The 72089-nt window shown below is 41.8% G+C and overlaps 4 protein-coding genes across 5 annotated transcripts; all 4 read right to left on the bottom strand.

Moving 5' to 3' along the window:
* Window positions 1-34652: 34652 nt before the first annotated feature.
* Window positions 34653-41137, bottom strand: nme3 (NME/NM23 nucleoside diphosphate kinase 3). Its single transcript, XM_083779228.1, has 5 exons — window positions 41026-41137; window positions 38303-38433; window positions 36149-36250; window positions 35193-35305; window positions 34653-34808 (listed from the first exon to the last, which is right to left on the bottom strand). Exons 1-5 carry the CDS (start codon window positions 41069-41071, stop codon window positions 34691-34693), a joined length of 510 nt encoding a protein of 169 aa, XP_083635354.1. The 5' UTR covers window positions 41072-41137; the 3' UTR covers window positions 34653-34690.
* Window positions 41138-45674: 4537 nt separating this feature from the next.
* Window positions 45675-50679, bottom strand: mrps34 (mitochondrial ribosomal protein S34). Its single transcript, XM_083781010.1, has 5 exons — window positions 50586-50679; window positions 48889-49105; window positions 48255-48367; window positions 47304-47346; window positions 45675-47118 (listed from the first exon to the last, which is right to left on the bottom strand). Exons 2-5 carry the CDS (start codon window positions 49091-49093, stop codon window positions 46817-46819), a joined length of 663 nt encoding a protein of 220 aa, XP_083637136.1. The 5' UTR covers window positions 49094-49105; window positions 50586-50679; the 3' UTR covers window positions 45675-46816.
* A 3699-nt stretch (window positions 50680-54378) lies between these two features.
* spsb3a (splA/ryanodine receptor domain and SOCS box containing 3a) lies at window positions 54379-61239 on the bottom strand. 2 transcript variants are annotated; one of them, XM_083780846.1, is made up of 7 exons: window positions 61098-61239; window positions 59487-59632; window positions 57530-57717; window positions 57251-57438; window positions 56418-56520; window positions 56171-56296; window positions 54379-55846 (listed from the first exon to the last, which is right to left on the bottom strand). In XM_083780846.1, the coding sequence occupies exons 2-7, from the start codon at window positions 59549-59551 to the stop codon at window positions 55461-55463; spliced, it is 1056 nt and encodes a 351-aa protein (XP_083636972.1). In that variant the 5' UTR covers window positions 59552-59632; window positions 61098-61239; the 3' UTR covers window positions 54379-55460. The 2 variants fall into 2 exon arrangements, with proteins under 2 accessions (XP_083636972.1, XP_083636971.1); XM_083780845.1 differs by having other exon boundaries at window positions 54380-55846; window positions 57530-57722.
* A 1744-nt stretch (window positions 61240-62983) lies between these two features.
* Window positions 62984-71093, bottom strand: atp6v0ca (ATPase H+ transporting V0 subunit ca). Its single transcript, XM_083779899.1, has 3 exons — window positions 70825-71093; window positions 66019-66202; window positions 62984-64354 (listed from the first exon to the last, which is right to left on the bottom strand). Exons 1-3 carry the CDS (start codon window positions 70898-70900, stop codon window positions 64150-64152), a joined length of 465 nt encoding a protein of 154 aa, XP_083636025.1. The 5' UTR covers window positions 70901-71093; the 3' UTR covers window positions 62984-64149.
* Window positions 71094-72089: the final 996 nt, after the last annotated feature.

Below are 72089 nucleotides of genomic sequence, written 5' to 3'. Positions count from 1 at the left end.
AAAATTTGAAAAAAAAATTTAACCTCGTTTTTCATCATTTTTGAACATGGGCTATAGCCCCTACCGTTCGGCATACTATAGCACGCCGTTTTTCATCATTTTTGAGGATTTGAAAAAAATTCAAAATTTCAAAAACATGGGTTATAGCCCATCGTTTTTTGAAATTTTGAAAAAAAAAATTAACCTCGTTTTTCATCATTTTTGAACATGGGCTATAGCCCCTACCGTTCGGCATACTATAGCACGCCGTTTTTCATCATTTTTGAGGATTTGAAAAAAAATCTAAATTTAAAAAAACATGGGTTATAGCCCATCGTTTTTTGAAAATTTGAAAAAAAAAATTTACCTCGTTTTTCATCATTTTTGAACATGGGCTATAGCCCCTACCGTTCGGCATACTATAGCACGCCGTTTTTCATCATTTTTGAGGATTTGAAAAAAATTCAAAATTTCAAAAACATGGGTTATAGCCCATCGTTTTTTGAAATTTTGAAAAAAAAAATTAACCTCGTTTTTCATCATTTTTGAACATGGGCTATAGCCCCTACCGTTCGGCATACTATAGCACGCCGTTTTTCATCATTTTTGAGGATTTGAAAAAAATTCAAAATTTCAAAAAACATGGGTTATAGCCCATCGTTTTTTGAAACTTTGAAAAAAAAAAATAACCTCGTTTTTCATCATTTTTGAACATGGGCTATAGCCCCTACCGTTCGGCATACTATAGCACGCCGTTTTTCATCATTTTTGAGGATTTGAAAAAAAATCTAAATTTCAAAAAACATGGGTTATAGCCCATCGTTTTTTGAAATTTTGAAAAAAAAAGTTAACCTCGTTTTTCATCATTTTTGAACATGGGCTATAGCCCCTACCGTTCGGCATACTATAGCACGCCGTTTTTCATCATTTTTGAGGATTTGAAAAAATGTAAAAATTTCAAAAAACATGGGTTATAGCCCATCGTTTTTTGAAATTTTGGAAAAAAAAATTAACCTCGTTTTTCATCATTTTTGAACATGGGCTATAGCCCCTACCGTTCGGCATACTATAGCACGCCGTTTTTCATCATTTTTGAGGATTTGAAAAAATTTCAAAATTTCAAAAAACATGGGTTATAGCCCATCGTTTTTTGAAATGTTGAATTATTTTTTTAACCTCGTTTTTCATCATTTTTGAACATGGGCTATAGCCCCTACCGTTCGGCATACTATAGCACGCCGTTTTTCATCATTTTTGAGGATTTGAAAAAAATTCAAAATTTCAAAAAACATGGGTTATAGCCCATCGTTTTTTGATTTTTTTTAGCCTCGTTTTTCATCATTTTAGAACATGGGCTATAGCCCCTACCGTTCGGCATACTATAGCACGCAGTTTTTCATCATTTTTGAGGATTTGAAAAAAATTCAAAATTTCAAAAAACATGGGTTATAGCCCATCGTTTTTTGAAATTTTGAAAAAAAAATGTAACCTCGTTTTTCATCATTTTTGAACATGGGCTATAGCCCCTACCGTTCGGCATACTATAGCACGCCGTTTTTCATCATTTTTGAGGATTTGAAAAAAAATCAAAATTTCAAAAAACATGGGTTATAGCCCATCGTTTTTTGAAAATTTGAAAAAAAAAATTAACCTCGTTTTTCATCATTTTTGAACATGGGCTATAGCCCCTACCGTTCGGCATACTATAGCACGCCGTTTTTCATCATTTTTGAGGATTTGAAAAAAATTCAAAATTTCAAAAAACATGGGTTATAGCCCATCGTTTTTTGAAACTTTGAAAAAAAAAAATAACCTCGTTTTTCATCATTTTTGAACATGGGCTATAGCCCCTACCGTTCGGCATACTATAGCACGCCGTTTTTCATCATTTTTGAGGATTTGAAAAAAAATCTAAATTTAAAAAAACATGGGTTATAGCCCATCGTTTTTTGAAATTTTGAAAAAAAAAGTTAACCTCGTTTTTCATCATTTTTGAACATGGGCTATAGCCCCTACCGTTCGGCATACTATAGCACGCCGTTTTTCATCATTTTTGAGGATTTGAAAAAATGTAAAAATTTCAAAAAACATGGGTTATAGCCCATCGTTTTTTGAAATTTTGGAAAAAAAAATTAACCTCGTTTTTCATCATTTTTGAACATGGGCTATAGCCCCTACCGTTCGGCATACTATAGCACGCCGTTTTTCATCATTTTTGAGGATTTGAAAAAAATTCAAAATTTCAAAAAACATGGGTTATAGCCCATCGTTTTTTGAAATGTTGAATTATTTTTTTAACCTCGTTTTTCATCATTTTTGAACATGGGCTATAGCCCCTACCGTTCGGCATACTATAGCACGCCGTTTTTCATCATTTTTGAGGATTTGAAAAAAATTCAAAATTTCAAAAAACATGGGTTATAGCCCATCGTTTTTTGATTTTTTTTAGCCTCGTTTTTCATCATTTTAGAACATGGGCTATAGCCCCTACCGTTCGGCATACTATAGCACGCAGTTTTTCATCATTTTTGAGGATTTGAAAAAAATTCAAAATTTCAAAAAACATGGGTTATAGCCCATCGTTTTTTGAAATTTTGAAAAAAAAATGTAACCTCGTTTTTCATCATTTTTGAACATGGGCTATAGCCCCTACCGTTCGGCATACTATAGCACGCCGTTTTTCATCATTTTTGAGGATTTGAAAAAAAATCAAAATTTCAAAAAACATGGGTTATAGCCCATCGTTTTTTGAAAATTTGAAAAAAAAAATTAACCTAGTTTTTCATCATTTTTGAACATGGGCTATAGCCCCTACCGTTCGGCATACTATAGCACGCCGTTTTTCATCATTTTTGAGGATTTGAAAAAAATGAAAAAAAAAAAACATGGGTTATAACCCATCGTTTTTTGAATTTTTGAAAAAAGTTTTTAACCTCGTTTTTCATCATTTTTGACCATGGGCTAAAGCCCATACCGTACGGCATACTATAGCACGCAGTTTTTCGAGGATTTGAAAAAAATGAAAAAAAAAAAACATAGGTTATAACCCATCGTTTTTTGAATTTTTGAAAAAATAATTATCCTCGTTTTTCATCATTTTTGACCATGGGCTATAGCCCATACCGTACGGCATACTATAACACGCAGTTTTTCATCATTTTTGAGGATTTGAAAAAAATGAAAAAAAAAAAACATGGGTTATAACCCATTGTTTTTTGAATTTTTGAAAAATGTTTTTAACCTCGTTTTTCATCATTTTTGACCATGGGATATAGCCCATACCGTACGGCATACTATAGCACGCAGTTTTTCATCATTTTTGAGGATTTGAAAAAAATGAAAAAAAAAAAACATGGGTTATAACCCATCGTTTTTTGAATTTTTGAAAAAAGTTTTTAACCTCGTTTTTCATCATTTTTGACCATGGGCTATAGCCCATACCGTACGGCATACTATAGCGCGCAGTTTTTCATCATTTTTGAGGATTTGAAAAAAAATGAAAAAAAAAAAAACATGGGTTATAACCCATCGTTTTTTGAATTTTTGAAAAAAGTTTTTAACCTCGTTTTTCATCATTTTTGACCATGGGCTATAGCCCATACCGTACGGCATACTATAGCGCGCAGTTTTTCATCATTTTTGAGGATTTGAATAAAAAAAAAAGAGAAAAAAAAAAAAAGGGTTATAGCCCATCGTTTTTTTAATTTTTGCATTTTCTTTTTATCCTAGTTTTTCATCATTTTGGACCATGGGCTATAGCCCATATCGTACGGCATACTATAGCGCGCAGTTTTTCATCATTTTTGAGGATTTGAAAAAAAGAAAAAAAAAAGAAAAAAAACATGGGTTATAGTCCATCGTTTTTTGAATTAAAAAAAAAATTATCCTAGTTTTTCATCATTTTGGACCATGGGCTATAGCCCATATCGTACGGCATACTATAGCACGCCGTTTTTCATCATTTTTGAGGATTTGAAAAAAAAAATGAAAAAAATGATGGGTTATAGCCCATAGTTTTTTGAATTTTTGCATTTTCTTTTTATCCTAGTTTTTCATCATTTTGGACCATGGGCTATAGCCCATATCGTACGGCATACTATAGCGCGCAGTTTTTCATCATTTTTGAGGATTTGAAAAAAACAAAAAAAAAAGAAAAAAAACATGGGTTATAGTCCATCGTTTTTTGAATTAAAAAAAAAATTATCCTAGTTTTTCATCATTTTGGACCATGGGCTATAGCCCATATCGTACGGCATACTATAGCACGCCGTTTTTCATCATTTTTGAGGATTTGAAAAAAAAAATGAAAAAAATGATGGGTTATAGCCCATAGTTTTTTGAATTTTTGATTTTTTTTTTATATCCTCGTTTTTCATCATGGGCTATAGCCCATATCGTACGGCATACTATAGCACGCCGTTTTTCGTGTAGTAGGGGTTATTCAGCACAGAGTTCATGTTCAAATCCCACTCTTCCTAAAGTTTAATGCTAGTTATTGAGCTTCATTTACTGCTATTCTAGCAGTGGCTCACAGCCTCAGCCTGACTACCTCAAAACTCTAATTGTAGTAGTGGTTAAGATGTTGGCTTTCCACGTGGGAGACCAGGGTTCGATTCCCGGCTGTTACACTATCATACAAAAGAAGACCTCAACAGCGCTAAGAAACATCTGATTAATATGAATTCTGTGTTATTTAAACTTTACTAACTGAAGGCTAACGCACAAAAGATCACTTCAAAATTACCAGGAGACTTTGCCTGAGAGTGTCTGACTGATGGTGCAGTGGTCTAATCATCAGGCTTTCAGTACAGACATTCCATGTTCAAGTCCTGTTCCTCCTACAGCTCAATGCTGCAGTAATTTGAACTTTTCAAGGCTTGAATAAAATAATAAAAACTCAAAAGCACCAGGAGACATTTGCTGAATGCCCAAAGGTGCCTTGGCGTAATGGTGTGGAGCGCTTGACCCGTTGCCTCTGCTACAGGCAGTTGGCAGGTTCAAGTCCCATGTCATGACATCAAGGTGCTGGAGGACCATCGGGAGACGGTGCTCTCTCCCCCTGTTTCCTGAGATGTAACGGTTGGGGCTTATGTCTGAAAGAACCCTGTCCAGCTAACCTTTTACCATGAAAATGTCCAATTTAACATACTCTTACCACCTCTCAGTGTGCCCTTTTCCAACTGGCCTGGAAGCCAGACATAAAAGAGGGACTTTCCAACCAAGTTTTGGGCCACCAATCAGGGCCCAGTATGCAAATACACAGCCTATTCTGTCAGATAATGGGCCAAAACCATGAACTATAGTATGCCGTTTTTTCATCATTTTCATATTGGTTTTTTTTAATCGTTGCGAAAATCATGAACTATAGTTCATGGTTTTTGCGACGATTATTAAATAAATATACTATAGTGTGTAGTTTTTTCATTGTCAAAAGTCAAGAAAAATGACATTGCCATTGTCATTGTCGACGATTATAATCGGGGCCCAGTATGCAAATACTATTCTGTCAGATGGGCCAAATGCATTTTATTTTATTTATTTTGTTTGACCTAATTCTTATATGTAAAATTTTAGGTGGACAGGGTTCTTTCAAACATAACCCCCAACTGTTACTTTTCAGGAAACAGGGGGAGAGAGCACCGTCTCCCGATGGTCCTCCAGCACCTTGATGTCATGACATGGGACTTGAACCTGCCAACTGCCTGTAGCAGAGGCAACGGGTCAAGTGCTCCACACCATTACACCAAGGCACCTTTGGGCATTCAGCACATGTCTCCTGGTGCTTTTGAGTTTTTATTTTTTTATTCAAGCCTTGAAAAGTTCAAATTACTGCAGCATTGAGCTGTAGGAGGAACAGGACTTGAACATGGAATGTCTGTACTGAAAGCCTGATGATTAGACCACTGCACCATCAGTCAGACACTCTCAGGCAAAGTCTCCTGGTAATTTTGAAGTGATCTTTTGTGCGTTACTCTTCAGTTAGTAAAGTTTAAATAACACAGAATTCATATTAATCAGATGTTTCTTAGCGCTGTTGAGGTCTTCTTTTGTATGATAGTGTAACAGCCGGGAATCGAACCCTGGTCTCCCACGTGGAAAGCCAACATCTTAAACACTACGACAATTATAGTTTTGAGGTAGTCAGGCTGAGGCTGAGGCTGTGAGCCACTGCCCATCGTATTTAGATATTTTTTTTAATCCTCGTTTTTCATCCTTTTTGACCATCCCACTGAGCAATAGCCGGATATTAGACGTGCGTCTAAAAATGGGATAAAAAACGTCTAAAAATAGACGTCTAAGAAACGTCTAAAAATAGACGTCTAAGAAACGTCTAAAAATAGACGTCTAAAACACGTCTATTTTTAGACGTGTTTTAGACGTCTATTTTTAGACGTTTTTTATCCCATTTTTAGACGCTCGTCTAATAGCCCATATCGTACAGCATACTGTAGCACGCCGTTTTTCATCATTTTTGAGGATTTGAAAAAAAACCCAAAAAAAACATGGGTTATAGCCCATCGTTTTTTGAAAAAAAAAAATTCCTCGTTTTTCATCATTTTTGACCATGGGCTATAGCCCATACCGTACGGCATACTATAGCACGCAGTTTTTCATCATTTTTGAGGATTAAAAAAAAAAAAAAAAAAAAAAACATGGGTTATAACCCATCGTTTTTTGAATTTTTGAAAAAAGTTTTTAACCTCGTTTTTCATCATTTTTGACCATGGGCTAAAGCCCATACTGTACGGCATACTATAGCACGCAGTTTTTCATCATTTTTGAGGATTTGAAAAAAATGAAAAAAAAAAAACATGGGTTATAACCCATCGTTTTTTGAATTTTTGAAAAAAGTTTTTAACCTCGTTTTTCTACATTTTTGACCATGGGCTATAGCCCATACCGTACGGCATACTATAGCGCGCAGTTTTTCATCATTTTTGAGGATTTCAAAAAAAGAAATGAAAAAAACGATGGGTTATAGCCCATCGTTTTTTGAATTTTTGCATTTTCTTTTTATCCTAGATTTTCATCATTTTGGACCATGGGCTATAGCCCATATCGTACGGCATACTATAGCACGCCGTTTTTCATCATTTTTGAGGATTTCAAAAAAAGAAATGAAAAAAACGATGGGTTATAGCCCATAGCTTTTTGAATTTTTGATTTTTTTTTTATATCCTCGTTTTTCATCATGGGCTATAGCCCATATCGTACGGCATACTATAGCACGCCGTTTTTCGTGTAGTAGGGGTTATTCAGCACAGAGTTCATGTTCAAATCCCACTCTTCCTAAAGTTTAATGCTAGTTATTGAGCTTCATTTACTGCTATTCTAGCAGTGGCTCACAGCCTCAGCCTGACTACCTCAAAACTCTAATTGTAGTAGTGGTTAAGATGTTGGCTTTCCACGTGGGAGACCAGGGTTCGATTCCCGGCTGTTACACTATCATACAAAAGAAGACCTCAACAGCGCTAAGAAACATCTGATTAATATGAATTCTGTGTTATTTAAACTTTACTAACTGAAGGCTAACGCACAAAAGATCACTTCAAAATTACCAGGAGACTTTGCCTGAGAGTGTCTGACTGATGGTGCAGTGGTCTAATCATCAGGCTTTCATTACAGACATTCCATGTTCAAGTCCTGTTCCTCCTACAGCTCAATGCTGCAGTAATTTGAACTTTTCAAGGCTTGAATAAAAAAATAAAAACTCAAAAGCACCAGGAGACATTTGCTGAATGCCCAAAGGTGCCTTGGCGTAATGGTGTGGAGCGCTTGACCCGTTGCCTCTGCTACAGGCAGTTGGCAGGTTCAAGTCCCATGTCATGACATCAAGGTGCTGGAGGACCATCGGGAGACGGTGCTCTCTCCCCCTGTTTCCTGAGATGTAACGGTTGGGGCTTATGTCAGAAAGAACCCTGTCCAGCTAACCTTTTACCATGAAAATGTCCAATTTAACATACTCTTACCACCTCTCAGTGTGCCCTTTTCCAACTGGCCTGGAAGCCAGACATAAAAGAGGGCCTTTCCAACCAAGTTTTGGGCCACCAATCAGGGCCCAGTATGCAAATACACAGCCTATTCTGTCAGATGATGGGCCAAAACCATGAACTATAGTATGCCGTTTTTTCATCATTTTCATATTGGTTTTTTTTAATCGTTGCGAAAATCATGAACTATAGTTCATGGTTTTTGCGACGATTATTAAATAAATATACTATAGTGTGTAGTTTTTTCATTGTCAAAAGTCAAGAAAAATGACATTGCCATTGTCGACGATTATAATCGGGGCCCAGTATGCAAATACTATTCTGTCAGATGGGCCAAATGCATTTTATTTTATTTATTTTGTTTGACCTAATTCTTATATGTAAAATTTTAGGTGGACAGGGTTCTTTCAAACATAACCCCCAACTGTTACTTTTCAGGAAACAGGGGGAGAGAGCACCGTCTCCCGATGGTCCTCCAGCACCTTGATGTCATGACATGGGACTTGAACCTGCCAACTGCCTGTAGCAGAGGCAACGGGTCAAGTGCTCCACACCATTACACCAAGGCACCTTTGGGCATTCAGCACATGTCTCCTGGTGCTTTTGAGTTTTTATTTTTTTATTCAAGCCTTGAAAAGTTCAAATTACTGCAGCATTGAGCTGTAGGAGGAACAGGACTTGAACATGGAATGTCTGTACTGAAAGCCTGATGATTAGACCACTGCACCATCAGTCAGACACTCTCAGGCAAAGTCTCCTGGTAATTTTGAAGTGATCTTTTGTGCGTTACTCTTCAGTTAGTAAAGTTTAAATAACACAGAATTCATATTAATCAGATGTTTCTTAGCGCTGTTGAGGTCTTCTTTTGTATGATAGTGTAACAGCCGGGAATCGAACCCTGGTCTCCCACGTGGAAAGCCAACATCTTAACCACTACGAAAATTATAGTTTTGAGGTAGTTAGGCTGAGGCTGTGAGCCACTGCCCATCGTTTTTAGATTTTTTTTTAAATCCTCGTTTTTCATCCTTTTTGACCATCCCACTGAGCAATAGCCGGATATTAGACGTGCGTCTAAAAATGGGATAAAAAACGTCTAAAAATAGACGTCTAAGAAACATCTAAAAATAGACGTCTAAAACCCATTTTTAGACGCACGTCTAATATCCGGCTATTGCGCAGTTTTTCATCATTTTTGAGGATTTGAAAAAAATGAAAAAAAAAAAAAAAAGGGTTATAACCCATCGTTTTTTGAATTTTTGAAAAAAAAAATTATCCTCGTTTTTCATCATGTTTTAGACGTCTATTTTTAGACGTTTTTTATCCCATTTTTAGACGCTCGTCTAATAGCCCATATCGTACGGCATACTGTAGCACGCCGTTTTTCATCATTTTTGAGGATGTGATTTTTTTTTTAAACGATTATAGCCCATCGTTTTTTGATTTGATTTTTTTTTTCTTTTTCTCGTCTTTCATCATTTTGGACCATGGGCTATAGCCCATATCGTACGGCATACTATAGCACGCCGTTTTTCATCATTTTTGAGGATTTGAAAAAAATGAAAAAATGAAAAAAAGTGTCACCGTTATGACTAATGTGGGATTTGAACCCTGGACCTGTGGCTCCCAAGGACAGCCTCCAATCAGACTGAGCTAACTGCTGGATACTACTACACAGCTTTTTTGTTTGTTTTCTTCTTCTGAAATCGGTCTTGAAGGTAAAGACATTAGTCGGGTTTGAACCGGCACACTTCTACTAGGTATACTACGGATATCATTTGACTTATCCGCTGGGCCACTGAGGCACACAATCATGGTGAATTTCTGGGCTTCTTTAAAGTTGTCCTTCTGGATATGATATCAGTGTGCAAAGCAAAGTGTCACAGTTATGACTAATGTGGGATTTGAACCCTGGACCTGTGGCTCCCAAGGACAGCCTCTCATCAGACTGAGCTAACTGCTGAATACTACTACACAGCTTTTTTGTTTGTTTTCTTCTTCTGAAATCGGTCTTGAAAATAAATATATGAGTCGGGTTTGAACCCACCATCTCCTGATCATGTGGCAGCGTTCTAACACACTGAGCCACTGGGTCTAGACAATTCACACTGCTTTTTTGTTTGTTTTCTGTGAGATCAGCCTAAGAGTCATAGGATTTTCTGTACAGCATTTCAACTGCCGAAAGCCTGGATGGAACCAGGGACCTTTAGATATTCAGTCTAATGCTCTACCAACTGCGCTATTTCGGCGTGTAAGTGTCACATCCAGAATATATTTTTCAATGTATTGTTAGTTCTTAAACAAATAAACTCATACAGTTTTCCCCCAGTGAGATCAGCCTGGGAGTCATACGGTTTTCTGTACCTCATTTGACCTGCTGAAAACCGGTTCCATTTGTACACTGTCAAGGTCACTAACTTATCATCTAGTATAGACCCTCTACAACAGTGGTTCCCAAACCTTTTCTTGTCAAGGACCCCCGAATTTACACTTTATTAGCCCGTGGAACCTAACCCTAACCCTAACCCGGCTATAATCCATGGTCAAAAACGATGAAAAATGAGGATTTGAAAAAAAGACAAAATCACTTCCAGACCATGGGCTATAGTCCATGGTGTCGGAGTGATTTTCATCCTCAAAAATTATGAAAAACGGCATGCTACAGTTCCCTAACCCTAACCCTTGATCGTAGGAGATAGTAATGTAGGACTATACAGATCGAGTGCTATCCAGTCATAAAGTTTGAACACTTGAAGAAACTACTACAGAAAACTGGAAACACCGCCAATGTGGCGCACTGCATCCTATCCGTAGATATGAACAATCGACAGCAGGTGACAACAGAAACAGGACAGCTGGTACCCACTTAAGGCCCAATCAGATCCCAGTTCAAACCCATATAGGCAAACACAGGTGGCACACATGGTTCTGAAATAAAATGGCCCATTTTGATACCACCTAAGACCCAGTTAGAAACCCACATAAGCCCATATGGGCTAACACGGGTGGGCCCTTTGTGAATACTGGGTGCACGGCCCACTTGGAACCCAAGCCCATAGCCCATGTCAAAACCCAATTGGGCCCAGGTGGACATGTTAGCTGGGATAGTATGCAGTACGATATGGGCTATAGCCCATGGTCCAAAATGATGAAAAACGAGGATAAAAAAAAAATCAAAAAATCAAAAAACGATGGGCTATAACCCATCGTTTTTTTCATTTTGTCATGTTTTTTCAAATCCTCAAAAAAGATGAAAAACGGCGTGCTATAGTATGCCGTACGATTTGGACTATACTACCCATGGTCAAAAATTATGAAAAATGAGGATATACATATATTTTTTTAATTAAAAAAACGATGGGCTATAACCCATGTTTTTTTGTTTTTTTTTCATTTTTTTCAAATCCTCAAAAATGATGAAAAATGGCGTGCTATATGGGAGGCTTTCCCCCATAGAGCGAAGTATTTCGCGAACACAACTTAAAAGAACCCATGTTTTTATTTATTTTCTTTTTTTTCAAATCCTCAAAAATGATGAAAAACGGCGTGCTATAGTATGCCGTATGGTAGGGGCTATAGCCCATGGTCAAAATGATGAAAAACGAGGTAATTCTTTTTTCTTCAAAATTTCAAAAAACGATGGGCTATAACCCATGTTTTTTTTTCATTTTTTCATTTTTTTCAAATCCTCAAAAACGATGAAAAACGGCGTGCTATAGTATGCCGTACGATATGGGCTATAGCCCATGGTCCAAAATGATGAAAAACGAGGATATATATATTTTTCAAAAATTAAACAAACGATGGGCTATAACCCATCGTTTTTTTCATTTTTCATGTTTTTTCAAATCCTCAAAAACGATGAAAAACGGCGTGCTATAGTATGCCGTACGATTTGGGCTATACTACCCATGGTCAAAAATGATGAAAAACGAGGATAATTTTTTTTTCCTTTTTTTTTAACGATGGGCTATAACCCATCGTTTTTTTCATTTTTCATGTTTTTTCAAATCCTCAAAAATGATGAAAAACTGCGTGCTATAGTATGCAGTACGATATGGGCTATAGCCCATGGTCCAAAATGATGAAAAACTAGAAAGAGGCAATTCTGGGAAATTGCAAAGTGTGGTTGCCCACATCGCACCCGTCGAAAATGGAATCGCTTTCGTCTCTGCGTTGATTAAGCCACCCTCGACATCTGATTCAGATTTGGGATGGATCGGACATTCCGTGCGTGAATTGTGGCGTTTTTTGTAAAATAGGCCCCTCCCACTAACTTTGGAAGACGATTACGGCCGAACGATACAGAATATCTAAATTCTGTCTCTGCTGTTTTAATGGGATAGGTCCCGAGATCATGTGTACTGATTTCTGTGAGATTTGGTCAAAATCTGTAGGAGGAGGAGCAAAAAGTGTGTTTTGAACAAAATTCAAAATGGCGGGAAATCTATCTAGACGCAAATGGGCGTGGCCTATATGGGGAGATGTGTCATGACCCAAGGAATCCAGGGAAAAAATATTTTTTATTTTACGACCTACGGTTCAAGAGTTATACCCCAAAAGGTAAAGTTGGCTGTTATAGCGCCACCATGAGGCCGACCGATATAGTTCTAAGGTAATTAATTTTAGTAATTAATATGAATCTCTCCTCCAAGTCTTGTAAGTATAGCCCTTATGGTCTCAGAGGAAAAAATACTTGAAAGTGAGTTTTTGCATTTTCCCATTCATGTCTATGGGGAAATTTAATGCACTAATTAATTCATATAAATTAAACTATTCAACAAATGTCTTAGCAAAATACGAGCACACGATTCCCGATGTAGCCCGTCGTTTTGACATATGGCTCGAGTGTGTGCGACAAAAACTGTGGGAGGTATAACGCGACAAAATAAAGTTTATCTATAATAATAAGAAGAACTAGAAAGAGGCAATTCTGGGAAATTGCAAAGTGTGGTTGCCCACATCGCACCCGTCGAAAATGGAATCGCTTTTGTCTCTGCGTTGATGAAACCACCCTCGACATGTGATTCAAATTTGGGATGGATCGGACATTCCGTGCGTGAATTGTGGCGTTTTTTGTAAAATAGGCCCCTCCCACTAACTTGGGAAGACGATTACGACCGAACTATACAGAAGATCGCTGTTTTAATCGGATAGGTTGGCTGATATAGGCCCCTCCCAGTAATTATACCAGCCAATTACAATGTCAAGTCATCCTTTGTGATCATGCATAAGTCATTCAAAGAGGATTTCCCACCCCCCAAAATCATGTTTTTGCAACAAACGGGTATAGGCCCCTCCCAGTAATTTTGCCAGCCAATTACAATGTCAAGTCACCCTTTGTGATCATGCGTAAGTCATTCAAAGGGGATTTCCCCCCCAAAATCGTGTTTTTGCAACAAACGGTTAATTGTTTTTGCAATTGTAGCGCCCCCTATGGATGGAAATGGAATTGCTTTTGGCTCTGTGTTGATTAGGCCATCCTCAACATGCGATTCAAATTTGGGGAGGATTGGACTTTCCGTTCGTGATTTGTGCAATCTTTTGTAAAATAGGCCCCTCCCACTAACTTTGGAAGCTGATTACGGACGAACGATATGGAATATCGAAATTCTGACTGTGCTGTTTTCATCGGATAGATCCCGAGATCATGTGAACCGATTTCTGTGAGATTTGGACAAAATCTGTAGGAGGAGGAGCAAAAAGTGTGTTTTGAAGAAAATGCTAATTTGCTGCAAATTCGTTCTAGACGGAAATGGGCGTGGCCTATATGGGGAGATGCGTCATGACCCAAGGAATCCATGGAAAAAAACATTTTGATTTTACGACCTACGGTTCAAGAGTTATAGCCAAAAATGTAAAGTTGGCTGTTATAGCGCCACCATGAGGCCGACCGATATACTTCTAAGGTCATTAATTTTAATAATTATTATGAATCTCTCCTCCAATTCTTGTAAGTATAGCCCTTACGGTCTCAGAGGAAAAAATATTTGAAAGTGAGTTTTTGCATTTTCCCATTCATGTCTATGGGGAAATTTAATGCACTAATTAATTCATATCAATTAAACTATTCAACAAATGTCTTAGCAAAATAAAAAACGAGTGGGAGGTATAACGCGACAAAATAAAGTTTATCTATAATAATAATAAGAAAAAGAATAAAAGGTCACAAAAACAATAGTATGGTTGCCTTCAGGCAACCACACTAATAAAAGGTCACAAAAACAATAGTATGGTTGCCTTCAGGCAACCACACTAATAATAAAGTGTTACATACTAGAGTCTGGTTGCCCATTCGGGCAACCACACTAATAACAGCAGGAAGGCATGGGCCACAATCCACCGTCTTGGCAAAGACCACACCACCCATAATTCACAACGGTCACAGCAAACTCTATTGCATCACAACTGGTGTAGTTATTGGATGGAGCCCGCACACCACCAAAAAAAGAAAAACAACATACTATAGTATGCCCTCCGTGACCATGGACTTTAGCCTTTCGCTTTTCTGCGATTTAACCTTTTTTCAAATCCTCAACAATGATGAAGAATCGTGCACTATAGCGTGCCACTTAATGACCTTGACCAATATCAATGACCTTGAGCAGTATAAATTACCTTCAATAAGACTAGTAAATGACCTTGACCAGTATAAATGACCTTGACAAGTACAAATGACCTTGACCAGTATAAATGACCTTCACCAGTAGAAATGACCGTGACCAGTATATGACTGTGACCAGTATACATGACCTTCATGAGACTAGTAAATGACCTTGACCAGTATAAATGACCTTTATAAGACTAGTAAATGATCTTCACCAGTATAAATGACCTTGACCAGTATGCGGTCCGTGACCATGGACTATAGCCTTTTGCTTTTCCTTGATTTTCACCTTTAAAAAATCCTCAACAATGATGAAGAATCGCGCACTATAGCGCGCCGCTCAATGACCTGAGACCATGGACCAATGAATGAAATACAACACATTGAGCAGGGCACTGCAGGGAGTTGAACCCCGTTCCGGTAAACCAGAAGTCCGACACCAGTGCCTTAGTTTTTGTGTTGTTGTTCATTTAAAGGTCCAGGTGTGCATACGCATGTGCGCCTGTGCGTGTGTAGGTGCATGTGTGCATGTGTGTGTGCACGCTTCAATGACCACTGTTGGACCCAATGGCGATCAAGGACCTCAGGGAGCCACCCATAATTCACAACGGTCACAGCAAACTCTGTTGCATCACAACTGGTGGCCAACAGTCGTAACCAACACCGCCGCCGACCCACAGGAGAATACCATCGCACAGTGGTATCAGACCAACCACAATCAGCCAGCCCTCAAACCAAACCATTCGACCTAGAAGAACTCGAAACCCGGAAAAGCAGCAGGGATTGATGACATACTGGCAAAAATTATACAGCACCTGGAACCTAACGCAAAGACCTGGCTCGTGGGGATGCTGAACACATGCATGGCACAGAAAACCATCCCTTCTGTCTGGAGAAAGGTCAAAGTGGTTGCAATCCCCAAACCTGGCAAAGACCCATCATCCTCAAAGAGCTACCGACCCATTTCCCTCCTCTGCATCACCTACAAGAGAGGCTGCTACTCCAACGCCTCATACCACTCATAGACACCAAGCTGACTAAAGACCAAGGTGGTTTCCGTCCCGTCCTGTGCTGGACAGAGCTCAACCTCACCCAACACATTGAGGATGGGTTTGAGGGAAAACAAATAACTGGAGCAGCAACTGGAGGGCGAAGCAAGCACGCAGGCAGCTTGTGCCTGCCTGCGTGCCTGCCTGCCTTCCTGCCTGCCTTCCTCATGTGGAAGCTGCATAGTTGACTTTGTGTGTGTCTTTCTTTTTCTGTCTGTCTTTCTTAGGATGAAGATCAAGGTAGACGCCGTTGGAAGGCTCAACACAAGCCGATGCCCCTAGAGATCCATCCCAAAGCTTCCCTCAGGGAGTCCAGCAAGCCAGCTAGCCAGCAAGCCCGCCCAGTCAGCCAACGCAGCCAGCCAGCTCCGCCAGTCAGCCAGTGTAGAAAGTCAGGCTGACAAGCCAGAGCATATCAGCCCTTGCAGTCCGCCATTGCAGCCATACCAGCCTTGCTCAGTCAGCTCAGCCAGGCCTCTCTCGAGGCCTGGCTCTCTGTCTGCCTGGCCCGGTCTGCCCTGCCCTGCCTTGCAGCAACAGAACCAGCCTTGCTAGCAAGCCAGCCAGCTCAGAATACGAGCTCAGCAAGCCAGCGCAGCTGGCAAGCACGCAGTTAGTCTTAACCAGTTTCAGACAGGCAGGCCAAGGCAGACAGACAGGAAGACCGAGGCGCCTAGGCAGGCAGACAGGCCAGGAAGGCAACAAAGTGCAGGCAGGGGGACTATCCGGCCTAAGGCTGCGCTGCAAGGGTTGGAGCCTGGCCAGCTCCTGCTGATCTCCGCTGAGTGGCTGTGGCTGCACAGTAAGGCTGCAGTAACCTAGTCTGGGCTTGTTGCTGCACTGGCTTGCTCAGCTCGCATTCTGAGCTGGCTGGCTTGCCAGAAAGGCTGGTTCTGTTGCTGCAAGGCAGGGCGGGGCAGACCGGGCCAGGCAGACAGAGAGCCAGGCCTCGAGAGAGGCCTGGCTGAGCTGACTGAGCAAGGCTGGCATGGCTGCAGTGGCTGACTGCAAGGGCTGATATGCTCTGGCTTGGCAGCCTGACTTTCTACACTGGCTGACTGGCGGAGCTGACTGGCTGCGTTCGCTGACTGGGCAGGCTTGCTGGCTAGCTGGCTTGCTGGGCTCCCTGAGGGAAGCTTTGGGATGGATCTCTAGGGGCATCGGCTTGTGTTGAGCCTTCCAACGGCGTCTACCTTGATCTCCGTCCTAAGAAAGAAAGACAGAAAAAGAAAGACACACACAAACCCAACTATGCAGCTTCCACCTGAGGAACCGAGACGCGAAAAAAGAACTGAGCGTCACTTGGGATGGTCACAAACTCTCCAACCATACCCACCCCATGTATCTTGGAGTTACACTGGACAGGACACTCTTCTTCAAAAAACACCTGGAGAACACAAAAGCCACGGTCAACACCCACAATAACATCCTGTGAAAACTAGTGAACTCCAAGAGGGGCGCAGACCCACAAACAATCTGTGCAACTGCCATGGCCCTGTCTTTCTCTACAGCAGAGTATGCCTGCTCAAGCTGGAGCCGATCACGTCACACCAAATTGGTCGACACAGCCCTAAATGACACCTGTCGCATCAACACGGGATGCGTCAAGACAACACCTGTCCCGTGCCTTTATGCGCTAGCCGGCACCTCCCCCCGCACATCAGACGACTGTGTATCGCTCAAGATGAATGGAGAACACAGGAGATAGACAGTGAAGTTGGGAATGAACGAAGGAAAGTCTGGAATGAAATGATAGAGAACACCTCACACACACATAGTTTCCTTTTGTGGCTGTTTACATTCGAGGGTCGCCGGTCCTCTCGAACGGAACAGTTTAACGTCATGCCCAGGACGAAAAGATATAGAGAACACCAACATGACAAATAACAGCAGGAAGGCATGGGCCACAATCCACCGTCTTGGCAAAGACCACACCACCCATAATTCACAACGGTCACAGCAAACTCTATTGCATCACAACTGGTGTAGTTATTGGATGGAGCCCGCACACCACCAAAAAATGAAAAACAACATACTATAGTATGCCCTCCGTGACCATGGACTTTAGCCTTTCGCTTTTCTGCGATTTAACCTTTTTTCAAATCCTCAACAATGAAGAATCGCGCACTATAGCGTGCCACTTAATGACCTTGACCAATATCAATGACCTTGAGCAGTATAAATTACCTTCAATAAGGCTAGTAAATGACCTTGACCAGTATAAATGACCTTGACAAGTACAAATGACCTTGACCAGTATAAATGACCTTCACCAGTAGAAATGACCGTGACCAGTATATGACTGTGACCAGTATAAATTACCTTCATGAGACTAGTAAATGACCTTGACCAGTGTAAATGACATTTACAAGACTAGTAAATGATCTTCCCCAGTATAAATGACCTTGACCAGTATGCGGTCCGTGACCATGGACTATAGCCTTTTGCTTTTCCTTGATTTTCACCTTTAAAAAATCCTCAACAATGATGAAGAATCGCGCACAATAGCGCGCCGCTCAATGACCTGAGACCATGGACCAATGAATGAAATACAACACATTTGAGCAGGGCACTGCAGGGAGTTGAACCCCGTTCCGGTAAACCAGAAGTCCGACACCAGTGCCTTAGTTTTTGTGTTGTTGTTCATTTAAAGGTCCAGGTGTGCATACGCATGTGCGCCTGTGCGTGTGTAGGTGCATGTGTGCATGTGTGTGTGCACGCTTCACCACTGTTGGACCCCATGGGGATCAAGGACCTCAGGGAGCCACCCATAATTCACAACGGTCACAGCGAACTCTGTTGCATCACAACTGGTGGCCAACAGTCGTAACCAACACCGCCGCCGACCCAAAGGAGAATACAATCGCACAGTGGTATCAGACCAACCACAATCAGCCAGCTCTCAAACCAAACCCTTCGACCTAGAAGAACTCGAAACTGCAATGGGAAAGTTGAAACCCGGAAAAGCAGCAGGGATTGATGACATACTGGCAGAAATGATACAGCACCTGGAACCTAACGCAAAGACCTGGCTCGTGGGGATGCTGAACACATGCATGGCACAGAAAACCATCCCTTCTGTCTGGAGAAAGGCCAAAGTGGTTGCAATCCCCAAACCTGGCAAAGACCCATCATCCTCAAAGAGCTACCGACCCATTTCCCTCCTCTGCATCACCTACAAGAGAGGCTGCTACTCCAACGCCTCATACCACTCATAGACACCAAGCTGACTAAAGACCAAGGTGGTTTCCGTCCCGTCCTGTGCTGGACAGAGCTCAACCTCACCCAACACATTGAGGATGGGTTTGAGAGAAAACAAATAACTGGAGCAGCAACTGGAGGGCGAAGCAAGCACGCAGGCAGCTTGTGCCTGCGTGCCTGCCTTCCTGCCTGCCTTCCTCATGTGGAAGCTGCATAGTTGACTTTGTGTGTGTCTTTCTTTTTCTGTCTGTCTTTCTTAGGATGAAGATCAAGGTAGACGCCGTTGGAAGGCTCAACACAAGCCGATGCCCCTAGAGATCCATCCCAAAGCTTCCCTCAGGGAGTCCAGCAAGCCAGCTAGCCAGCAAGCCCGCCCAGTCAGCCAACGCAGCCAGCCAGCTCCGCCAGTCAGCCAGTGTAGAAAGTCAGGCTGACAAGCCAGAGCATATCAGCCCTTGCAGTCCGCCATTGCAGCCATACCAGCCTTGCTCAGTCAGCTCAGCCAGGCCTCTCTCGAGGCCTGGCTCTCTGTCTGCCTGGCCCGGTCTGCCCTGCCCTGCCTTGCAGCAACAGAACCAGCCTTGCTAGCAAGCCAGCCAGCTCAGAATACGAGCTCAGCAAGCCAGCGCAGCTGGCAAGCACGCAGTTAGTCTTAACCAGTTTCAGACAGGCAGGCCAAGGCAGACAGACAGGAAGACCGAGGCGCCTAGGCAGGCAGACAGGCCAGGAAGGCAACAAAGTGCAGGCAGGGGGACTATCCGGCCTAAGGCTGCGCTGCAAGGGTTGGAGCCTGGCCAGCTCCTGCTGATCTCCGCTGAGTGGCTGTGGCTGCACAGTAAGGCTGCAGTAACCTAGTCTGGGCTTGTTGCTGCACTGGCTTGCTCAGCTCGCATTCTGAGCTGGCTGGCTTGCCAGAAAGGCTGGTTCTGTTGCTGCAAGGCAGGGCGGGGCAGACCGGGCCAGGCAGACAGAGAGCCAGGCCTCGAGAGAGGCCTGGCTGAGCTGACTGAGCAAGGCTGGCATGGCTGCAGTGGCTGACTGCAAGGGCTGATATGCTCTGGCTTGGCAGCCTGACTATCTACACTGGCTGACTGGCGGAGCTGACTGGCTGCGTTCGCTGACTGGGCAGGCTTGCTGGCTAGCTGGCATGCTGGGCTCCCTGAGGGAAGCTTTGGGATGGATCTCTAGGGGCACCGGCTTGTGTTGAGCCTTCCAACGGCGTCTACCTTGATCTCCGTCCTAAGAAAGAAAGACAGAAAAAGAAAGACACACAAACCCAACTATGCAGCTTCCACCTGAGGAACCGAGACGCGAAAAAAGAACTGAGCGTCACTTGGGATGGTCACAAACTCTCCAACCATACCCACCCCATGTATCTTGGAGTTACACTGGACAGGACACTCTTCTTCAAAAAACACCTGGAGAACACAAAAGCCACGGTCAACACCCACAATAACATCCTGTGAAAACTAGTGAAATCCAAGAGGGGCGCAGACCCACAAACAATCTGTGCAACTGCCATGGCCCTGTCTTTCTCTACAGCAGAGTATGCCTGCTCAAGCTGGAGCCGATCACGTCACACCAAATTGGTCGACACAGCCCTAAATGACACCTGTCGCATCAACACGGGATGCGTCAAGACAACACCTGTCCCGTGCCTTTATGCGCTAGCCGGCACCTCCCCCCGCACATCAGACGACTGTGTATCGCTCAAGATGAATGGAGAACACAGGAGATAGACAGTGAAGTTGGGAATGAACGAAGGAAAGTCTGGAATTAAATGATAGAGAACACCTCACACACACATAGTTTCCTTTTGTGGCTGTTTACATTCGAGGGTCGCCGGTCCTCTCGAACGGAACAGTTTAACGTCATGCCCAGGACGAAAAGATATAGAGAACACCAACATGACAAATAACAGCAGGAAGGCATGGGCCACAATCCACCGTCTTGGCAAAGACCACACCACCCACAATTCACAACGGTCACAGCAAACTCTATTGCGTCACAACTGGTGTAGTTATTGGATGGAGATGAAGAATCGCGCACTATAGCGCGCCGCTCAATGACCTGAGACCATGGACCAATGAATGAAATACAACACATTGAGCAGGGCACTGCAGGGAGTTGAACCCCGTTCCGGTAAACCAGAAGTCCGACACCAGCGCCTTAGTTTTTGTGTTGTTGTTCATTTAAAGGTCCATGTGTGCATGTGTGTGTGCACGCTTGAATGGCCACTGTTGGACCCCATGGGGATCAAGGACCTCAGGGAGCCACCCATAATTCACAACGGTCACAGCGAACTCTGTTGCATCACAACTGGTGGCCAACAGTCGTAACCAACACCGCCGCCGACACACAGGAGATTACCATTGCACAGTGGCATCAGACCAACCACAATCAGCCAGCCCTCAAACCAAACCCTTCGACCTAGAAGAACTCGAAACCGCAATGGGAAAGTTGAAACCCGGAAAAGCAGCAGGGATTGATGACATACTGGCAGAAATTATACAGCACCTGGAACCTAACGCAAACACCTGGCTCGTAGGGATGCTGAATACATGCATGGCACAGAAAACCATCCCTTCTGTCTGGAGAAAGGCCAAAGTGGTTGCAATCCCCAAACCTGGCAAAGACCCATCATCCCCAAAGAGCTACCGACCCATTTCCCTCCTCTGCATCACCTACAAGAGAGGCTGCTACTCCTGTTTACATTTGAGGGTCGCCGGTCCTCTCGAACGGAAGAGTTTAACGTCATGCCCAGGACGAAAAGATATAGAGAACACCAACATGACAAATAACAGCAGGAAGGCATGAGCCACAATCCACCGTCTTGGCAAAGACCACACCACCCATAATTCACAACAGTCACAGCAAACTATGTTGCAACACAACTGGTGTAGGTATTGGATGGAGCCCGCACATCACAGGTATAAAAAAAACGTTCTGTATTGAAATACTGACAACGTTTCGATCTATTTGATCTTCATCAGGTCATGTGTACACAAAACATACACTTTTATACTAAGGGAGTGCCCCCATCAACCAATCAAAACACCACATTTTGGTGCCCCTCCCATCACTGCAGGTGTGACACGTCAACCCTGAGTGAGTAGGTGGGGACCCAGACATATTGATGTAAATATAGTCTGTTCAGAAATGTTAGTGCCTCTCATAGAGCTTGTAGGTGATGCAGAGGAAGGAAATGGGTCGGTAGCTCTTCGGGGATAATGGGTCTTTGCCAGGTTTATGGATTGCAACCACTTTGGCCTTTCTCCAGACAGAAGGGATGGTTTTCTGTGCCATGCACGTGTTCAGCATCCCCACAAGCCAGGTCTTTGCGCTAGGTCCCAGGTGCTGTATCATTTCTTCCAGCATGTCATCAATCCCTGCTGCTTTTCCGGGTTTCAACTTTCCCATTGCAGTTTCAAGTTCTTCTAGGTCGAAGGGTTTGGTTTGAGGACTGGCTGATTGTGGTTGGTCTGATACCACTGTGCGATGGTATTCTATGTGGGTCGGTGGCGGTGTTGGTTACGACTGTTGGCCACCAGTTGTGACCAAGACCGCCAACGATCAACAGGAGAATACCATCACACAGTGGTATCAGACCAACCTCAATCAGCCAGCCCTCAAACCAAACCCTTCGACCTAGAAGAACTCGAAACTGCAATGGGAAAGTTGAAACCCGGAAAAGCAGCAGGGATTGATGACATACTGGCAGAAATGATACAGCACCTGGGACCTAGCACAAAGACCTGGCTCGTGGGGATACTGAATAAATGCATGGCACAGAAAACCATCCCTTCTGTCTGGAGAAAGGCCAAAGTGGTTGCAATCCCCAAACCTGGCAAAGACCCATCATCCTCAAAGAGCTACCGACACATTTCCCTCCTCTGCATCACCTACAAGAGAGGCTGCTACTCCAACGCCTCATACCACTCATAGACACCAAGCTGACTAAAGACCAAGCTGGTTTCCGTCCCAGCCGCTCCTGTGCTGGACAGAGCTCAACCTCACCCAACACATTGAGGATGGGTTTGAGGGGAAACAAATAACTGGAGCAGCATTCAGAGATCTCTCTGCTGCCTACGACACTGTCCAACACCGCACAATGGTCAGGAAAAGCCTCCTCAACAACAGGCGCTTCTATGTCCAGTTAAATGACCAGAGGAGTAAATGGAAAGCCCAAAAGAACGGCCTCCCACAAGGTAGTGTGCTCGCCCCCCTCCTTTTCAATATCTACACAAACGACCAGCCACTACCCAATGCCTAATGCCAGCATTTCATCTACGCCGACAACCTCTGCATTACGACCCAACAAGCAGACTTCCAGAAGATTGAGTCTGTCCTTGAAAGTGCCCTCCAAGAAATGTCAAGCTACTACAATACAACCACCTGAAACCCAACCCATAGAGAACACCTCACACACACATAATTTCCTTTCGTGGCCGTTTACATTCGAGGGTCGCTGGTACTCTCGAACGGAACAGTTTAACGTCATGCCCAGGACGAAAAGATATAGAGAACACCAACATGACAAATAACAGCAGGAAGGCATGAGCCACAATCCACCGTCTTGGCAAAAACCACACCACCCATAATTCACAACGGTCACAGCAAACTCTGTTGCATCACAACTGGTGTAGGTATTGGATGGAGCCCGCACTTCACAGGTATAAAAAAAACGTTCTGTATTGAAATACTGACAACGTTTCGATCTATTTGATCTTCATCAGGTCATGTGTACACAAAACATACACTTTTATACTAAGGGAGTGCCCCCATCAACCAATCAAAACACCACATTTTGGTACCCCTCCCATCACTGCAGGTGTGACACGTCAACCCTGAGTGAGTAGGTGGGGACCCAGACATATTGATGTAAATATAGTCTGTTCAGAAATGTTAGTGCCTCTCATAGAGCTTGTAGGTGATGCAGGAGGGAAATGGGTCGGTAGCTCTTCGGGGATAATGGGTCTTTGCCAGGTTTAGGGATTGCAACCACTTCGGCCTTTTTCCAAACAGAAGGGATGGTTTTCTGTGCTATGCATGTGTTCAGCATCCCCACAAGCCAGGTCCTTGCGTTAGGTCCCAGGTGCTGTATCATTTCTGCCAGTATGCCATCAATACCTGCTGCTTTTCCGGGTTTCAACTTTCCCATTGCAGTTTCACGTTCTTCTAAGTCGAAGGGTTTGGTTTGAGGGCTGGCTGATTGTGGTTGGTCTGATACCACTGTGCGATGGTATTCTATGTGAGTCGGTGGCGGTGTTGGTTACAACTGTTGGCCACCAGTTGTGACCAAGACCGCCACCGACCCACAGGAGAATACCATTGCGCAGTGGTATCAGACCAAGCACAATCAGCCAGCCCTCAAACCAAACCCTTCGACCTAGAAGAACTTGAAACTGCAATGGGAAAGTTGAAACCCGGAAAAGCAGCAGGGATTGATGACCTACTGGCAGAAATGTTACAGCACCTGGGACCCAACGCAAAGACCTGGCTTGTGGGGATGCTGAACACATGCATAGCACAGAAAACCATCCCTTCTGTCTGGGAAAAGGCCAAAGTGGTTGCAATCCTTAAACCTGGCAAAGACCCATTATCCACAAAGAGCTACCGACCCATTTCCCTCCTCTGCATCACCTAGAAGAGAGGCTGCTACTCCAACGCCTCTTGCCACTCATAGACACCAAGCTGACTAAAGACCAAGGTGGTTTCCGTCCTGGCCGCTCCTGTGCTGGACAGAGCTCAACCTCAACCAACACATTGAGGATGGGTTTGAGGGAAAACAAATAACTGGAGCAGCATTCAGAGATCTCTCTGCTGCCTACGACACTGTCCAACACCGCACAATGGTCAGGAAAAGCCTCCTCAACAACAGGCGCTTCTATGTCCAGTTAAATGACCAGAGGAGTAAATGGAAAGCCCAAAAGAACGGCCTACCACAAGGTAGCCTGCTCGCCCCCTCCTTTTCAATATCTACACAAACGTCCAGCCACTACCCAAAGTAGTAGTACTGGAATGAAATGATAGAGAACACCTCACACACACATAGTTTCCTTTCGTGGCCGTTTACATTCGAGGGTCGCCGGTCCTCTCGAACGGAACAGTTTAACGTCATGCCCAGGACGAAAAGATATAGAGAACACCAACATGACAAATAACAGCAGGAAGGCATGGGCCACAATCCACCGTCTTGGGGAAAAAATAGCTGATCAATAAGCCCCAAACGCATTGCACTGCGACGCGTTTTGAGCTTGTACATCGGCTATTTTTGCTACAACAGTAATATGCAACGTGGCCCTCTGGAGTGAGAGTGGAAATATAGTGGACTGTGGAAATATAGTCTCTATCGTCAAAGTTACCCACCCCCATTCTAAACACTACAACATGCAGAGGAGAAGTCATAACAGAACCATCTAAACACTACAGCATGCAGAGGAGAAGTCATAACAGAACCATCTAAACACTACAACATGCAGAGGAGAAGTCATAACAGAACCATCTAAACACTACAACATGCAGAGGAGAAGTCATAACAGAACCATCTAAACACTACAGCATGCAGAGGAGAAGTCATAACAGAACCATCTAAACAGTAAACACTACAGCATGCAGAGGAGAAGTCATAACAGAACCATCTAAACACTACAACATGCAGAGGAGAAGTCATAGCAGAACCATCTAAACACTACAGCATGCAGAGGAGAAGTCATAACAGAACCATCTAAACACTACAGCATGCAGAGGAGAAGTCATAACAGAACCATCTAAATACTACAACATGCAGAGAAGTCATAACAGAACCATCTAAATACTACAGCATGCAGAGGAGAAGTCATAACAGAACCATCTAAACACTACAGCATGCAGAGGGGAAGTCATAACAGAACCATCTAAATACTACAGCATGCAGAGGATAAGTCATAACAGAACCATCTAAATACTACAGCATGCAGAGGAGAAGTCATAACAGAACCATCTAAACACTACAACATGCAGAGGGGAAGTCATAACAGAACCATCTAAATACTACGACATGCAGTCATAACAGAACCATCTAAACACTACAGCATGCCGAGGAGAAGTCATAACAGAACCATCTAAACACTACAACATGCAGAGGGGAAGTCATAACAGAACCATCTAAATACTACAACATTCAGTCATAACAGAACCATCTAAACACTACAGCATGCAGTCATAACAGAACCATCTAAATACTACAGCATGCAGAGGAGAAGTCATAACAGAACCATCTAAATACTACAGCATGCAGAGGAGAAGTCATAACAGAACCATCTAAATACTACAACATGCAGAGGGGAAGTCATAACAGAACCATCTAAATAGTAATACTACGACATGCAGTCATAACAGAACCATCTAAACACTACAGCATGCAGAGGAGAAGTCATAACAGAACCATCTAAACACTACAACATGCAGAGGGGAAGTCATAACAGAACCATCTAAATACTACAACATTCAGTCATAACAGAACCATCTAAACACTACAGCATGCAGTCATAACAGAACCATCTAAACACTACTCTGTTCACCTCTAGTCGATTATTTATTCAGCCACGGACCACCATTGTGAGCATAGAGTATATTATGAATAGAGAAGGCACCCAGAGGAAACCCTGAGGCGAAATGGACATAGTGGCCGAATGAAGGTATTGCAGCCTGGCCCCAAACACATGAACGCGCTGGTCCGTTGACTATCATTGTGCACGTTCACGACGGCAGCACGCTAGCTAGCTAACGAACTAGCGTGCATCCCAGAATGCTTTGTTCCTACTGTGTTATGTTCATATATGTTACTACTACTACTTTATAAAACCATGATCCAGTAGCCTAATGGTTAAGCCGATGGTATGTGAACATCCGGGCCCGGGTTCACTTCCCAGTCGATGACCGAGTTTATTTTCTTCTTAACAAACACAACACTGGTTGTTTGCATCAAGTCGAGGTCCTTTATTCATTCCGTATCTGAGCCACGGGACCACCATTTTTAGGCTCAAATACTGAATGAATAATGGACCTCGACGAGAAAAGCTAAAACAATTGTGCTAGTTTGGTAAGAATGAAGCTAACTCTCAGTCCTCGATGGGGACTCGAACCCGGGCCCTGTTGTCTAACCATTCGGCTACTGGAACACGGTTTTACAGAGTGGCACGAACATAATATATAAACATCACAACAAGTTAACATATAAAGTGATCACAGATGTTTGAACAACAACAACGTTAAGTATTAAATAACATTGAACGTACCTGCTTGCTGCGGACACGACGACGACCGACATGGTGACGTGTCAAAATAACACTGAGCAAAACCCCCTCCACGCGTCTCTTCCGTATTTGAGGGGGGGCGGCACTTCCTTCCGGGTATGACGTGAGGCCACGCCCGCGAGGACGTGGAGCTTTCTTGATTTGAGGGGGGGCGGCCGCGGCACTTCCTTCCGGGTATGACGTGAGGCCACGCCCGCGAGGACGTGGAGCTTTCTTGATTTGAGGGGGGGCGGCACTTCCTTCCGGGTATGACGTGAGGCCACGCCCGCGAGGACGTGGAGCTTTCTTGATTTGAGGGGGGGCGGCACTTCTTTCCGGGTATGACGTGAGGCCACGCCCGCGAGGACGTGGAGCTTTCTTGAGTAAGACCCGGAAGCGGGTTACGTCACGGCTTATAAATAGTCAATACAGACATGAGTCCCCTTCCTGGCAGCGTCCTCAGTGGTCTAGCGGTTTAGACACCCGACTTTGAATTAAACTTTATATAACTTCACGGGTTCAAACCCCTCTGATGTTTTTCTCAATCATTGATTCACAATACCAGAATGCACGTTTAATCATAGTACATAAAGCAGACAGCCCTGTGATTAAACCTTCAGCATTACATTACACTGCAACCCCACTGTGGCTATACCTTTTTATTCACAATGCAAAGTTATTGTACTCCTAATAATATATCATGGTGTAGTCTAGCTCTGGTTTGATTGATTGATTTAAATATTTTATTAATAGTTTGTAGAATTACAGTACATTTCAAGCACAAACTCAATACAAAGACTGTTAACTGTGAGTGGACGACCCAATTAAGCATTACACTTGTTTTAGAGGGTCCACATTGTTCAATTCATCAAAAGTCCACATTGTTCAATTCATCAAAAAACAACATTATTACAAACCTACATTATGTGGGATCCTTTAGCTTACAAACGGAGTGACATTTCTGGCCACAACGTGGGTGTCGCTGGGCTGTGGCGCTGCCAACTGACTTTTGTGTTTCCCTCTGCTTCATGATCACCTTTTAGTTCCTTTATTACAGCGAATCAAAGGTGTGTGAAATACTTCTGTAATTAATGACTTGCTGACTATCTCGCGATTTTAGCCTGGATTTAGTGTTCACGCCACATAGGCTATACATTGAAGACCACATAGGCTATAGCCTACATGAAGACCCGACTCCAGCAGCAGAACTGACAGGTAGGCTACAGTACCAAAAAAAAGCCCTATCTTGACCACAGAAACGCCCCTAAAAGACACGGTATCCTACCGTCGGTATACGTGTAACATAGTGTGTATAAATTGGCAGATTTTATTTTTTATTTTGCACGTCACTTTCTGACTTTCCAAAGGAAACGTTTTAATGCCTTATTGCTGTGTTGTTGGTGATTTGTGGATTCGTTTTAGATCAATCAGGGATCTGTTAATAACGTAATACTGTACTGCAGTCTGCAGTTGTTCCCAAATCCACATTTGTTGAGCCCCCATTAGACCCCCATTAGACACTACTTGATATGTATCAAACAAATTTGGCTAATAATAAATTAATTAACATAATTTCAAACATTAAACCATTTAAACTTCTTCACCTGAACTGACCAGCTCGGTGAAATAACTCAGTACTCAAAACATGTTAATTTATATCAATTTTATTTATAACTGCCAATGTCATGTAAATGTACAACGCACAAAATGTATGTCACCATAACCAAACATGTATTTCTACTTGATAAACCTTATTTATTGGAAGACGGAGCACTTGCAGCATGTATAGATTTTGAGTCTATAATTTTGTTCTAAATACCTGCAAATTGACAAATTGTACATAACTCCTGTACTGGACGCTTTATCGTATAAAGTAAAGAAAATAAAGAACCAGACCACGTGATTATAGACAAAAAGTCTCTGCAAAAAAAAAAACAGTTTCTTACCCAAACTTACAAGTGAAACTTCAGTAGTATTTAACCCATTCTGACCTGAGATCAGATTCATACGAGGTTTCCACATGGACACACACTGGTCTGATTAACCCATTCTGACCTGAGATCAGATTCATACGAGGTTTCCACATGGACACACACTGGTCTGATTAACACGGTTCTGAATGTGAAAATCTGACATAACATTTCTATGTTCCGCATCTAGAGCCATACTGTAAAATAGATTCCAGCCTCACAAGAACTATGCATACATTTCACCTGGGCTGGTGGTGATTCACATTAAATGCCAGCAAAGCCATCCATCCTTTAATCACTTGAAACATGTGAAATTATCCTTTACAAATGTTCAAAAACAGCCTCACAATGCTGTGTTGTGAGTTTGTAGATCAGTCATTTTTACAATTGAACATTGTTGTGCGACTAAGTGTATATATTATGTAGGACTTAAGAGGTTAATTACAAAATGATGTAACAATAACTGAACGACTTCTACAAACATCTGTCAAAGGCATCACAAATTTGAGTGTGGTTGCCGCAGTGGCTTACATATGCCCCTCCCACTAGTATTGCCAGCCAATTACAATTTCAAGTCACGCCTTAGATCATGCGTAAGTAATTCGGAGGGGATTTAACCCCCGAAATTCATGTTTTTGCGACAAACGGTTACATTTCTCGCATTTGCGGCGCCCCCTATGGATGAAAATGGAATTGCTTTGACATGTGATTGAAATGTGGGATGGATTGGACATTCCGTTCGTGATTTATGGCATTTTTTGTGATATAGGCCCCTCCTACTAACTTCGGAAGACGATTACGGCCGAACGATACGCACTTTCAAAATTCTGCAGTTCAGTTTTAATTGGATGGGTCCAGAGATCACGTGTGCCGATTTCTGTGAGATTTGGACAAAATCTGTAGGAGGAAAAGCAAAAAGTGTGTTTTGGACAAAATTCAAAATGGCGGAAAATCTATCATGGCGGAAATGGGCGTGGCCTATATGGGGAGATGCGTCATGACCCAAGGAATCCAGGGGAAAAATATTTTTTATTTTACGACCTATGGTTCAAGAGTTATAAGCCAAAAGGTAAAGTGGGCTGTTATAGCGCCACCATGAGGCCGACCGATAAAATTTTAAGGTTAAATAATTTTAGGGATAATGTGGAATTATCCCTAAAAGTTTTGTAACTATAGTGATTACAGTCTCCGAGGAACAAATACTTGAATGTGAATTTTTGCCTTTTCCCATTCATGTCAATGGGGAAATTTAATTCACTAATAAATTCATATCAATTAAACTATACAACATTTCTCTTAACAAAATACAAGCACACGATTCCCGATTTTTCCGGTCAATTTGACATATGGCTCAAGTGCGTACAGCGTACAGTGTGGGAGGTATAAAGCGTCAAAATAAAGACTACTCCAGTGAAATAATAAAGTGTCACAGTTACAAGAGTCTGGTTGCCCATTCGGGCAACCACACTAACAAGGATAAAAAAAAAAATCAAAAATTCAAAAAACGATGGGCTATATAACCCATCGTTTTTTTAATTTTTTAATGTTTTTTCAAATCCTCAAAAATGATGAAAAACGGCGTGCTATAGTATGCCGTACGATTTGGGCTATAGCCCATGGTCAAAAATGATGAAAAACGAGGTTATTTTATATTTTCAAAATTTCAAAAAACGATGGGCTATAACCCATGTTTTTTTTTTTTTTTTTTCAAATCCTCAAAAACGAAGAAAAACGCCGTGCTATAGTATGCCGTACGATATGGGCTATAGCCCATGGTCCAAAATGATGAAAAACGAGGATATATATTTTTTTAAAAAATAAAAAAAAACGATGGGCTATAACCCATCGTTTTTTTCATTTTTTCATGTTTTTTCAAATCCTCAAAAATGATGAAAAACGGCGTGCTATAGTATGCCGTACGATTTGGGCTATACTACCCATGGTCAAAAATGATGAAAAACGAGGATAAAAAAACCCCATAAATAAATAAAAAAACGATGGGCTATAACCCATGTTTTTTTCATTTTTCAAAAATGATGAAAAACGAGGATAAAAAAAAAAATAATAATAAAAAAACGATGGGCTATAACCCATGTTTTTTTTGTTTTTTTTCAAATCCTCAAAAATGATGAAAAACGGCGTGCTATAGTATGCCGTATGGTAGGGGCTATAGCCCATGGTCAAAATGATGAAAAACGAGGTAATTCTTTTTTCTTCAAAATTTCAAAAAACGATGGGCTATAACCCATGTTTTTTTTTTTTTTTTTTCAAATCCTCAAAAACGATGAAAAACGGCGTGCTATAGTATGCCGTACGATATGGGCTATAGCCCATGGTCCAAAATGATGAAAAACGAGGATATATATATTTTTCAAAAATTAAACAAACGATGGGCTATAACCCATCGTTTTTTTCATTTTTCATGTTTTTTCAAATCCTCAAAAATGATGAAAAATGGCGTGCTATAGTATGCCGTACGATTTGGGCTATACTACCCATGGTCAAAAATGATGAAAAACGAGGATAATTATTATTATTTTTATAAAAAAAACGATGGGCTATAACCCATGTTTTTTTTTTTTTTTTTTAAATCCTCAAAAACGAAGAAAAACGCCGTGCTATAGTATGCCGTACGATATGGGCTATAGCCCATGGTCCAAAATGATGAAAAACGAGGATATATATTTTTTTTTTAAATAAAAAAAAACGATGGGCTATAACCCATCGTTTTTTTCATTTTTTCATGTTTTTTCAAATCCTCAAAAATGATGAAAAACGGCGTGCTATAGTATGCCGTACGATTTGGGCTATACTACCCATGGTCAAAAATGATGAAAAACGAGGATAAAAAAAACCCATAAATAAATAAATAAACGATGGGCTATAACCCATGTTTTTTTCATTTTTCAAAAATGATGAAAAACGAGGATAAAAAAAAAATAATAATAAAAAAACGATGGGCTATAACCCATGTTTTTTTGTTTTTTTTTCAAATCCTCAAAAATGATGAAAAACGGCGTGCTATAGTATGCCGTATGGTAGGGGCTATAGCCCATGGTCAAAATGATGAAAAACGAGGTAATTCTTTTTTCTTCAAAATTTCAAAAAACGATGGGCTATAACCCATGTTTTTTTTTTCTTTTTTTTCAAATCCTCAAAAACGATGAAAAACGGCGTGCTATAGTATGCCGTACGATATGGGCTATAGCCCATGGTCCAAAATGATGAAAAACGAGGATATATATATTTTTCAAAAATTAAACAAACGATGGGCTATAACCCATCGTTTTTTTCATTTTTCATGTTTTTTCAAATCCTCAAAAATGATGAAAAATGGCGTGCTATAGTATGCCGTACGATTTGGGCTATACTACCCATGGTCAAAAATGATGAAAAACGAGGATAATTATTTTTATTTTTATAAAAAAAACGATGGGCTATAACCCATCGTTTTTTTCATTTTTCATGTTTTTTCAAATCCTCAAAAATGATGAAAAACAGCGTGCTATAGTATGCAGTACGATATGGGCTATAGCCCATGGTCCAAAATGATGAAAAACGAGGATAAAAAAAAATTCAAAAATTCAAAAAACGATGGGCTATAAGCCATAGTTTTTTTCATTTTGCCATGTTTTTTCAAATCCTCAAAAAGAAAACGGCGTGCTATAGTATGCCGTACGATTTGGACTATATTACCCATGGTCAAAAATGATGAAAAACGAGGATAAAATCCTCAAAAATTATGAAAAATGGCGTGCTATATGGGAGGCTTTCCCCCATAGAGCGAAGTATTTCGCGAACACAACTTAAAAGAACCCATGTTTTTATTTTATTTTAAATCCTCAAAAATGATGAAAAACAGCGTGCTATAGTATGCAGTACGATATGGGCCTATAGCCCATGGTCCAAAATGATGAAAAACGAGGATAAAAAATAATAATAATAAAAAAAGATGGGCTATATAACCCATCGTTTTTTTTCATTTTTTAATGTTTTTTCAAATCCTCAAAAATGATGAAAAACGGCGTGCTATAGTATGCCGTACGATTTGGGCTATAGCCCATGGTCAAAAATGATGAAAAACGAGGATAAAAAATAATAATAATAAAAAAACGATGGGCTATAACCCATGTTTTTTTTTTTTTTTTTTTTTCAAATCCTCAAAAATGATGAAAAACGGCGTGCTATAGTATGCCGTATGGTAGGGGCTATAGCCCATGGTCAAAAATGATGAAAAACTAGGTTAAAAAAAGGTTTGTTTGTTTTGTTTGTTTGTTTTTCAAAACATGGGCTTTACATGGTAGAAATGTGTTTCTTTAACGAAATTAACTGCTAGAAGGTCCTATTAAAAATTCACTTAATTAAGCAGTCACTTATTCATTTCTTAATTTTGTATATTATATCGACTACTAGAATTACTAGAACTACTAGACTGGAATTTGGTCATTGCTTTGCAGTGTTCATTTTGACAACATTGAATCACAATTTACAAAATTAAAGAACCCCCCCCCCCCCCCCCGGAAAACGAAAAACAATTAATATATTGCACATTCATGATCAAGTATGGGAATTCAGCACTGGTAGAAAACAAACTGATTCTTGCATCTTGCAAATGTCAAGGGCTGTTCATAATTCAAGGGGGGAACCACATTTAAGATATGTGCACTGGTCCTGATTCAAAACCATTAGTTGTAAAGTAATCATGTTGTATTATGTAGTAAATTATCATATTTTTCCAATTCTGCAGTAATCTGTAACAGATACTTGTGAAAATGTAACATTTCCAAAGCTAAGAACACAGACGTGTTGCAAAGCAACAATGTCGGCTCCTGCTGGTACAGCTGTTTGCAAAAGGCAAAAATAAAAAAATACAAATGTATCTACAGTTCTACACAGTATAATCCTCTGCATGAGTCAAAATAATGTTTACATTCTAAGGGCTTGTAAATCTGCTATTTTCTGCAAACATTTCCCCCAGAATACGGATGCTGGGGTTTGGGGCAGAAACCTCTTATTTTTACCTATTGTGTTTTTTTGGGGTAAATTTGCACCCTACTACAGCGTTCGCACAGCGTTTTGAGCTTGTAGATCTGCTGCTTTTGCTACTTTTTGGTTCTGAAGGCTGAAAAGCAACAGTTTTGGACGGTTTCCATCCGACACAGTCGATATCTTCAAGATAATGTTTTTTGCGGTAGCTTGAAGATCAGTATTGGGTGTATAAATTAGGCATTATTTTAAGACCAAGGATTATACTCTGTACGATACATTACCAGTGGTGGAAAGTAACTAAGAATATTTACTCAAGAGCAACACCACATGGTGTTGTGTGGTTTGAATGTGGTTGAAACAAACAGGTGTGTTTGACACAATTATTGCAATTCTTTGTGTCGGTTATTTGCCATATCTGCCCTATGAAAATCTTTAATACGAAGCCTAAAAGGCCAAACAGAACTGTAATGTATTCATATGCTTCGATATGTTCACGGCCAAAAATACACAATGAAATCATTATAAACACAATTATTTGCATCAACTTAAATGTTGTAATCGTGACAGCCCTAGTGTGTGTGTGTGTGTGTGTGTGTGTGCTTGCGTGTGTGCGTGTGTGCGTGTCTGTCTATCACGCGTACAGCCAGTGGCTGCTGCTGTCCTCCCAGCAGTGCAGTTCGTTGAGGCGGAACCACAGTGCAATCTCCCTCTGAGCGCTCTCCACAGAGTCACTGCCATGGACCACGTTCCTGCAACACAACAGTATTGATTATATTTGGTCCTTGACATGAAAAGGAATCACTGGTCTAGAGTGGGTTAGGACCCATTTGTGGGCCACATTTTTATGAGTCCCTTTCAAAATATTTTCAAAAAACATGAATTATTATTTTCAGTAATTTCATGAAGAAATGAAAAAAAGAAAATCTAAGAAATTCTATAAATTAGAAAAATGTTGTAAGAAGTAGTGCAAACAGCCGATCAACAAGTAGATCTCTAATTTTCACTAGTTTGGGTCCCAGGCAAACGTCAAAAAGAATGTTTGGGTCTTGAGCTAAAAGGTTTGGGAACCATTGGTCTACACTCGATAAGAGGGTTTAAGTGGTTCAATTGGTTACTGGTGGTGGGTGTCATACCTGCCCACTTCGACACCATAGTCTCCTCGTATGGTTCCAGGCGGTGAGTCTCTGGGGTTGGTCTCTCCCAACATCTTGCGAGACATCTTGACCACATCCAAACCCTGCCACACCTGCAAAACGCAAACATATACGTGAACAACACCCACAGCTTATCACGAACTGAATGTTTCTTTCACAATATGCTGAGTTATAATATGTGTTTCTGTAAAACTAAATAATAGAAATAATTGCTAAGTGTAGAGTGTTTGTTCAATAACAGGGAGTTTCCCCATCTCTCCCCCTCAAAGATAATTTATCAACTTCAGCTTGGCCTAATATCTGCTATTTTCACTATTTTCAAAATGTTGAGCAGGTATTTTAGCTATTTTTTAGCTATTTCAACAGATTAATTTATATCGTCTCTCTCGTACTGTAAGAAGTTGGACATAGAAAAGGCCCATCAAACGAGGGCCACTCATTAAACAGTTTAAGTTCACAGTTCAATGAGCTTAAACTGTGAAATTCAACAATTTAGCGGGAATTGTAGATTTGAGGCAAAAAGCATTATTTTATACTTTGGCTATTCAAAAATAGCTGATATACAAGCTCTCATGGCGCGTCACTTGGTCATTAGGACAAAGGCTCATTGTTCCGAAATTACTAACCCTATCCCTAACCCTAACCATAACCATAATCCTTAAACCGCAAGCACGGGAGCAGCGCATGTTCGGGTTCGAGTTATGGGTAGTCCCCGTGTCATGAGCTTGTAGATCTTCTATTGTTGAAGAATGGTGAACATTTGTGCAAATCTGTATAAATATTGTGAAAATAGTATAATAATAATAATTTTATGTGTAATAAACATTTGTAGAATTAGCCTGTGGTCCTAATGGGTTAAACTCTACGCTTGGTAACAATACACAAGTGTGTGTGTGTGTGTGTGTGTGTGTGTGTGTGTGTGTGTTAGATCTCACCATGGCAACAACAGGCCCAGAGCTCATGTAGCGAATTAGTCCACTAAAGAAGGGTTTTCCTCTCAGCTCCCAGTAGTGTTCACGTAGTAGATCCTCAGAAGCCTGAAAACACACACACACACACACACACACACACACACACACACACACACACACACACACACACACACACACACACACACACACACACACACACACACACACACACACATTATAGCATATCGTTTATCTAACTATAAATGCACCAAGTCTCTGTACATCTGTACGTACGTCTGTAATCCACATAACTCGAGAAACGTTTACCTCACCCACTTCAAGTTCGACACACGCATTCCACCCCACCACAGGGGGTGCGGTGTCCCACTGCCCGGTGTCGGTCGGACCCATGGTTGTCCAGAACCGCCCCAAAAAGGTCTCTGCCCGGGCTCTGGACCTGATCTCCATATGGAGCTGTCCTGTTCATTCTGACCTCTGCATAGACTCCATATTTGGGCATGCCTGACAAAGAACTGCATCGTTCCAAGTAAGTCAGAGGCCAATGGCACCGCTCTAGAGGCTCTGGACAGGGCCCAAATTAGCCATTTGATCACACCTGATCACCCTTGATCTCCATATAGGGAGCTGGCCTGTTCTGACATCACAATTATGTTATTACATCTGCATAGACTCCATATTTGTGCAATGTGCATACCTGATAAAGAACTCCATATATGGGCATAAAAGGGACACTGTGGTGGGGCATTTCCAACTGGCACCGCTCTAGTTATAATTAAATATTCAAAAAGAGTTTTTACAGAATCACATGACACATGTCATGAATCGCCAGGATCCTCCTGGATGGCTTGATTCTGAATTGACATAAATATTTTTGGAAATCTCTGTGGGGAAAATGAATGGGGTCTGGAACGATGGCAGCAGAAAATGCCCTATTTTTGTATAAGGTAGAAAAAAATAAAAAATAGATTACTCATTGATTGTTTACATTTTGCACTCTGGCTGAAACTTATGTAAAACATTTGTAACAATTGAATCACTTAAGATTAATTTTCAGATGGGGCGGGTACTTGACATGCAAATGTTTGACAACTATTCATGGTATTCCTGGCCGATTACTGGGTGAACTTGAGTACTACAACACAACAGGGGTGTAAAGTAACTAAGTAGGCCTACATGGTACTCAAGTACTATTTTAACTTGAGAAAAGGGACATTTTGAGTGAGTACTTTTACTTGTGGTACTTTTAAGTACATTTTTAATGGCGACAACTTTGTACTTTTATTCAAGTACATTTTGAATATGGGACGTCTACATGTAACATGATTAATTAATCTATTTATCCTGCAAGGTTTTTTCCCTTTCAACCCATATTTTGAAGAGCCAAATATCCGCAACCGGATGTTACGATGGCGTAATGGTGTTTGTGGTGTCTTGACCAAGGGGCCAGCTAGGCACTCCAATGTTGAAGCGCTGGGCCCTAGTGGTAAGAGGAAGGACTGCAGGCGGACCCGTGGATTCTTGACGAGGAAACCCCGTGCAACCGAGCACTCAATGTTAAAGCCCAGCTGCACTTCCGCATTTGGACACCAAAATTTGGTGTCCAAATGCTGAATCAGCGAAAAAATGCGGAAATAGACGGTACTTCCGGCAGCCTTCCGGGTGCTTCAAAACGCCACTGAGCAACTTCCACTGACATGAATAGCGGAGGGGGCGGAGCTTCGCGCCAGTTTAGTCTCTATCCTTTTAATACTCTATGGTCTTGACCAGTTGTTGTTCTCTCGCCTGGTGCAGAAAAAATCCGACCGCGAGTATCACAGCGCCTGCTGTCGGTCGTTGAAAAACGACATTCATTTGGAGATACAGGCCATTGAAAGCAGCACATATTGTGCAAGTGGATGCGTGCACATTTTAAAATGGCCGTGTCCACTATCACACTTTACACTGGGATGCTAACAGGAGAGAGCTATCGATTCGATCCGATCAAAACATGGATTAAAGAATATAAAGCCTAGAAAACGTTGCCTACGGTTCTGGCGGGTTGCTAGACTAAAGCTTATCTAACGTTACTATGTTTCTGGTGGGCTTCGTGTTAAGTAAAACATGCGAGTACTTCTTCCATCACTGCCACACAGTGCACACACTGATCCAATACGTCACCTGCAGCAGTTTGAGTCCCACCAGTTTGAAGCCCTTCTTCTCAAAGCGTCGTATGATTTCGCCCACCAGTCTCCGCTGTACGCCATCTGGCTTCACAGCGATGAAGGTGCGCTCATTGGGCCCAGGCCAGCCTACAGGCAAAACAATAACACATGTACAGTACTGTAGTACATTAGGAGGGGGGCGGTGGTTCTCAAACTTTTTCCATGTCAAGGACCTTGAGAAAAGGACCTTAGAAATGTTTTGATATATTCAAATACTTTCTTTCTTCATAAATAGCAGATATACAAGCTCATATCATGGCACAAAGTGACGTGCTATTTTTGTTTATTGTTAAAGGGCTGCTACTGAATAATCACTATATCAACGATTACTCAGAGCTTTCACCTTTTCTCACAAAACATAACTTATAATAAATGTAATTTTACCCTACCTTTAAGTCTGCTATAGTTGATAATACTGCTTATTAAATGCTTATTAACTTCACCTCCGGTAGATCTGTAACCCCACAATGGTGTAATCAGAGACAGGGACTGACTAATCCAAACACAAGCAGATGGTATTATTATAAAGGATTTAGTAACAATGGCTGATTATGGCTCAGATATGAGCTCTGTGTTACAATGTGCTACAATAAGGGAAGCATCGTGGCACTGTGACCAAGAGTCGTCGTCCCCCGGTTCAATAATATGAACTCTTCACTGACTGTATTGTACATATACTGTTTTTTTCTTACTGCTTGTATTATTGGTACCTTACTGGGTGCTACTACTAACACAATTATGAATGCTTTTTGTACTGCATTGGACTGATGCCAACAGATTAATTCCGTTGTATGTGTGTAACAGTGTTCAATGACAAAATAAAATCCATCCATCCACTGTGCAGAGCCCCCATAAATGATGTCTGGCATTGGTCTCATAACGTGGATTCACTTACACGTTCCTCCCCAGAGTCCCTACGCGTTCGTGAATCCACGTTATACTTATGAGTCTGGCCAATGCCAGGCTAGCTGCTAGTGTGCATGGTCATACATTGATTCAAACCAGTGGGAACATTGTTGGACTTTAGGTTCAGTGGTGGGTTAGGTGAGGTCCAGTCTCTTGAGACAGACTGTTGAAGAGGGCACTGTTTTTCCTTTGTTTTGCCAATGGGTTCCCAGAGCGGGTGGTCAGTCTCGACTATAATTTCAATGTATGCATTAATAGGCAATAATGAGAGACTACAGGGCAGTGCTCTGTGGATTCGTCTGTATCTTGCAGCTGGCAATAGGGTCCGAGTTTGCAGCAGTTCATTGTGTGTCACTGGACACAATCAATTTTAACCCCATATATTTGTTTATTCACAACGAAGCTCAAATATTATGCAAGCTTGTATGCATGCCTATCTTAAAAATGTTGAATGATTTTGATTTGATTGGGGGGGGGGGGGGGGGGGGGGTTCTAGTGTACTGCACTAGACGCTCTGTCCTATCTAGAAGGTTCTAGTTCTAGTTTGTCTCACCATCAGTCTCCTCCTCTGGCTCTGTCCAGACAGTCCGTGCGCGTTTTACAGCCAAATCCTCCAGTTCGTCTACTAGGCCTACATCATTGCCTACTAGGCCTACATCATCGACTACTAGGCCTACAACATCGTCTACTAGGCCTACATCATCGACTACTACTAGGCCTACATCGTCTAATAGGCCTACATCATCGTCTTCTAGGCTTACATCATCTATGTCTGACATCATGGTGCGTCCTGTCCTGTCCTGTCCTGTCCCAGCACTGCCAGTATCCAGACTGACAGTCTGAATGCTCTGACACCAGAACAGTAGCAGAACGGCAGCAGGTCTAACTATAGCTGCATAAGCAGTGTTGCCATGTCCTCTTATTATAAGCTACTTTTGGCCTTGTTTCACTGTGGTAGTTTAAACCATGTGGACGTGGTTCTCAAATATTTTCATGTCAAGGACCCCAAATTATTTTGGCTAATTGTCCCACAATCTGGGAAACCATCACCATCAGCAATAATAATAAAATAATAATCTGTCTCTGCATTCAGGCTTCATCTGTCTAACACTGTGTGTTACCACCTCACATGAGCACTTAATTCAACTAAATGTAACGTGCTCATGTGGCCTAGTTACTTATTTATTTTAGGTTTATATTATGGCTCGTTTTCCTAGACCTTGGTTGCTTATTTATTTCTCTCACAAAATCTGGCAACGCTGTACATAAACTATTAATAGGAATGATGATGATTCGTCACTCATTATCACTGAACAATACAAAGTTGGATTAGCTACAGCTCAATGCAGAAGGTCGTAAAAACAATCTAGCTGGCACACGTGGCAAAGCCAATGCCATCACCATTTTAAATGTGCAGTTGTTTTTTAAACAAGAAACAATAGCAGCAGCTCGAGTTGACCAAGTTGTGTTCGATTGATGCTCACATGACGCGCCGCGGCGCGGAACTATGTATAGTTTTGTCAAAAAACACAAGGGTTATTCACTGCACTCTTCTCATTTGCACATTTAGACGAGTAAAAAAGGAACGCTCACAAACACATGCAGTGTTTTCAGTTTGCAGGCGTAGTTGAAAGGCTACTATCCAGTAGCTTCATCCCGTCTGTCTGCCCCAAGTTCAAATGACGTATGAGTGTCTGTCTGTCTCCAGCATGTATAAAGCATGGAATGTGATGAGCAGTTTTAAGTAGATAGATCGCCAGCAGCACTACTAACCTGTCTGAAAAATGTTCGCAAATATGGTCAAAACAAGACAGATCATGATTGCAATTTGCAGGAGCAGTTGCCGGTGTCTCCTCTCCACTCTAGTCTCTCTCCAGAGTCCACACAGACATCCAAGGAGGAAAAGGAATTAAAATGGGTTGTCCGCGCGAGTTGTGCGTGACTCGGCGCGCACGCTGCTTAAAATGTGGCCAAAGTAGCCTACAGGCACGAGCGCGCACACGTAGGCTAATTGGCAATTGCCAAATGTGTCCAACTAAGTGAGAGAAGTTAGAGAACGTGTGAATTATGCATGTCTAGTCTACTATACAAACAAATGTTAACCAACTGTAACTTCGATGTCACCCTGCCATTAATTTAACATGCATGACATTTGTATTTGCTCCTCTTTATGGAGGGCTTTTTTTCTACCACATCTCATTGAGGACTCCTTGATTGTAATTTTGCTTGATTTCTTGATTTGGTATCAAACTCCAAAAATTCACCAGAACCACAGGACATTACATCTACACCACTCTGTTAGTGTCTGGGGGAGGACCCCCTCTTGGGGGTTGTGATCATGCACTGACCACAACCTGTCTTTGTATCATGTATGATAAAAGATAGGATATTCACCATTAAGTAATTCATGGTTGTTTCTTTATTTACCCAGGGTAGTAGCTGAGCACCAGTGCTCATTTTCAGCAACGCCCATGCACACACAGGCATCCGGCAACAAGGGCGCACTAACCTTTAGGCCACCACTGTCCCTGTTTTTAATATGGGGTTATCAAATACATTTCTGTAAGCCTACTTTTAGCTTTTTAATGGATGGAATTTGAAAATGTACCCACCATTTTCCAACGCTAGTAAAGAAAGCCTGATAAAAGTATAAAATTCCACAAATAGGCCTACAGGAAATTACCCCCTCAGTTAAGTAATAAATAAACTCAGTCAGAGCCTAGTTTTAGTAAGAATAATTTCACAGGTGGTCCCTGCACACTGTACGCGTTTTTCGGATTTTTTGCTGCGTCAGTTTTCTGAAAAATATGTCCAGTGTGCAACCACCTTAAGGGTAAGTGATGTTTTACGGTCAAAACAAAAAGGTTTGTGTTAAAAAGTTACCACTATATTCTGATAATATTCATATATAGTGTTTAAATGGGTCTTCTTATCTCCAGCTAGCTCCTGCATATTTCTTTGTGTGATCACTTTCAATTTCACTTTGATTAATTAGGCTATTGTAAACTATTTCAACAATGGTTTGACTTCCACACCATAAAGAACAAATCTTCAAAGGAGTTACACCCTCAAAGCTGCTCATACTGGTGATATGATGCATCACATTTAACATTTACAGCATCACACACAAAGAAACCATGACAAAAAGACATCCGCTTGTCATGACAAGATGGCATAGTTTACATTCAGCCATTATTTAGTAGCCTAGGAAAGGTTTTCCAGAGAACAAAAGTGCACAGTAAAATCCATTTTGTTTGCACTCAGTTACAAATGACAGGGCTATGATCGAGCTTGTAGATCTTGCACACATTTTCAACTCAAATCTTTCCTTCTGGGGGTCCGTGACCAAATACATATAATTTTAGGGGTCCTCTATCCTTACATGAAAACGTTTGAGCACCACTGATATAGCAATATGTGTTTTTCAGAACAGTTTACTGTTAATACTGTATTCTAACTGTTTATTTTTTATGTAGAAAGGGAGTACGCGCCTCAAGCCTGAAACGGCTGATTGATTGATTGATTGATTGAAATATTTATTAACAGTTTGTAGAATTTACAGTACATTTTAAGCACAAACTCAATACAAAGACTGTCAACTGTGAGTGGACGACCCAATTAAGCATTACACTTGTTTACAACAGGGTCCACATTGTTCAATTCATCAAAACATTTAAAGACGTACAAACATTTAGAGACATACAAATAGACATTTCTATGTAGCTAAAGTACAGAACAGGAATTCATCATATGGGAAGCAAAAAAGGGAAAAGATACAATATACAGTGAGGGAAAATGGGGGGTGGGGGGGGTGGGGGGATTCAGATTTTACAGAGGCCAGTTTCGAATTGCAGCCATCCGTAGGTGCCCTTTGAGAGCGGTTTTGAAGGAGTCAAGGGATTCACATGTCTTAATGACTGTTGGTAGGGCGTTCCACATTTTGGTGGCATAGGAGCGAAAAGAATTTAGTCCCTTGTTTGTGCCGAATCTGGGTTGTACATGGTTTGTTGCACTCCCTCTGGTGTTGTGGGTGTGGACTTCGTTTACATTAAGGAAGTATTTAGACAGGTACATGGGTATCTTGGTGGTGTATCGAATCTTGTGGACCAGACCCATTGCAAGATGCTGTACTCCGGTGCTTCACAGGTACAGGGACATCAAAGTTGCATATTAGGAGAAGAGACTGGAGCAGCACGGACATTTAGAGCCTTTTATTTAGGTGCTAAGTATACAAAACGACTAACGTTTCGACCTTGCGGTCTTCATCAGAGTCATAAGTGGTAGCATTTGGGCATGTCTTATATACAGGCTGGGCTATCAATAAGCCAATGACAGGGTACCATATGACATGTAATAACCCGTTACTACCAGCAGTCTAGATAATGTAAGAGGGTGGCTATGGAGAAAACGCTGTTGAACAGTGAAATAAATAAAGTAAAACAGTGATTTAACCATAAGAAAGCCATCAAAATTAAAAAACAATATTTAAGAACAACAGTGCACATACATATTTAAGGGCCTTGTGGCCAAATATATAGAAAAAATTAAAAACAGAGGTACATCAGAAAACAAAACAATACAACACTCTCAGGGCAAAAAACAGAAGATTTCAGGGACCGTCTAAAAAGGGGCATGTTTATAAAAAGCATGAAAGGCTCAGCTCTTCATTTAGGCCATTGGGTTCTAAAGTGTCTAGTGCATGTATCCACTGTGCTTCCCTGCGGAGCAATTTATTGATTATGTCACCTCCCCGTGGCGGGGCTGTGATTGTCTCCACCAGGCCGAAGGCATGGGGGGAGAGTATGTTTTGCACTCCGTCCGTCCGTCCGTGTGTCCGTCCGTCCGTGTGTGTGTCCGTGAGCAGCTAATCTCCGGCACCGTTAACCCGGTCAATGCCAAATTTTGCACACACACTCCCTGGATGCCAACGATGAACCTCTGCCCCAAATTTTTGAGAACGGCCTGTTATAGCGCCACCAGGAGGCCGCTTTGTGCAAAACAAGTTTTTGCACAGTACACCTACATATTTTGTCCAAACATCGCGCAAATTGGTACACAGTCTCTCTAGTTTACTTTTGTTGCCCTTTTATCCAACCACCAGATGAAGGCAAGCTGCAATGTCCTACATTCCTATCCTGGTGGAGACCTGTGCCCAGAAGGGCACTTTTTCTAGTTTTCTCTATTCCCCAAAATTTGAGGGATGCTGGTGACCCATGATTAGCCTCCTTGTAATGTCTGGCCATGGCATAATCAAGATTTTGGGTACGAATGGCGGTTTTGTGTTCTCCAATTCTTAATTTAAGTTTGGTTTGGCCTATGTAGGCTAGTCCACAAGGACATTTAAGCATATAAATGACATGTGTGGAGTTGCAATTAATAAAAGATGATATTTAGAATTTTTTGCCTGTGCGTGGATGGGTAAAAAATGTGGAGTTAAAAGAATTGGAGCAGTGTGTGCAGTTGCCACCTTTATAAAAGCCTTGGGGGGGATTTGAGAGCCATGTCGAGGGGGGGGGGGGGGGGGGGGGGGGGGGGCATTCATGTCCGAGTGGACTAGACGGTCTCTGAGGCTTCTGGAGCGTCTGAAAGCAAAGAAAGGTGGGTCAGTACATATATTTACAAGTTTGGGATCACTTTTTAGGATGTGCCAGTGTTTGAGAAATACATTTTTGATTACCCCTGCCGCTGGTGTGAATGGTGTGGAAAAATAGACGTGTTGGTGTCTGCTTTTTCTTTTTGGTAAGAAGGGATGTTCTCTCAGTGTGAAGCGCACTGTTAAAGGCTATGTCCAAGTTTTCTTGGATGAGTGCTGAGTAGGGTGTTCCTCCTGAGTGGTTTCACTCAGCAGGAACACCCTACTCAGAGCAGATAGCAACCACTCCAAACAGCTCATCCGTAACATCCCTAAAGGCCAATACTTACGTCTTAGACGTAACTGTAGCTCCACCACGGACTATATATCAAAAGCTACTGACCTCACTAATCGATTCAGAGAAAGAGGCTACAACCAAGAAAACTTGGACATATAGCCTTTAACAGTGCGCTTCACACTGAGAGAACATCCCTTCTTACCAAAAAGAAAAAGCAGACACCAACACGTTTCTGTTTTTCCACACCATTCACACCAGCGGCAGGGGTAATCAAAAATGTATTTCTCAAACACTGGCACATCCTAAAAAGTGATCCCAAACTTGCAAATATATGTACTGACCCACCTTTCTTTGCTTTCAGACGCTCCAGAAGCCTCAGAGACTGTCTAGTCCACTCGGACATGAATGCCCCCCCCCCCCCCCTCGACATGGCTCTCAAATCCCCCCCAAGGCTTTTATAAATGTGGCAACTGCACACAACTCCAAATTTTTTACCCATCCACGCACAGGCAAAAAATTCTAAATATCATCTTTTATTAATTGCAACTCCACACATGTCATTTATATGCTTAAATGTCCTTGTGGACTAGCCTACATAGGCCAAACCAAAAGACAACTTAAATTAAGAATTGGAGAACACAAAACCGCCATTCGTACACAAAATCTTGATTATGCCATGGCCAGACATTACAAGGAGGCTAATCATGGGTCACCAGCTTCCCTCAAATTTTGGGGAAGAGAAAATCACAGCCCCGCCACGAGGTGACATAATCAATAAATTGCTCCGCAGGGAAGCACAGTGGATACATGCACTACTAGACACTTTAGAACCCAATGGCCTAAATGAAGAGCTGAGCCTTTCATGCTTTTTATAAACATGCCCCTTTTTTAGACGGTCCCTGAAATCTTCTGTTTTTTGCCCTGAGAGTGTTGTATTGTTTTGTTTTCTGATGTACCTGTTTTTAATTTTTTCTATATATTTGGCCACAAGGCCCTTAAATATGTATGTGCAATTGTGCACTGTTGTTCTTAAATACTGTTTTTTAATTTTAATGGCTTTTTTATGGTTAAATCACTGTTTTACTTTATTTATTTCACTGTTCAACAGCGTTTTCTCCATAGCCATCCTCTTACATTATCTAGACTGCTGGTAGTAACGGGTTATTACATGTCATATGGTACCCTGTCATTGGCTTATTGATAGCCCAGCCTGTATATAAGACATGCCCAAATGCTACCACTTATGACTCTGATGAAGACCGCAAGGTCGAAACGTTAGTCGTTTTGTATACTCAGCACCTAAATAAAAGGCTCTAAATGTCCGTGCTGCTCCAGTCTCTTCTGTTTATTTTTTATCTTTGGAACACCAATCTACATAATGTGTGTTAATTTACTTTACATTTGTATGCTCTCAGAGTTACAGACCCTTAAGGGTCCACTTGGACAACCTGGTGGTCCCTAGAGTCGACGTTGAGCACCAGCATTTCAGCAGAAAGTTGCATCTATCGCAAACTCATCACATCATAAGGACGGGATATAGGTTGAAAATCTTTGCTTTCAACACAGACAATTTCACTGTGTAAGTATAATAGAAGACCAATGATTTCTCCTAATAACAAAGAATGGCAGGCTTGGCAGCCTTGCTAGTAAATGGCTGAACATGATTGTTTGCTGCTCCGTTGTTGTGTCCACCGTCACACAGCAGTTCCCTCCTCCTGCCTCCGCCTCTCTTGTTCCTGCCTTTCGAAATAGTCTTTACTGAGCAGGACATCCCTCCGTAGCGGCAGGGCAGGCTCCTCGGGTGGCGCACTGCCGTCTTTGCGCCGCAGAGTGGCTAGCATCATGGCGCGGAGAAGGGGAGGGAATGGGACGTAGCGCACAGGCGGCTCAGGGAGTGGTTCAAAGTCTGTGAATTGCTGCTCTTCGTGTTTAGGCACCAGTCGCCAGTCGTGGTACATGACCTTTTCCACCTCTTTGGCCTCACTCTCCTGTTTTCCTATCAAAGTGCACAGTTGGGGAAGAGGGTTAGCACAGGCACTTGTTGCCAGGGAATGTGTAATTGTGTATGTGTTTACTCTGTAATGCTACAACATGATTTGAGAATGAATCTAAGGTGTAACATTTTCAATGAAGTTGAAATGCATTAGATTAATACATTTAAATAGAATCTCCAACTATTACCTTTATAGGTAAGAAATCCCCATGCTGTGCCATGGTCCAATTTCTAAGAGCAAAGAACAGAGCAAAAGAGTCACATGCACACATTTTTCATTTACTCATCATAAATCTATATCTAAGAGTTAAATTAACACTCAGGGTTATTACAGTGTGTATACTATATTGGAGCCCTAGATATTTAAAAGAAAATGGTATCAAATGAGGGTCCGTGGACAGTTTGTATATCAAACGGAGTGTCCGTACACTGGATCAAGTTCCAAAGTATTATTCCAGTTACATGCTATCATCCATGGTGGCCCACTGACAGAACTGATGACGTCACTGAGCAGTGGTCTCCTGGTCACCTCAGTACAGTGAGCACATCCACTAAAGACAGTGTGATTCATTCATTCATTCAGACCAGCCTGTCTGTCTGTCTGGCTGCAAAGAAAACATTGGCTGAGGGAGTTTATATAGACCTCTGTCCCCCTCTAGTGACCATTCGTAAACACAAACGGTCACAATATTTTTTAGAAACATACCCTCTGTTGATAAAATATCCAAATGTCAATCCTTAACCTTTAACTTCACTAAAACTATGCCTAAACCTAACCTTAAGCCTAACCTCACAAACACATTTGCATTTAATTTACTATATTTTCAGGCCATCAAATCTAAGAAAAATATTTAGAGATGGGGGTCGGCAGCCAAATACATAAAATGACATTGATATAGCAACATAAGCTTTTCAGAAAACTGTTAAGCCCTAACCACACACCATGCAACTCCATGCAACTACTTGCAACCATTATTCCCAATGGCAGTTGGGAGTTGCATTGGTATGGTTTGTTACTTTGTTTTGTTGCAAGGAGTTGCGAGTAGTTGCAAGGAGTTGCAGCTGGTGTGGTTTGGGCCTTAGGATTGAGAAAGCATTTGTAGAATGGGCCATAGGTCTTAATGGGTTAAGATAGTCACCTCTGCAGTGTAGTCCACTTTGACTTTGGTGATCTTCCAGTAGCTGGGCTCCGTGTGGTCTGCCAGCCAGGATTTGCGTGTGAAGAGGCGACCCACTCCAAAGAGCCTAAGACCTGCAAGTAGGCGTTCAATAGTTCATGAAACTAAATATATTTAATCAATTATAAAAATACAATCTTCAATAATTTTGTAAAGTAACCGATTAATGGACGATTGCTGTTTTTAGGCATATCATTATAGAAAAAGAAATAATCTTACATAGTGAAAATATCAGATCTACAAGCTCACCGAAACAGTTCAGAAACCCTCCTACCAGTGATATCGATGGGGGGGGGGGGGAACTAATCTATGAAGCCAATATAACCTGCAAACTTTCCATATGGCCATAGTTCTAATTACAACTACAAATCAAAATAATAAATGTGTTCGGGAAAAGAAGAAAATAAATCGGCCTAACGATGATGTCACTGGTAGGCATGTTTTCTGAAGTGTCCACAGCCTTCCTCTGAGAAACGGAGAAAAGTAGAAACATGGTATGGGACCATTTTAGTTTTACCAAGACCAAAGTTGTTATTTTATGGAAAGAATAACCACTAACTTACTAAGAGAATAAGCGCTGGTCACACATCCTTACCTGCAAGAAGGGAGAAGAGGCGGTTCTCCTTGCGCACATCCTCCCAGGCCATCACAGGAAGCATCTTCCCAGTGAGAGGACGCCTCATGGTCTCATAGTCCAGGGTGTACTTCTCAGAGTCCCGAGGCTTGTTCTTCAGCGCACGATGCGCACGCACCCTGGCGGCAAACGCCGCTATCAAACGGAGGCGCTTCTTTTTAACCATCGTTGCTGTATCCTGCAAGTCGTGTTGTGATGGGGGAAATGCGTTAACCACTTAACCCTTAAGATATATCGTTGCTGTCGGGGCAGAAACCTTTATCTCCATATTTTAACATTTTGTGGGTCTTTTTGGAAATTACTGCCCTACTAGATCACAATACATCTTCACACAAAAGCAACAAAAGTACCAGATCTGCAAACTAAAAATGCGTCGTGAAACAGCGTGTATCGAGCTTGTAGATCTTCTACTTTTACCACTTTTTAATCTTAATCCTGAAAAATTATGGAAATTTCAGGTTTCCACCCGGCCGACAGAGACGATATATAGCTAAAATCTAAAATGACAGATTTGAATGGGTTAAACCCTCTATTCTTTGTCGAGGGGACTGAAGTTACAACTGTCGCAAGCTTGTCAGAAATATCCTGACACATGAAAGGGTCTCTCTTGGTGAGAGCTGGTCAGGCACTTGAAGGTTGAATGCGAATCCCTACAGTCTATGATGCGAATATAGCCTTGAGAAGTGGGCATCAGGGAGATAGGCAAAGAGCGGAGGAAATAATGCTTGCATCTGAAGTCAACTGTTTATATAGAGTTTGGCTGGATGCTTGTCACGATGCCAGTCGGCTGGCTTCTTGTCATGACACCGATGCCAGTCGGCTAAATCCATATATGGATGGATACATTGGCATGATGTCAGCACTAAATGTCTCTGACAGTCTCCATCAGTGAGGTCCATATATAGGGTTTGTGATGTCAGACTTGGATATGTTAGTAAGATATTATGTCTAAGATATTATGTCTATTATCTTCATATGGAGTAAAATTATTCAGTAGCGACCTATCAAATACCCATAATGACGTGAAGGTGAGTGAAAGCCTTCATTACAAGTCCTTTTTTGCCCCAATCCCAGAATAGGTGTATCTCGGACATGGGCCGGGCCCCACTCTTTTTTGATCTATCATGTGGTCAGACTGGGCTATAGACGTGATCAATTGAGTTGATCAAAAACAACCATTAACCATTATTGTTAGCTGTGTTTCTCCCCATTAAATGTCCTTAGTTAGTCATATTTGTAATTTGACCTATGCAATCATTCTCTGTAAGGTTTTATTGTTAGATTATTTACTTATTCTATGCTTGGAATATTCTAATTGGCAGCTCCAGCTCATATAAGACATAAAAGCAATGTTGGTGGCACTGATGACGGGAAATGGGCCGCTGATTATGTGCCTGGAAAAGGTTGCCCAGTTGCTCATACGGAACAAGTGCGATACTTCAACATTTTGAATTCATTGAATCATAAAGAATGAAAATAAGTGAGCATCCTCCCCATCATGCTCCACGGGCACGGTGGTCTGTCGGTCAGTGTCGGGAGTATTTTATACAACACCGCTAGCCTTACTGCAACACCGACGCTTCCCTGGGGTAATTACACTGTGTGGTATGACTGACATGTACACAACAAAGAAAGTAAAACATCGGTTATATTTATACCTGGAATTATGTTTCTGTGCAAGAATCTGATTCCACTTGACCTCCGAATTGCAGATTGCACACGACTCACAACTTCCGCTTACTGGTGCTTCGGGCAAAGAGTTCCGAGTGGAATCGATGTATTTGTTTTTTGTTCCGCTTAGGTTTGATTGAAGTATTAATTTATAGATTGGAGAATTACAATACATTTAAAGCACAACTCAATACAAAACTGTTAACTGTGGTGTGAAGCATACTGTACATCTCCCTCGAAATAAATAATGGTTCCTCCTAAGACTTTTACTCAAAACAAGGCTTATTTAGAATAATTCCACATCACAGCTGTGTTTTTAAGCCACTAATTTCAATTAATATACAGTGTATTCATATTAGTAGGCTACCATGACAGTTGCCCTACTACTGTATAACTGCTGTGCTGTAAATGTTGAATTGCTCAGATGGTACATTGTTGTTGACTGACTATGTTATCTATATAGCCACACAGTACATATACTGATCTATCAATCTATCTACAGTATAAAGAATGTCTGCAGACAGCCATATTGTTGTGCATATTTGACCGGTTTTATTTTCAGAAGGCCATGCTTTAAGTATACAGAAAAAGAGAATAAAGGCCTACACATACAATATTAACATGACATAGTACAGAAGAACCATAGATTTTCCTATTTACAGTAAGTATATCAGTAAGCAAAAAGTGCTTGAATGCATAAGTGACCAAAAAATATACAGCAAAAAAATTAAATATAAAATATCTGCCAGCCACCACTTTGTTACTTGGCTGTTAAAACACTGGATTTGTAGGGGAGTGTCTCCCACTTTGCAAATCACAGTGCAAACAACTAGTCTAACCTAAAATTGGCAGAACTAATAGCATGTACTGTAACCATCTCGTCCAGAATAGAAAATAACAAATTGCTTATATTATCAGTCGGGTGGAAACCTTGCATGTCCAAAACAGTTATTTTCATGAAACGAAAATGAGAACCTGTGTTCCAATTACCTGGGATCCCTATTTTGGACATGTCATTTTAGGCAAAAAAACACACAACAATCTTAAAAAATATAGCAAAAATAGCCAACCTGCAAGCTCTTGGTAATCAGCTTTTTGCACTACATTTGCAAGACAAAGTATAAAATAGGGCATTAATTTATGGAAAAAAATATTAAATAGGTTTCTTCCCAAGAGCAACGTTATGGTTAATACCTTTCATGGAGACCTGTCTTTATAATGACCTATGATACTGCTTCTTCAGTAGTTGTTACACCCATCTGAAATCTGTTTCTCACAAAATGCTTGCATGATGCATAACATTGTATAGAAAATGAAATCTTGGGTCAAACTGGATTTTCTAAACTCTTGACTGATTCTCCTTTGCCTTGGATCAGTGCCACTGCCACTTCAGTTCATCAAATAGGACAATAATTATTTACTTAAATTTGTCACAGTGACAAAGTTACTTGATGTTATCTGTGGTTCCCACTGCCAGACATAGTAAACCTACAGTATCTTGCACACAAGCGCTTTTTAAAGACAGAACGAATGGTTCGCAAATACCATTTTACATTTAGTGGCTCCTACAGCAGCAACCCACCGACTGCTCTGCTCCGAGCCAAGATTACCACAGTAAATTGCTAGCTTAACTCAGTGTAGAAACTGAAACCTAAGTGTCCAATTTACACTTGCAGGGTTAAATTGACATTTTGTATCTTACTGTGTAGGACAGGCGATGAATGGAATACAATACGGCCTCAACAGAATAGAAATAGTCAAATGGTTCTTTACATGGACTTTTTTTTTTAAACCGTGTAATCTCATCTTGGTTCCAACAAAGAAATTACAAAAACAAAAACAACAGATAAGGCATAACACAATGGCTTTCTTATAAGTAATTACAATGTTAGTTCACGGATAAATACTTGATTGTTTCATGTATATGACTTATCAAAGCTTAATTGAATAACAGTAGTTCTCAAAGTGGGGTCCAGGTTCCTTAAGGGGGTTTTAAATGGACCCTGACCGGTCTGTAACTAAGTGTGTGCAAACTGCTAAGTAGAACCACATTTTGTACACTCTCAAAGAGTTATGGGGGACCAATGAATAGACAGTACGGACATATTTTCGAGTGGTGCAACCACTCCAGCAATGTCCGTGTTAACCTATGTGACTATGAGTACCAGTAGGGGCAAAGGTGGCGCTGTTGTGCCAGAAACAGAGAGATAGTGCTGTACTGTTGTCTGCTAATGAGAGAGAGAGGGGGGGGGGGGGGGGGCAGGTGGAGTTGCACCACTCAGTTCACACTGGTGTGATTTTTTGTTTAAGATCTTGTTTCTAGTATCAGGGGTTAGCAGTGGCTTTTTCTGTGTATTCATACGACTTGGACTCTGGCTACAGCAGAGTAACAAAGCAGATTTGTGGAGTGACTGAGTTTCATTTTTTACTCCAACTCAGTGGTTCTCAAACGTTTTTAATTTCAAGGGTCCCTGGACCCCACTTTGAGAACCACTGATCTAACTTCTCAAGTGGAGAAAAAACAAACAAACTGATAAATAGGTGTAAACACTGGCTGCAGATGACATATCTAGCATTTTAAGACCAGTCACAATACTCTCAGTTGGAGAGGGGAAACAAGACGGTAGGCATTAAATCAATCTCCTTGTAATATTCCTAGAGATACTCACCCATTCCGAGTGCCAGAAAAGTGTCAAGAGAAGGTGCTGGGGACAAATCAACAGAATACGATTTGACAGGATGCATCTTGTTTTTTTTTTCAGTTGCAACAGATTTTGTATCAGGGCTGCAACAATCCATTACTTTCTAAACGATAATTCTTTAGATGAATTGATCAAGTGTCTTTACAAATATAGCTTTAAAATTAGTTTTACAAATTATCCAATCTATTAACCACTTATTTTAATAATTTTACACTATTTTATACTGTACAACAGTGTTGCACAAAAGTAGTGACAATAAAGCTTACAATGGGTAATTATAAAAAATTAATAAGGTTTATCCTATGACATGGCCAAAATAGGGATCCATTGACAATTGATCATTTTATTATTGTATGATTATCACTATTTCTTCAGAATGGATTAAATTGATTAGTTTGATTAAACTGTTGCAACCCAACTGATATCCATGCTTAGCAACGCATAAGTACACATACATAACGTATGAAAGCTGTGTGGATCACGGTTTGATATACATACCGTATGTAAGCTGTGTGGATCATGGTTTGATTAAGCTGCTAGCATTGTGGTTGACATCAATACACACAATTTCCAGACAAGACGAGCACACCCTTTCATATATAATATTTTATGTGCGCTGAAATTTGGAGATGTGTCTAATTGGTGACACACTGCAAAATCCAATTAACCACATTATCGGCAAGTGGTCTAGTTTTTTTTCTTTGTGGCCTTGAGAAATTCATATTGATACGGCCTTAGTCACTGGGTGAGACATGCTGCAAGGTAAGTGAACTGTTTTCTAGGGGTAAAGGTGGTTGCACACTGGACGCGTTTTTCGGAAAACCGAACGCTGCTAAAAACGCGCTCGGTGTGTGGGGACCTTAACCCATTCTGACCTGAGATCAGATTCATACGAGGTTTCTGCCGGACACAGACTGGTCTGATGAACCCATTCTGACCTGAGATCAGATTCTAAAAATGTCAGTCGTTCTTCGATTTTTTCAAAAATAGCAGACCTACAAGCTCGTATCGCGCCACTCGGTGGCGCGATATGAGCTTGTAGATCTGCTATTTTTAAATAGCTAAAGCATAACATGATGCTGACACCAAAATGGGTTCCCGTTCAGAATGGGTTAAGAGCCCACCCCGACACATCTGAAATATGCAAGTAGAATACTTGTGATTATACAATCCATTTTACCCACTTAACACTTAACCACTTTCACCTATTTTGGGCATATCATTGTGTTTTTCAAACATTTTCAAACAATGTTTGTTCATTTCCTAATAGGGCTTAAATTATTACACACCGGGTGGGGTGGTTGCATCACAACTATTCATATAGTTTTGTTTGCTGTGAAGTTCCAAATTAACAATTATGTAGCTTTATCACCATGTAATATTTGCATTCTGGTTGGGTATAATCATGACAGTTTAGAAATATATATTTTCAGGCGAATTCATCACACGATAGACACCCAGGGACGGATTAACCCCCATGAGGGCCCCTGGGCCGGTCATTTTTGCAGGGCCCCCCCATAGCGCAACATTTTGTGTTTTTCCGTGTTTTTATCATGTTTTTGACCTAAATTTAACGAAATCAATGGCCAATGAAGGGCCCCAGGAGCCCTTTTCAGGGCGTCAAACCTAGTGCTGCGCGGTCCAATTTCCCAGAAGGGCCCCTGAGAGCCAAGGGCCCCTGGGCCACGGCCCCACTGGCCCAATGGCTAATTTGTCCCTGTAGACACCCCTGGTGTGTAATGACTAACACTCAGGATTTTGCTGTGCATTTAACGGCTGATGTGTAACTTCTAGCCACTAGAGGGCGCTTGTATTCACTTGCTGAACATACTTTAACATTTCTATGCTACTGTAATGAGAGATAACCTGGGAAAAGCTACAGGCAATGTTTCAGTGTAATTGTCACAGGTCTGAGATCCATATGGGGCCACACCACCATTACAGCCAATATCTGCATTTGCTGCAGATTTTCCCAGATTATTGTACAAATGTTATGTACTATAGTTGTTTTTAAGTTTTTAGGTGTGCTTGTACTGAACAGCACAATCACCCTCTAGCAGACAGAAATGACATGTATTGCACTTCAACACTAGAATGAGTGCGTTTTGGGCAGAGTGAAATGTGGCAGTCTGTGAGACGAGGTGTCGGTCAGAGTGGCAGTCATGTCCAACGACATCTCTTTCTCCGGCAGGCCTCGGGGTCCGACTCGGTACAGCCCTCGGAGTCGCTCTCGGAGGAGGAGGGTCCGGCCAGTACGGGAATAAGGGAGTGTGAGGGCTGCTCAGGCCCCTCCTCTGTGCTGCCGTTATTGAGACTGAGCACCCAGCCCAGCTTGTTTTGCAGCAACTGGCGAAGCCCTGGTGGCAGGGGCAACACGGCAAGAGTGTCCGTACAGTCAGGCAGAAGTTGACGCAGGCGGGCACAGCACAAGTACTGCAAGGAGGTGGGTGCAAAGCAGGACCGGATCACCTTCATGCTGCTTTTAGCTGCCGTGGAGCATGCCATGGGGTAGAACTTCTTATTTTGCAGCTCGGTGGTGGCGACACCTGACATGAGAAAACATCTTTAATTCCCTCTAATTTCAATTGCCTGACATTTACTCTTGAACTGGAGCATCGGTGAGTGGCATAATTTCACAGGTCAAGGTTCAGGCAGATACTTTTTTTCCACAAACTGGTGTGGCCGCACACTTGTATAAAAACTAGATACTAGATAGAAATCTGCAGATACTGCCTAAAATGCTGTGAGTAGTATGCCAGTCTATGACAATCTGATTAAATGGTTATAAAGCTTTACAACAATCATGCAATATGTATTGCCTTTACTGACCATGGTGATCAAACCAGTACTCATCCCGTTACAGTACTAACCTATAGACTTGCGATTCTTGAAGAATGTAAGTGTGCCATGCCAGGTGTCCAGATGTACTCCAATGATGGAGCCCTGGCCAAATCGTGAAGAAAAGTTTGTCTTGTCTCCTTTGTGATGCAACAACCCTGGAGAGAAGTGAACAACTACTGAGGATATGCAGTGTAAACCGTCAAATCATTAGCATTGGTGAACCTCTCTGAACTAAACCTTCAATGCTTTGCGAAAACAAACAGTCATAGTTCTTACCAGTGTAAGAAAGACCCCAACTGTCTTCATCCTTTCCCAGCAGGCTACAGAAGGTATGTCTGTACTTATCTAGGTTGACGTCAGAAGTGCCAATGCCGACCATCTACATAAAAATAGAATACAAGCCATTTCATAACCTGGACTAAACATCTATCTATTCACACGCTTAGCAATTGCATTAACAATTTACACTGACCATCCCCTGTATCGCTACTTTGACCTCATCCCATCTGGTCGAAGATACAGAACCTTGAAGTGGGAAAGGTTTGTTTTAGCAGGAGTTTTTTCCCCCCTGGTTTTCTATGTACAGTGGGGACCAGATCTCATGTAACGTGTGATATGTTGTTTTGTTCTACATGGTTGGTTATGTGTTGTTTTTGAAAAGACTAAAGACAAATATGGGGGGCACAATAGGGTGCATGTGTTTGGTCCGACGTACTAAACGTACTACAGTCATGAGTCCTACACTATACCCAAAACCCAACCCTAAACCTAACCTCACAGGAAGCCATGGGTTAGTTTTAACCTCGGCATCTCGGGAGCTACCGGTTAGTTTTAACACGCCACAGGTTAGTTGTAACCCGCCACCGGTTAGTCTTAACCTGTGCGCATGTCGGGAGCCACGGGTGAGTTAACCCGCAGAACGGGTTAGTCTTAACCTGCGTGCATGTCAGGAGCGACAGTGTTGTCGAACTAATGCCTGTTGGACAGTTAGTTATGTCTAACCAACGTATGAACCCTGGGACAAGAAAGTTTATTATTATTGTTCTACACACAGCTTTCTTGAGAATCTTACATAACATGACAAAAGGACTTCACGTATGTATCCTTACCATGTCTGTCCCGTACACCGGGGATGTCATCTTGATTTCCCAGAAGTGCTGTCCCTCGGCCAGCTCCTTGGAACCACGGATAGCTGCTGTACCACAGCTGTAGTCGGTGTGAAAGTTGACTTTGCGACTCTCGCAGGTTAGAAGTGTTGCGGCGGATCGACTGTTGGCGTCCCAGACCCAGTCAAAGTCTAAAACATTAGAGGGAATTTGTGAGCACAAACACTATTTTTTTTTTAAACAAAGGTGAGATGTCACTGAAACACAGTGGTTGTCCAGTACCTTGATCATCCTCTCCACAGTGGCAGTCTTTAAGACGGCCAAAGCCCCGCTGCCCCGTAACACTTACAATCCTGTAGGTGCTCTCAACCTGGGCGTTACAGCTACAGTAGGACTCCCCTGTAACAGGCACCGCACTGGGGACTGGAGGGACCACTACTGCTGGGTACTCTGCCTCCGAATCTGAGTCACTATACTTGAATAAAAAGAGAAAAAAATAAAAACATTTTTACATTTAAAGTCATGGTGAAATGGCTTTTTCGGTCAGTTTATTTTGAAGTTTCAGTGTGAAACTTGGTCTCAATCTGGTCCCAACCAATTAGAAGGTCCCTGGTGGACAAAATAACTAGTGCTTAGGTGCCGTGATCAGGGGGATTTTTTACTATGAAGCCGTCCTGGTTGTCGCCATCTTGGATGCTAACAGTAATAGCGCCAATGCTAGAGAGCCAAGACAATGTCCATCCTTGCTCCAGAAAATGGCAATGTTCCAATCACGATCACCAGATAATCAGAAATTATCTCCAAACTTCACTGATCTGTTCAAAACCAAGGACAGCGCCGTAGTTTCAGAGAAATGACATGTATTGCACCTTTAACAGTAGCAGGCTGTCAACACTAGAATGAGTGCGTTTTGGGCAGAGTGAAATGTGGCAGTCTGTGAGACGAGGTGTCGGTCAGAGTGGCAGTCATGTCCAACGACATCTTTCTCCGGCAGGCCTCGGGGTCCGACTCGGTACAGCCCTCGGAGTCACTCTCAGAGGAGGAGGGTCCGGCCAGTGCGGGAATAAGGGAGTGTGAGGGCTGCTCAGGCCCCTCCTCTGTGCTGCCGTTATTGAGACTGAGCACCCAGCCCAGCTTGTTTTGCAGCAACTAGCGAAGCCAAGAGTGTCCGTACAGTCAGGCAGAAGTTGACGCAGGCGAGAAAAGAGCATGCAAAGGCTGCGGCTAATACAGAAGCTAATGGCTATGGAGCAACAGAAACAGTGCGGGTGGGGCCCTAGCAGCCGTGTCTAGGCACCAAACATGAAACACAGCGATGCTTTCTTTTGTTTAAAATGCCCAAAAAAGCCATTGCACCCCCACTTTAAATTAAGCCCTAAAAAACACCAACATTTCCAAGCAACTTTACAGAAAAACCAGCCCACAGACATGGCTACCCAGTCGGCGAACGTCGCACTGGGAGGAGACCCCCGGGCAGACCAGATGGGGGGATTATACTCCAATAGAGAACTCTGGATTCATGTGCACCTTGACCAAAACCAAAACACAAAACAAAATGTAGTCCCATCACAAATATTGCATAATCATCTAATCGCAATTATTTAAGATAATCGCAATTATTTTGCAAAATTGTCATAATCGTTTCAATGTAGAAAAACGTCATAAATAGATCTACAAGCTAACGTGTTGCGATACGATGCAATTTGTGCCTTTTTAATTGTTCAAAGTAGTATACAATTAATAAATATGTAAATAATTTCTCTCTCTATATTCTAGATATTTATCATATCTGGGGTGCAATGTTTGTTTAGAAAGCCTAAAGCCAAACAGTAATATTTTCATCATAACCCAATGTCCCTATGTTTAGAGTACCAACAGGGGGCGCTGTTGCACCACTCACTTCAGACTGGTCTGATTTTTATTTTGTATTATGGTTGCTGTTTTCAAATAGCCTGTCTATAATGAGGAACATTACCTTCCAATGTATGAATGAATGGACCATTGTAAGGCGCTATAAGAATGCATGGATTATTATTATAGATTTAAAGTGTGAAAAGAGAGCAACGACATGCACACCCCGAACCCAAGTTTGGGCAGGTGCTGAGAGACGAACAGTATAATTATGGAACAAAAAAATAAAATGCGACAGATGCTTTTTATTGCACCAGAATTATCTGTGTCATAGACAATGGTTGCTCTGTTTTCCCATTGCAAAATTGGCAACACTGGTCCTTTATACCTGTAAGCGCTCATAACCCCATTCTTCACTTTGGGAGGCCAAGACCAGTGCCCGGGCATCAGCATCCCGTCTTATTCCACTCCACACATATCGCCACGCTCGGCTATTCCTGCTCCGCCTGGACATGGCATCAGCAGAATTTACACCTGTGGAGGAACCCTGGTTGTCAGTCTGAGAATACTCTCAATACAACTGCCTCATAACATGAGGTGAACATGTTGAGGCAAAGAGGTTCAACTGCAGCAGTGGTTCTTAAAACTCACAGTTTCCCAAACAGTGGTTCGCGGCGGGTCCAATTTCATGGTTTGTGAGTAAATATACGCTTTATTAATTATAACTTTAGTTAAAAAAAACTAAAGATTTAATGAATTAAAAACACATTCAGATATTTCGCTAGATAATTTAATAAATAAATGCCAGAAATCAAAGACATTCCATAAAGTAGTGGTGACAAATGACAATAACTAATTTACAAGCTCACAGCATGCTGAGCATCTGCTTTTTAATGAGTTAAAGCAGTGGTTCCCAAACGTATGGCCAAATGCGTACACATTCGGGGCCCACGAATTTGTATGCATTTGGTCGTAGATCACATCTGATTTTTTTTGTGGCGGACACATTAAATATCTGTGTTAAATTTCTTTCAATACGTTTTAAATAATTTAGAAGCTTACAACGCATCACATCATGAAGCTTAGCTTATATATAGGATTTTAAGTGGTCATATTGTTATTTATGTTATTATTAACACATTTAGCTGGGGCCCCCGGAACCCCCTCACTTGGGGGTTCCCACCCACCCCCCACGAGAACCACTGATGATTTGCAGTGGTGTTTTAGTAAGAGAAACACCCATTGCCCACATTGTGCTCTGATGACTAGAAAGGTATTGGGAATTTGCCCGATTTTGCCGAGACAATTCAGGAAGCCTTGCAAACAATATACGTTTATCCTGGCAATAAAACAATGTTCAAATGACGGTTTGGATACGGCTCCTCAAGATATGCCTATAACTAAGTACATAAATACATAAAGAAAGGGAAAGAAGCATCACTTGTCTTTAATTATATTATAAACAAGGTACAGTTAACAGTTGTCTAATAAATGATAGCTCTGGTCCTAGTCTAATGGATGATGCATGCATTATTCACCATCTGACTTTCTGTTCTTTATAGCATGCTCAATGTTGATATGGAAGCCATTACCAATCTGTAAATACATAGTCTGTCTTTTAGGTTGGGTTAAGTAAACTGAGTTAGCTAGATTTGAGCTAATCAAGCAGTAGCAAGATGTTTAGCTTGGTGCAGAGCTAGCTAGCAAACTACTCCCAAAGCAAGGTCAGAAACCCAAGTTCCATTCACGTCGGCAAGCACAAACAGAACTCTTTGTAGCAGCTATGTTCGCCCTGGATACAAGCATCACAATATTCAGTGACAAACGGACTATCTATGCAATGCATACACAACCTCAGTAACGCAACTAAACGTTAGCCGTCGGATAGCTAACAGGAAGTGGTCTTCTTCAGGCTAGTTAGCTTCACAAGCTAACTAACTATAGTAGCTTGCTACCGTATCTCAGTGTCGCTGTTAGCACTAACTTGGTTTTTACGTGCCTGTTGTTGTTTAACCAATTGATGTGGCGTTACGGTGCGTGTGAGGCCTTTTGAACTCCGGACTCGGTATCAAAGTTGTCAATAAACTCCACAGCACGACAAGTCGACTTCCTTGCTAGCAGCAAAAACTAGTGCTACGCGCCCTATATATTCGTCGTACGACGTTGCCGCGCGCCGGTGTGAGTGAGTACCAGATGTCTTCGGGCTTCGGCTGCAAATGAAAATAGACAAGCTACGAGTCAGAGCAGTTGAGCAGCTGCCTGCAGCACTTCTAGGTTTTGTTTTGTTAAGCTATAGCTATTGGTACATACTGATAGATTGTTGTACTTCATTTTCTATATTAAAGCTCAAGGACAGGTTTTCAGTCGTTCTAAAGGTACCTTCTACTAGCCAGATCCAACAGTCATAAAGGACTCGGAGTAAGAATCACTGCTCAGGCTGCTCTCCTTCATAGCCGTTTAAGTAGCCGCAATTTGCAACTCTAGATTTTTGAGTGGTGCACTCCCTGGGTCTGTCCGAGCACGAAAATTAGGCCTATAGCGTTTGTTCACCACCAAGTGTCACTGTTGCACAGCCTAACACTCAGACACACAGGCCAGGGAGGAGGGCTTGTACAGTACAGTACCACTCACTTCAGACGGGTCTGATTTCTTCTTTGCAATATACCCTCCATTGACATCCCATCGCATTGATCCAAATTGCATTTCCCATCTGCTTATATTAAACGACGTTAAACTCACCAACATTGCAGCTGTAGGGAAAGCTTGAATTATCCAGCTCTAGCGTTTGTTTCATAAAAGTCCACCGTAGGCATGTTATATCAGCTACTTTCTGTCAAGAAATTCTGTAAAGGTGATTATTTTTTCAAGTGTTGGTTGGAAGCGCTTGTCGAAGTCACTGAACGGCCCTCATTCGTACCACCTGTTTAAAATGTTCACATAATGGAGGCAGCAGCACGACCCGTTAATAAAAACGAGTGCTTCCAAGATACCATGTCAATTTCTGAACAGTCTGTAGAGCATGTCACACCAATATTTCACTGCACATACGAGTCACGACATATCTGTATGAGTAATTTAGTATATGCTACAGGTTTTATTATATATATTGAACAATTCAATATTAAAGTATGAAAAGTTCAAAGGTCCAGGGACCAGTCATCAACTTTATTTGATTTTAAACTTAACTTCGATACATCCACCATAACAATATGGAAAAAGAAAATTTAATGTTGACAATAACTCAAAGCCAATTTTTTTAATGTAGTTCAGAATGTAAAATAGGCTTCAAAACAAGAACCGATTATGGGATTTACATTGCCAGGTGAAAATGAAACTCGTGTAATATCATTAATTTGGTGCCAATTAAGTCTAGATAGCTTGGCCACGTCAAACTTATCGTATTTATTTAATCGATGACCAAAGTGCAGTACAGAGACCGAGCCATTTATGGAGACCACCGTTTCAGCACCATGGATAGCACTTGCATCAGCCTAGCTCTAGTCACAAGTCTTTATGAGAAAACACATTTTGTTGTGGTAACAAGTCAATTTATTCTTTCACATTTACTTTAAGTATACTATTAGGCAGTATTGATGTCAGTAAAACAGCAACAGATTTGTAACCATAGAGTTCCATTTCAAATCAATTAACCAGCAGGAAATATCTGGAGCTGTGTACAGCATGCATGTGACAATACAGTACATTGACCTACAGCTGTCACGATTATGACATTTTACTTGACGATTAACTGTCATACAAATAATTGCGGTTAACGATTCAATTGTGACTTTTAGGCTAGATATGACAAAAAAACTTGAATACACAAAGAAATGACTGACAATGACCAATAATAAAAATCAATGTATGAACAAACAATAATGTCTCGTATTATGGTCAAATTACACCATATTTTATATTTTATACTCAAAATCTGTGGAAATAGCTGGTCTACAAACTCACAACCCTTTGTGTCTGTGTACATGATCACACCAACAGAACTCACTGTCAGGAATGGATTTGTTTTTCACATTAAAATAAAAACTTAAGAACATTGAGCTTCTGGAGTAGGTTGAGATTTATTTGGAAATCTGACAGGCATGGCTGAACAGTGAGCTCTCAACTTAAAACGAAATCAAGACGGCAGCACTACAGGTAAACGCTACTAGTGTTTTGGAGAATGTCATATATTAAACACGTATTCACTTGCACGCATTGTACACTTTCAGGTCACACACACACACACACACACACACACACTTAAACCCTATTTCAACATCTGGATGTCAGTGACATCCCTCCTGTAAATACCACACGTGACATCCAGAGGAACTCCAAGCACTTTGAACAATAACCCACAGTGCAATTCATCTAACTATACACAAATCATGTATATATATTTATATTATGTATGTATATAGGGAATTCAGTAAACCATATTCAATTTAAACACTTTCATTAACAATTCAAAAACGTCAGTTTTCATAAATAGTGAAAAAACAAAAACAAAAAACAGTTATGCCTCGACTGTTCCTCACCATTACGATTTGAAAACGGTGCCCACCCACCTAATTAAATAAATAAAAATGTGCATTTGTCAGTTTCTTACTGACGGTAACAGTATTAACCAAAAATGACCAACAAAAACATAGGGAAAGGAAAAGGGTGGACAGGGGGGGTAAACGCCGATATTCACACTCACAGCACAGACGGGTTACTACATACACGAGGGGAAGGAACTCTGGACCACTGTACAGGTTAAGATCACACGACAATCATGGAGACGGTTCCACACTTCATCCCAAAACAACCCATGTAACACATCTCCACGCACCCACTCCTCTGCATACACAACACCTGACACAACGGGATGGCTTTGAACAATATGGAAGACCACATCTGTTGAGAAATCAGGAGCCGACTTAACAACCATACCATTATGGCCATCCTATCCTGTCAGAAATGCAGGTGTCACAGAATTAGGTGAAAGTCTCCTATTTTGTTCTTGCCGCTTTGAGGTGGAATGGATGAGATGGCGCTGAATCGTCGGGCGCTTATTTGGTGGAGAGGATGAGGGCCACGATGAGGCCGTACAGTCCCAAGACTTCGGCGAAGATGAGGATCAGGATCATACCCACGAACAACCGGGGCTGCTGGGCCGTGCCCCTCACGCCAGCGTCGCCCACAATGCCGATGGCAAATCCAGCTGCCAGACCACTGAGGCCCACGCTCAGACCAGCTCCGAGGTGGAGGAAACTCCTGTTGGAAAACAAAGCAGATTATTCATCAACACACAGCAAACAATAATTGTCCCACTCAGCTGGAGTGGTTCTTGTTTACTTGGTTAGACTAGCGCTCCGAACGGCTTGTCATGGCAGCTTGGTTACAACCAAAACTGACTTCCTCTTCAAAATAAGAGCCACTTGTAATGATTAGTCAACACAAGTTTTATTTCTAAGTCTACTTACAGGATGTAGATAAACATTTGTAGTGCTTCTACATTTTGACGAGTGCCTGGTAGTGGCTGTAATGCGGAATGTTGTTTCAGGATACTTAGGAAGTAAATTCCTGTCCCAGCGGCCCAGCTCTTTGTACACAAAAGCGCCTCCTAGCCTTTGATCAACAATGCAGGCGCACTGGTGCTCCAGTTATTTGCAGCCCTGTACATAACTGTTACTCATACTAGACGCTTGGAGTGTTACATGCTCGGAGTGTTACATGCTCGTTCTCCTTTTCAAAGTGAACATTGGCAGTTCTCAGACAGGATTCAACACATTCAATGACGGGATTTCTCCATATAAATAATCGATCATTTCAGTAGCAAGAGCTCCAAAATGTCTTCTAAATCTAGTCAACAAGGCCTGCAGTAGGCCACTGGACAAATGTGCATGACATTTTTTCAATAAACTAGAAATACGAGGAAATTACACAGGGAGAAACGGTATCCAACAATCAACATTAACAAGGTCCAACAGGAGTTTTCATGTTGCCATCACCTGGGTGGGTCAGTCGTGTAACTTTCCCGACGCTAAGCTGTGTATGTGTTCAACAACAGAGCCATGCAAAGAAAAAAACTAAATTTCAGGCTGGTGGTTGGCTCGTTGCCCTGTTCAAAACTGCTACACTGAAGCCGGTGAGTAAGATAGAATAGAATAGAATGGATAGACGTGGTCGAATTAGGAGACCCTCATCGAAATGGTCATTAATCAATTGCAATCAATTGGAAACGCATAAAAACACTGCAGTGTACTGAATATTCTGTCTCCCTGTCTGTGCGTAATCATGGAGTGCTGTGACTGTGGGGATCCAATATAAATAGCCTAATTTAAAATTAAACACATAGCTCAGCATGATCTAAAAACTGAACATAATTTTATATGATGACCGGATCATCTATGGTAGTACATAATCATATTATAAAGCATTGTACCCTATTGGCCTGAATATAAGAATATAAGTTTTTTTTATATATATATATATCCTAGAAAAAAGGGTCGTATTATAATCGGGGACTAGACTATTTGACATTCAATGTTCTTTTTCTACAAATGAGTCTTGAAAAATGGGGGTTGTCTTATAATCAGAGTAGTCTTATATTCGGCACAATATTAATTTTGCGCTCACCTCTCCGCTGTGCCTCCGCAATGTGCCCAAAAGAGTGCGGGCGCAGTCCCCGTCTCCCTAACGACACTGCATTCACGTTACCCTCACATTACGCCCTAACTATTACTCAATGTATAATTGTAACACCCTAGATTTCACTGTGTAGTTGAATGAATATGAATTGAACACATTCAAATTCCCTGCTGTGGTTGACAGCACAGTGTGAACGCAAACACAGCAAATTAAATATGCAAGATGCAACTCCACCCCGCAATCACATCAAGTTTACCGAAGTAGAGGTGAGAAGAATGCAACCTTACTTGTAGAGGGTGAGTCTTTCTGAGATGTTGTTTGCTATGAGCACCGCCACCACCAGCCCGTAGATGGCGATGATACCAGCCATGACCACAGGGATGATAGACTTCATGATGAGTTCTGGTCGCATCACAGACATGGCAGCAATACCCGTGCCACTCTTGGCTGTTCCATATGCTGCCCCCAATGCTGGAAATACAAGAATGTGTAGAGAATGTCATTTGAATACAACCAAGTCAAGGAGTTTCAATGCTTTAAAACATGTAAATCAACACCCGTGATTTACCGTAATTTCCGGACTATAAGCCGCGACTTTTTACCCATGATTTGAAGTTTTGAACCCTGCGGCTTATACAACGGTGCGGCTAATCTATGGATTTTTACAGCTAACGCAGAGCCATCTAAGGCTCTGAGCTAACGTAACGGCCACTAGGGGGCCACCTGCGGCTTATAGTCCGGTGTGGCTTGTATACGTACATATTTGGGATTTTCCCTAAATTTGGCTGGTGCGGCTTATATTCAGGTGCGCCTTATAGTCCGGAAATTACGGTATATCATCTATGGGAAGTTATTGCTTCATTTATTGTAGAGACTAGAGAATTAGACAAGACAATTAGGCAGAGAGAGGAGGAAGGACATCATGCACGACATTATGCAACCAGAATCAAATCAGGCATGTTGCGATTTGCTCAACGTATCCGGATCACAGTGGTTCTCAAACATTTTCATGTCAAGAACCCCAAATTTATATTTATTTGCAACATTAAAGATTTTTCAAAAATTATAATAGAACTACAAGCTTGTGACTGAGCTTGTGACTGAGTTCCTACTGTTGGTCTGGGGAAGATGGTACAATGGTTTATTTTTTTGTTTAAATGTGTCTATTCCATGTATTGTGCCCGGGAGCCCCCTTGAAAACAAGGGGTTTATGCTCCACTTACATTTTATAATATGTCCAAGTCTTGTTACCAAGGCCACAATATCAAGGCTCCAAAGCGTGGCCTGCCTATCGATATCATGTGAGGTCATGTGAGAATGTTTTAAACGCATGCTTCTCTATATGACACTTACTCTGAAATTGCCGTTGGCTGTGTTATTTTTTCCAATCGAACCCAGTCTAATTGAACAATAAGAAAAGCCCATGAGACTGTCTGCTAAACCCTTAAACTTGTATTGATTGATTCTCCATTTATAACTCTGAATGTGCCCTTTACTTTACTGTGAATCACTTGCGGTGTCAATGACTTTCTTCAGCCAAAAGTTTCTCTTTATTTTATGTCAATTTTCACAAATGAAAATACTCAAGTTAATGCAGATAATTTGTAGTGTTTGCATGTACATATAACATATTATGCATATCACAAATTCCACATGGGATTTATTTGGTTAAGAGGTCAAGATAAGAATTCAGAGGTGAGCAGTGAGCAAGTTCAATGAAATGCTATTTGCGTGTTCAGAGCCAATTGATCAGAAATTAGCAGTAGCTAACAATTTGAAAATCTGTGAGAGTATTTTTTTTATTTAATTTTTATCCCACGATTTTGTAACCCATTTTCACCCCTGTGTCAATTATCTAATGTGATCCTGGGCTCTACACACCCTCCGCCAACCTGGGGAGAGCAACGGACTTGAACTCATGCTTCCTTCATGCCTGAGTGTCCAAGTTGCTCCTTTACACCTGACAGGGGGGAGTTTCCCTGGTTGGACGTAGCGCGTGGAAGGAACACGTTATTCCAACCAGTTCCTTTCCCCTCCATCAGGCACTCCAGCTGGCTAGGGGGAGGTAGTTTAGAGACCTGGATTACTGCATGTTTTTGTGAGGGTACCTACCCTAGGGGACACGGGGAGAACATGCATGAACTCCACACAGAAAGGCCCTTTCGCCAACCCCGCCTTCGGGTATGGGCACTGATGACGCGGAGGAGGAAACACGCCGCCAGCACCCACAGCGTCCCGAGCGGGAATCGAACCCAGGACCTTCTAGCTGTGAGGCGACAGCACTACCAACTGTGCCACCGTGCCCCCAGTTTTTTGTTTTTCTTATTAAATTAAATTTTCAAAAATGTTAAAATCAGTCATGTCAGTTAAATCAAGTCTTTACATGTCTATGATTCCAACCAGTTCCTTTCCCCTCCACCAGGCGCCCCAGCTGGCCAGTTTAGAGACCAGGATTACTGCATGTTTTTTGGGAATATTTTGATGTGTCGGGCTTTGATCAGCAAGGTTTTGCTCGCTGTGTGAAAGGCTCTGCGAGAAGATAAAAGCGCCGATAAAAGCGCACGCTGACGCCTTCCCGAACATTTCTGAATATTTAGCAGGTTTGATATTTGGCTCTCACCGACTGTACATCATACAGTATAAACTGGTTTGCGACCGTGTCCCGAGAAGGCCTGTATTACAGCCAATGAGAGCACAGGACACAGTCTGTCTGTCGACTGTATCGATAGATGATCAGATGAAAATATATATAACCTTTATCCCTGTGTCGTACAAATTGGTAGCTATATTAGCCCAATGTTGCGTGCGACCTTCACTTAATGCGGACCGCATTAAGTGAAGCCGCCAGTTGATATTAACCTGTGGGTCGCACGTGCGTGAGATTTAAAAATGAATGAAAACAAATTATGTAGCCTATATGTATCGGGTCTGGATCGCATCTTGACCTCTTGCAGTGTGTGATGCCTATCAATCGTTTAGTGTGAAAGCCACACAGATATGACAGTCGATTTAAAAAAAGACTCCTGTAGTGTGATCGATCTCATGACTCGCCGACAATTTATGAACCCCTACAGTCTGTAGGGGCCATTATGCAATCTTGTTCTGTTGCCATCGAGTTATAGAGCGTACCAAAATCTCCTTGAGGGGGCGTTTTTTTGAGTGGTGCAAGCCACTCCCTTACGGACTTATGTGTGTGGGTGCCTGCCTGGCTGGCTGGCTGGCTGGGTATGAGCATGAAAACAGCATGGTTGTTTTTCACCACCTGTGCTCAACCTAACACACAAACACATATTAACTGTATATATGATGATTTCGGGTGTGCCAGTACAGTGACAGTACAGTACAGTAGAGGGTACAGTAGAGGGACCGGCACACAGTGACTGTCATTTCTCAATCTTTTCGGACACGGGGCGGCAGTTCGGAACCGGCCCGGCACCCTGGACGCGTTCGTTCCTGGGAGTCTGGAACTACCCACCCCCGGGGACCCCACACGGAATTGCACCACTCACTTCACACGGGTGTGATTCTTTCTTTCCATTCTGGTGTTGGCTCACTGTGTTGTCGCCAGGAACGAGCTCAATGTTTACAAAAACAGACCACCGTCACTCTATTTTGAGTCATGTGGGCTAGAGTTTAAATCCCACAAATATGGCGTCGCTAGCTTTTCAGACGCCGCCCCCCTCTTGGTGACGTACACGTTTTTACAAACTATAGGAACAGTATGCATGGCCAGTGATTGTGACAGTGACACGATATTAATACTTTTGGCCGATATCTGATAACCGAAGCATTTTTTTTGCACCATTTTGCATGCCAAAATCAATCAATTCCGATATTGCAAATTTACATTAGGGTTTACCTTAAACCTGTTCCATACAATAACTGATTCTGGGTGCAGAATCGCAGATTACTTTTAAACAGTGCATTTTTATTACCTGATTAAGGCCACTGATACAAATATTAGTTAAAACAACTTAAATGTAGTAAATATGTAACATTTGACTAAACATTTTGCCAACTATTTAGCTACTAGCTTTTATTTATTCTATGGGTATATTTTCTTTTGGAAAGCTTCCACGGATTGACACTGATTGAATCAATCACAAAAGGTTTTCTCGGGATCACGTTCAAACAAATATTATAAAATAATATTGGCTAAAAATAGTGATCATTTTGCCAAAACAGATTTTACTGAATAGATATTGCATTTCAAAGTAAATATCAACCAATACGAGCAATGCATTGTGCTTCCAGACCAGTTAACTGGACCAAAACAGACAAGCTGCAACACAAATCTTCCAAATCAATTTCTTACATGTAACTGCATGTTCTACAAAGACTGCAATCTGTTTGTGCACACACACAGCTCCTCCCAGCCTGCTGTTACTTCAGGCTTTGCGTTATGTAGGTATTATCAGCAGACGTACCTAGGCTAGCTAGCACGGTTGTCTCTGAGAGACATGAGCTTGTAGATCAGCTCTTTTTGACAAGCGCCTCGTTTGCTGGACGTGACGTCAATGGCAGCGTCGTCATGCCCCCCAACCCCCAATCGGCATGGCCTCTCCTCCTCAACACTTTCTCATCTTCTCAATCTCTACATATTGTTTTGCCTACTGATGAAACATGATTCGTATTGCAGTAAGAGCTCTGCTTAAACTGAATCATTAAACTGAGAAAACAGAAAATTAAATTATGATTAAATTTGTATTTATTTTATAAACCACTTTTTTTTTTTAAGATTTCTTCCTTCTTCTCTAATACCATGATATTCAGAAAATCACCTGGCGACCCGCCCATTATTTGGCGACCCCTGGGGTGTCGCGACTCCCATGTTGGGAAGCACTGTTCTAGCACACTCACTGACAGGTGTGTGAGCTGCTTACCTCACACACCATCTTCATCATCACCCCACCACCCCCCCACCCCGAAACCTGCTCTGTCTCACGAATCACTATTCATTCATTTTACCAGGCTTTCCCGATACGTATTATAGACATATGCGTAGTATAATATACACGTACTAATAATACACATCCATGTAGAGTGGAAGGCCAGAAACAGAAGAGGAATTAACGGTTGATGATTATAATTACCGCTGAACACCATGGCCGCAGAGGCACCCATCACGGCGAAGAACGGGGAGTATTCGGGGCTCTCGGATGAAGACATTCTTGCACGGTTCGAATCGATTGCTTGTTTCTTTTTCCCCTATGTGGGAGGAGGACGGGCTCTGGTCTGGAGCTGCAGAAGATGGTTGATCCGATGTTGGATGTGTGTGTGTGTGTGTGTGTGTGTGTGTGTGTATGTGAGCAGGGCAGGCTGGTGGTGATCAGAGCAGAGCAGAGGACAGTCAGACACAACCTCTTCAACAAGAACGCCGGTGCAGCAGCAGAGGAAAATGGCGAAATGGAAAAAGTCACGTGACTCACGTCTTGGAAGCGTCCATTCTGTTGACAGGGGGGGGGGCATGGGGAGGGAGGGGGTGCTCTTGTTTTTGTGCCTTTTGTATTTATTGTATTCGAATTATCATCTTATAATTATCAATTCTTGTCGGCGAGTTCATTTTGGGGTATCATCACATAAATCAGCGGGGTTATTTTCCAAATGAAGAATTGTGTACATTATGTGTTGTGCTTGTTGTGGTATGTTCTGCTGCAAGTCCACTCACTGCCTGCAGTTTCAATGTTTCATTGTTAATACTTAGTAACAACTTCAGTGTGTGCTATCTGGCCCTAAACAGAGAATACACAGTGGCAGAATACCTGAGCACTGTGACCGACCCAAAACAAAGAAAAATCTTAACTAGGTACAGACTCAGTGAGCACAGTCTCGCGATCGAGAAAGGCCGTCATAGGCAGACCTGTATCCCGAGAGAAGACAGACTATGCACCCACTGCACACTAAATGAAGTGGAAACCGAGCTACACTTCCTAACCATCTGTCCATTGTACCAAGACATCAGAGACACATACTTCCCACAGATTACAACCACACACGGAGATTTTGAAAACATGACCAATGACAAAAAACTCCCATATCTGCTAGGCGAAGTACAACAATGTGCAAACACAGCAGCAAGATTTGTGAGTTGCTGTGATAGGAGAAGGATATCAAATGGAACACAACCACCGTAAAGACTAATCATTGTGTATATGCCTGCACTATACCTGCATCGAGTGATCTTGAACATAGAAGTTGATCTATTGAAGAATCTGACAAAGTACATAATTTTTGTTTTTGTTTTGATTGTATTGCTGTATTGTTGTACTGTTCTTTCTGCTTTGGCAATGTAAACGTATGTTTTCTCATGCCAATAAAGCCCTTTGAATTGAATTGAATTGTGTGCGCGCGCGCGCGC

This window comes from Protomyctophum parallelum (assembly GCF_964188405.1).
Source record: "Protomyctophum parallelum genome assembly, chromosome: 13".
Taxonomy (NCBI): domain Eukaryota; kingdom Metazoa; phylum Chordata; class Actinopteri; order Myctophiformes; family Myctophidae; genus Protomyctophum; species Protomyctophum parallelum.
Note: the sequence above shows the minus strand (reverse complement) of the source record. Positions and strands in the feature narration are given on the sequence as shown.

What these genes read in the sequence shown, in the direction of transcription:
- spsb3a (XM_083780845.1), bottom strand. Translation starts at nt 59,612, where the DNA reads ATGTCCAGGCGGAGCAGGAATAGCCGAGCGTGGCGATATGTGTGGAGT. An exon ending in GGGGTTATGAGCGCTTACAG is followed by an intron (nt 57,723 to 59,486) that starts GTATAAAGGACC and finishes TTTTTATTCAAG; the next exon opens with TATAGTGACTCAGATTCGGA. An exon ending in TTGGGGTCTTTCTTACACTG is followed by an intron (nt 56,297 to 56,417) that starts GTAAGAACTATG and finishes ACTTCTCTCCAG; the next exon opens with GGTTGTTGCATCACAAAGGA.
- nme3 (XM_083779228.1), bottom strand. Translation starts at nt 41,071, where the DNA reads ATGATCTGTCTTGTTTTGACCATATTTGCGAACATTTTTCAGACAG. An exon ending in TGCGAACATTTTTCAGACAG is followed by an intron (nt 38,434 to 41,025) that starts GTTAGTAGTGCT and finishes TTTTGCCTGTAG; the next exon opens with GCTGGCCTGGGCCCAATGAG. An exon ending in TGGGACTCAAACTGCTGCAG is followed by an intron (nt 36,251 to 38,302) that starts GTGACGTATTGG and finishes GTGTGTTTTCAG; the next exon opens with GCTTCTGAGGATCTACTACG.
- atp6v0ca (XM_083779899.1), bottom strand. Translation starts at nt 70,900, where the DNA reads ATGTCTTCATCCGAGAGCCCCGAATACTCCCCGTTCTTCGCCGTGATG. An exon ending in TGCGGCCATGGTGTTCAGCG is followed by an intron (nt 66,203 to 70,824) that starts GTAATTATAATC and finishes TTGTATTTCCAG; the next exon opens with CATTGGGGGCAGCATATGGA. An exon ending in GAAAGACTCACCCTCTACAA is followed by an intron (nt 64,355 to 66,018) that starts GTAAGGTTGCAT and finishes GTTTTCCAACAG; the next exon opens with GAGTTTCCTCCACCTCGGAG.
- mrps34 (XM_083781010.1), bottom strand. Translation starts at nt 49,093, where the DNA reads ATGGTTAAAAAGAAGCGCCTCCGTTTGATAGCGGCGTTTGCCGCCAGG. An exon ending in CCTCTTCTCCCTTCTTGCAG is followed by an intron (nt 48,368 to 48,888) that starts GTAAGGATGTGT and finishes GCCTACTTGCAG; the next exon opens with GTCTTAGGCTCTTTGGAGTG. An exon ending in GGGATTTCTTACCTATAAAG is followed by an intron (nt 47,119 to 47,303) that starts GTAATAGTTGGA and finishes GCACTTTGATAG; the next exon opens with GAAAACAGGAGAGTGAGGCC.